General features: G+C 45.5%; 1 protein-coding gene and 1 long non-coding RNA gene across 2 annotated transcripts; one reads left to right on the forward strand and one right to left on the reverse strand.

Annotated features, from left to right (window-relative positions):
- The first annotated feature begins 11,861 nt into the window (after nt 1–11,861).
- armh2 (armadillo like helical domain containing 2) lies at nt 11,862–12,997 on the forward strand. The gene is made up of 2 exons (XM_033039998.1): nt 11,862–12,074; nt 12,576–12,997. The coding sequence occupies exons 1-2, from the start codon at nt 11,870–11,872 to the stop codon at nt 12,995–12,997; spliced, it is 627 nt and encodes a 208-aa protein (XP_032895889.1). The 5' UTR covers nt 11,862–11,869.
- Nucleotides 12,998–19,909: 6,912 nt separating this feature from the next.
- Nucleotides 19,910–47,252, reverse strand: LOC116967626. Its single transcript, XR_004410283.1, has 3 exons — nt 47,233–47,252; nt 34,567–34,573; nt 19,910–20,043 (listed from the first exon to the last, which is right to left on the reverse strand). It is a non-coding gene; the product is annotated as an uncharacterized LOC116967626 (long non-coding RNA).
- Nucleotides 47,253–72,089: the final 24,837 nt, after the last annotated feature.

A 72,089-nucleotide genomic window follows, 5' to 3' on the forward strand; every position in this document is an offset into this window, starting at 1 on the left:
AATTCACCTACGACACCTGGCGACAACCTACAACACCTACGCCAACCTAGGACAGCAAAAATGGTCGCCACTGTCGCCGAAAGAATTTCAACATGGTGACAGAGACCCAGGTTCGATCCTGACTACAGGTGCTGTCTGTACGGAGTCTGTACATTCTGCCTGTGACTGCGTGGGTTCTCATAAGTTCATAAGTGTTAGGAGCAGAATTCGGCTATTCGGTCAATCATGTCTACTCCGCCATTCAATCATGGCTGATCTGTCTCTCCCTCTGAAACCCATTCTCTTGCCTTCACCCCATAACCCCCGACACCCGTACTGATCGAGAATCTATCAATCTCCACCTTAAACATATCCATTGACGGCCTCCACAGCCTTCTTTGGCAATAAATTGCATTGGTTTCCTCCGGGTGCTCCGGTTTCCTCCCGCATCCCAAAGACGTGCAGGTTTGTAGGTTAATTGGCATCTGTAAAATTGTCCTCTCGTGTGTAGGATAGAACGATGTGAAGGGGATGAATGGCCGGCGTGGAATCCGTGAGCCGAATGCCCTGTTTCCAAGCAGTATCTCTAAACTAATTCAAAGAATGGGTCGACTGGGCTTGTATTCACTCGAATTCAGAAGGATGAGAGGGTATCTTATAGGAACATAAAATTCTTAAGGAATTGGACAGGCTAGATGCAGGAAAAATGTTCCCGATGTTGAGGTAATCCAGAACCAGGGGTCACAGTTTAAGAATAAGGGGGTAGGCCATTTAGGACTGAGATGAGGAAAAACTTTTTCACCCAGGGAGTTGTGAATCTGTGGAATTCTCAGCCACATCACTGGATGTTTTCAAGAGAGTTAGATTTAGCTCTTAGGGCTAACGGAATCAAGGTATATGGGGAGAAAACAGGAACGGGGTACTGTTTTTGGATGATCAGCCATGATCATATTGAATGGTGTTGCTGGCTCGAAGGGACGAATGGCCTACACCTGCACTTATTTTCTATGTTTCTCAGGATATGACGCTGATCATATGATCAGATACACAGTTTGTTGAAAGTGCCGCCACAGGTAGATAATGTGGTCAAAAGGACACATTGGCCTTCCTCAGTCAGAGTCGCCCCGAAACGTCACCCATTCCTTCTCTCCTGAGATGCTGCCTGTCCTGCTGAGTTACTCCAGGTTTTTGTGTCTATATTGAGTATAGAAGTTGGGAGGTCATGTTACAGTTGTATCAGACTGTGGAATTCTCTGCCTCAGAGGGCGGTGGAGGCAGGTTCTCTGGATGCTTTCAAGGGCGAGTTAGATAGGGCTCTTAAAAATAGCGAAGTCAGGGGATATAGGGAGAAGGCAGGAACGGGGTACTGATTGGGGATGATCAGCCATGATCACATTGAATGGCGGTGCTGGCTCGAAGGGCCGAATGGCCTACTCCTGCACCTATTGTCTATTGTCTAAGATGTTAATGAGGCTGCATTTAGAGTATTGTGTTCAGTTTTGGACACCATGTTATAGGAATGTTGTTGTCATGCTGGAAAGGGTGCAGAGAAGATTTACGAGGATGTTCCAGCTTGACAATAGACAATGGATGCAGGAATAGGCCATTCGGCCCTTTGAGCCAGCACTGCTCGAAGGGCCGATTGTCTGGGCCATAGTGAGAGGTTGAGAAGGCTGGGATTCTCTTGCTTGGAGCACAGGATGATGAGGGGGTGATCTTATAGAGGTGTACAAAATCATAAGAGCAATAGATCATGTGGAGATCATAGAGTCTCTTGCTCAGAGTAGGGGAATTGAGAACCAGAGGTTTAAGGTGAGGGGGAAAATATTTAAGAATCTGAGATTTAAGAACCTTTTCAAGCAAAGGGTGGTTGGTGTATGGTACGAGCTGCCAGAGGGGGTAGTTAAGGCAGGTACAATGAAGAAACATTTAGACCGGTACATGGATAGGACAGGTTTAGAAGGATATGGGCTAAATGCAAGTAGGTGGAACTAGTGTAGATGGAGCATTTTGGTCAGTGTGGGCAAGTTGGGCCGAAGGGCCTGTTTCCATGCTGTAAGACAACATGTGGCTATGTGATTTGTTTCAGTTCCACGTTTTAATTCCCTGTCCTTTAGGCCATGTTCTTTCTCTGCCAGTAAAAGGGCATTTAGAACTGGGAGTTATGGGCCTGTCCCATTTAGTCGTTTTTTTAGGCGACCACAGGCGACTAGGCCGAGGCCACATGGTTGCCGGGGTGTCACCCGTATGGTCGTGAGAAGTCTCCTCAGTCGCCCAAAGAATCGTAGCGTTTTTCTGGCCGCCGCTGGATTTTGAACTTTTCGGCGACAGTCGGTTTGACGCCAATGAGCGTAGCTTGACATCGCCTGATGTAGGTGCTGTCGTAGGTTGTCGCCAGGATGACGTAGGTTGTCGCTGGTGCTGACTTCGGTGAATTCCATTGGCGACTACCTACGTCAACCTACGTCAACCGGCGACAGGTACCGGCGACTGAATTGTCTTAAGATGTCTTTGGTTGTCGCCGACAGGGTCGTAGCTTGTCGCGGGTGGACGTAGGTTGTCGTAGATGTGGTCGTAGGTGGACGTCCTAATAGGCCGCCGGTTGTCGGTAGTTTCCCGTAGCTTGACGTCGCGACTAGGTGGTAGGTTGTTGTAGACATTGTCATTGGGGGGGGGGGGGGGTCCAGCCGCCGTTTTTTCGGCGACCTGCTACGACTATGACAGTCGCTGGCAGTCACCGCAAAAATCCCCTAAGTGGGACAGGCCCATTAGAATACTACACTTTAGCATTGACAGTGTGAGATTGGGTACACAATGTTATGATGCAGGGTTACCTGTGGAATATCAAATTGACAGTAAACAGAGGAGTACATGGTCCATGAATGAACAGGAACAGTGATTCAAGAGGGATTGCTGCAACTCGAATAATCTATTGTGTAATTTAAGTAAGCTTTGATTTCTTTGCCTTATCTTTTGGAAGTAAAAGCTGAAAATGTTTTTTTTTGTGTGTACTTTAATGGCGATTTTTAAAATAAACTTTAAAATATGCATTTTCTTATCATTACTGATGCCTCTGCACCTATTCCAGGAACATATTATTATGACTATTATTATGAAATTATTATGGGTAACAAGGAAATGGCAGAAGAGTTGAACAGGTACTTCGGGTCTGTCTTCACTAAGGAAGACACAAACAATCTCCCAGATGTACTGGAGGACAGAGGATCTAAGGGGGTAGAGGAACTGAAAGGCATTTTCATTTGGCGAGAAATAGTATTGGGTAGGCTAATGGGACTGAAGGATGATAAATCCCCTGGGCCTGATGGTCTGCATCCCAGGGTCCTCAGGGAGGTGGCTCTAGAAATAGTGGACGCATTGATGATCATTTTCCAATGTTCAATAGATTCAGGATCAGTTCCTGTGGATTGGAGGATAGCTAATGTTATCCCACTTTTCAAGAAAGGAGCGAGAGAGAAAACGGGGAATTACAGACCAGTTAGCCTGACTTCGGTGGTGGGGAAGATGCTGGAGTCAATTATTAAAGAGGTAATAATGGGGCATTTGGATAGCAGTAAAAGGATTAGTCCAAGTCAGCATGGATTTATGAAAGGGAAATCATGCTTGACTAATCTTCTGGAATTTTTTGAGGATGTGACAAGTAAAATGGATGAAGGGGAGCCTGTGGATGAAGTGTATCTAGACTTTCAGAAAGCCTTTGATAAGGTTCTGCATGGGAGACTGGTGACTAAAATTAGAGCACATGGTATTGGGGGTAGGGTGTTGACATGGATAGAAAATTGGTTTGCAGACAGGAAGCAAAGAGTAGGAGTGAACAGGTCCTTTTCAGAATGGCAGGCAGTGGCAAGTGGAGTGCTGCAAGGCTCAGTGTTGGGGCCGCAACTGTTTACCATATATATTAACCATATATAACCATATAACAATTACAGCACGGAAACAGGCCATTTTGGCCCTTCTAGTCCGTGCCGAACATTTACTCTCACCTAGTCCCATCTACCTGCACTCAGACCATAACCCTCCATTCCTTTCCCGTCCATATTCTAAATGATGATTTGGAAGAGGGAATTAGGAGCAACAATAGCAAGTTCGCGGATGACACAAAGCTGGGTGGCAGTGTGAACTGTGAAGAGGGTGTTAGGAGGTTGCAGGGTGACCTGGACAGGTTGAGTGAGTGTTAGGAGGTTGCAGGGTGACCTGGACAGGTTGAGTGAGTGGGCAGATGCGTGGCAGATGCAGTGTAATATAGATAAATGTGAGGTTATCCACTTTGGCAGCAAAAACAAAGGGGCAGATTATTATCTCAATGTGGTTAGGTTAGGTAAGGGGGAGGTGCAGCGAGACCTGGGTGTCCTTGTACACCGGTCACAGAAAGTTGGCGTGCAGGTACAGCAGGCAGTGAAGAAAGCTAATGGAATGTTGGCCTTCAAAACAAGAGGATTTCAGTATAGGAGTAGAGAGGTTCTTCTGCAGTTGTATAGGACTCTGGTGAGACCACATCTGGAGTATTGTGTACAGTTTTGGTCTCCTAATTTGAGGAAGGATATCCTTGTGATTGAGGCAGTGCAGCGTGGGTTCACAAGATTGATCCCTGGGATGGCGGGACTGTCATATGAGGAAAGATTGAAAAGACTAGGCTTGTATTTACTGGTATTTAGAAGGATGAGGGGGAATCTTATAGAAACATATATAATTATAAAAGGACTGGACAAGCTAGATGCAGGAAAAATGTTCCCAATGTTGGGCGAGTCCAGAATCACGGTCTTAGAATAAAGGGGAGGTCATTTAGGACTGAGGTGAGAAAAAACTTTTCACCCAGAGAGTTGAGAATTTGTGGAATTCCCTGCCACAGAGGGCAGTGGAGGCCAAATCACTGGATGGATTTAAGAGAGAGTTACATAGAGCTCTAGGGGCTGGTTGAATCAAAGGATATGGGGAGAAGGCAGGCACAGGTTATTGATTGGGGATGATCAGCTATGATCACAATGAATGGTGGTGCTGGCTCGAAGGGCCGAATGGCCTCCTCCTGCACCAATTTTCTATGTTTCTAACATTAAATGTACATTCTAGGAGCAGAATTTGGCCATTTGGCCCATCAAGTCTACTCCGCCATGCAATCATGGCTGATCTATCTTTCCCTTCTAACCCTTTTCTCCTACCTTCTCCCCATAACCCCTGACACTCTTACTAATCAAGAATCTGTTACATCTCTGCCTTAAAAATATCCATTGACGGCCTCCACAACCTTCTGTAGCAATGAATTCCACAGATTTATCATCCTCTGACTGAAGAAATTTCTCCACACTTCCTATCTAAAGGAACGTCCTTTTATTCTGAGGCTATGACCTTTGGCCCTAGACTCTCCCACTAGTGGAAACATTTTCTCCACATTCACTCTATCCTGGGCTTTCACTGTTCATTAAGTTTCAATGAGGGGTCCCCTCATCCTTTTAAACTCCAGTGAGTACAGGCCCAGTGCCAACAAACGCTCATCATATGTTAACCCAATTATTCCTGTGATCATTCTCTTCCTTATCGTTATCTTCCTCTGGACCCTCTCCAGAGCCAGCACACTCTTCCTCAGATATGATGCCCTAAACTGCTTACGATACTCAAACAATACTCATTCTGCAGGCCGACCTACGAGCTGCTCTCCGCAAATTCCACCAGCATGTGCAGTGCCCTACCAGGGGCTCAAACACGCTGGATAAAGTATACACAAACATCAAGGACGCATCCAGAGCTCTCCCCTGCTCATCCCTGGGACAATCCGATCACCTCTCACTGTTTCTGTCTGCATACAAACCCCTCATCCGCAAGACCAAACCTGCAATAAGGACGGTCAAAATATGGCCCGAGGACGCCACCCTACAACTCCAGGACTGCACAGACTGGGACCTGTTTGCGCAACAGGCAACCTGTGGTACAGAGGTAGAGATGGAGGAGTACACATCCACTGTGCTCTCCTACATCAACTGCTGTGTGAAGTCTGTCACAGTGGACAAGAAAATAAAGATGTTTCCAAACCGGAAACCGTGGATGAACAAGGAGGTACAGAATCTGCTAAGGGCACGCAACAATGCCTTTAAATCCAGGGACACTTCTGCCTACAGTGCTGCCAGGTCGAACCTGAACAAAGGTATAAAAAAGGCCAAAGATATCCACAGGCAAAGGGCGGAAGACCACTTCAATACCGCGGACACCACAAGCATGTGGCAGGGTGTCAGGGACATCACTGACTACAAGAGCAGCCCCGCCTGCCCCCACAGTGATATCACACTGGCCAACGAACTAAACACCTTCTTTGCCCGCTTCGAAACTGGCAACACCACCAGGAGTGGAATAACCCCGGCCATGACGGAGGGACAGGTCTTAACACTGAGCACTCAGGAGGTACAGTGCGCTCTGCGTAGGATCAATCCACGCAAGGCTGCAGGCCCGGATGGAGTCCAGGGAAGGATACTAAAGGACTGTGCTGTACAGCTGGCGGAGGTATTCACGAGAATCTTTAACCTGTCTCTATCTCTGGCAATGATCCCCAAGTGCCTGAGGACAGCTACCACAGTGCCGGTGCCGAAAAAGTCTAAAGTCACCAACCTGGTGGCCAAGATTGACTGGCAATTAATTCTAAAAGGGTTGACGGTGGATATGCAATGGAAGACATTTAAAGACTGCATGGATGAACTACAAAAATTGTTCATCCCAGTTTGGCAAAAGAATAAATCAGGGAAGGTGGTGCATCCGTGGATAACAAGGGAAATCAGGGATAGTATCAAAGCGAAGGATGATGCGTACAAATTAGCCAGAAAAAGCAGCATACCGGAGGACTGGGAGAAATTCAGAGACCAGCAGAGGAGGACAAAGGGCTTAATTAGGAAAGGAAAAATAGATTATGAAAGAAAACTGGCAGGGAACATAAAAACTGACTGCAAAAGTTTTTATAGATATGTGAAAAGAAAGAGATTAGTTAAAACAAATGTAGGTCCCTTGCAGTCAGAAACAGGTGAGTTGATCATGGGGAACAAGGATATGGCGGACCAATTGAATAACTACTTTGGTTCCGTCTTCACTAAGGAAGACATAAATAATCTGCCGGAAATAGCAGGGGACCGCGGGTCAAAGGAGTTGGAGGAATTGAGTGAAATCCAGGTTAGCCGGGAAGTGGTGTTGGGTAAATTGAATGGATTAAAGGCCGATAAATCCCCAGGGCCAGATAGGCTGCATCCCAGAGTACTTAAGGAAGTAGCTCCAGAAATAGTGGATGCATTAGTAATAATCTTTCAAAACTCTTTAGATTCTGGAGTAGTTCCTGAGGATTGGCGGGTAGCAAACGTAACCCCACTTTTTAAGAAGGGAGGGAGAGAGAAAACGGGGAATTACAGACCAGTTAGTCTAACATCGGTAGTGGGGAAACTGCTAGAGTCAGTTATTAAAGATGGGATAGCAGCACATTTGGAAAGTGGTGAAATCATTGGACAAAGTCAGCATGGATTTACAAAAGGTAAATCATGTCTGACGAATCTTATAGAATTTTTCGAGGATGTAACTAGTAGCGTGGATAGGGGAGAACCAGTGGATGTGGTGTATCTGGACTTCCAGAAGGCTTTCGACAAGGTCCCACATAAGAGATTAGTTTACAAACTTAAAGCACACGGCATTGAGGGTTCAGTATTGATGTGGATAGAGAACTGGCTGACAAACAGGAAGCAAAGAGTAGGAGTAAACGGGTCCTTTTCACAATGGCAGGCAGTGACTAGTGGGGTACCGCAAGGCTCAGTGCTGGGACCCCAGCTATTTACAATATATATTAATGATCTGGATGAGGGAATTGAAGGCAATATCTCCAAGTTTGCGGATGACACTAAGCTGGGGGGCAGTGTTAGCTGTGAGGAGGATGCTAGGAGACTGCAAGGTGACTTGGATAGGCTGGGTGAGTGGGCAAATGTTTGGCAGATGCAGTATAATGTGGATAAATGTGAGGTTATCCATTTTGGTGGCAAAAACAGGAAAGCAGACTATTATCTAAATGGTGGCCGACTAGGAAAAGGGGAGATGCAGCGAGACCTGGGTGTCATGGTACACCAGTCATTGAAAGTGGGCATGCAGGTGCAGCAGGCAGTGAAGAAAGCGAATGGTATGTTAGCTTTCATAGCAAAAGGATTTGAGTATAGGAGCAGGGAGGTTCTACTGCAGTTGTACAGGGTCTTGGTGAGACCACACCTGGAGTATTGCGTACAGTTTTGGTCTCCAAATCTGAGGAAGGACATTATTGCCATAGAGGGAGTGCAGAGAAGGTTCACCAGACTGATTCCTGGGATGTCAGGACTGTCTTATGAAGAAAGACTGGATAGACTTGGTTTATACTCTCTAGAATTTAGGAGATTGAGAGGGGATCTTATAGAAACTTACAAAATTCTTAAGGGGTTGGACAGGCTAGATGCAGGAAGATTGCTCCCGATGTTGGGGAAGTCCAGGACAAGGGGTCACAGCTTAAGGATAAGGGGGAAATCCTTTAAAACCGAGATGAGAAGAACTTTTTTCACACAGAGAGTGGTGAATCTCTGGAACTCCCTGCCACAGAGGGTAGTCGAGGCCAGTTCATTGGCTATATTTAAGAGGGAGTTAGATGTGGCCCTGGTGGCTAAGGGGATCAGAGGGTATGGAGAGAAGGCAGGTACGGGATACTGAGTTGGATGATCAGCCATGATCATATTGAATGGCGGTGCAGGCTCGAAGGGCCGAATGGCCTACTCCTGCACCTAATTTCTATGTTTCTATGTTTCTAACCTGAACGACTACCGTCCGGTTGCCTTAACTCCAATACTCATGAAGTTCTTTGAAAGGCTGGTCCTATCTCACATCAAATCCAGCATCCCTGCCACACTGGACTCACATCAATTTGTATACAGGGCAAATCGATCCACGGAGGATGCCATCTCTCTGTCTCTTCACACTGTCCTGACTCACCTGGAAAGACAGGGAACGTACGTGCGGATGTTCTTCATAGACTATAGCTCTGCCTTCAACACTGTCATCCCCACCAAGCTCACCACCATACTCCACCAGCTAGGCCTCAACTCGCTGATATGCGACTGGATCCTGAATTTCCTGACGGAGCGACCGCAGTGAGACTCGGCCCGCACCTGTTCTCCACTATCACTCTGAGCACCGGCACACCACAGGGCTGTGTGCTGAGCCCCATGCTCTACTTCAGGAGGACACAAAATGAGTAACACACCCCAATCTCTATCTACGGGGACAGTGTGGAGAGAGTGTCCAGCTTTAAGTTTCTGGGCACACACATTTCGGAGGACCTCACATGGTCCACCAACACCGCTGCGCTGGTCAAGAAGGCACAGCAACGACTGTTCTTCCTCAGAACATTGAAAAAGACTGGTCTGCCCCAACAGCTGCTGACAACGTTCTACCGCTGCACCACAGAGAGCATATTAACGTATGGCATCTCTGTGTGGTATCTCAGCTGCACGGAGGCAGAGAGGAGAGCTCTTCAGCACGTCGTCCACAGAGCGCAGAAGATTACTGGGACACAGCTACCAGCCTTGGAGGGCATCTACCACACACGGTGCCTCAGGAAGGCCATCAGCATCCACAAAGACACCTCACACCCTTGTAATAGTCTGTTCGAACTCCTACCTTCCGGCAGACGTTACAAGGCCTTCTACGCCCGTACCTCCAGACTCAGGAACAGCTTCATCCCCAGAGCTATCGCTGCTCTGAACCGGCCCTGCTGAGTTCCCCCCCCCCCCCCACCCCCATGAACTGTATTCACACACATCGACCCGGCACAGACATATTTGCACTTTAAACTGTTTTACTGTTTTACTGTTCTTTTTTTTTTATAAATCATGTTTCTCGGGTATCTAAATGTTATTAGTTGTTTAAGTTATGCCTATCGGATGGAAGCTGCATACCTTATCTCGTTGCACCTATGTGCAATGACAATAAAATATATTATTATTATTAACTGTGGCCTGACCAGCGGCTGATAGAGCCTCAGCATTACATCCCTGTTTTTGTATTCTAGCTTTCTCGAAATAATGCTAGCATTGCATTCGCCTTCCTTCCTACTGATTAGATTTTCAAATTTACTTTTTGAGAATCCTGCACCAGCACTCCCAAGTCCCTTTGCATCTCCGATTTCTGGATTATCTCCCCATTTAGAAAATAGTCTACACCTTTATTCCTACGACCAAACTGCACGACTCCGCACTTTGCTGCACTGTGTTCCATCTGCCACTTCTCTGCCCACTCTCCCAACCTGTCCATGTTCTTCTGCATTGTCCCTGCTTTCTCTACACTACCTGCCCCTGTAAAACACAAGCAGAAAAAGGCTCCCCTGTAATAGAAACCCGACCTCAGGGTACTCACCTGACGGTCCGGTTCATTCTGTAGCGGGAGCGCCTAATTCCCGCTGCTGCCGCTGTTGCACTGCTGGCGTAATGCCGCGCCTGCGCACTGAGCGGGTTCTTCACGTAGTCACTCACGTGACTCCGAAGTAAAATTTAGTTCAGGTTTGGGGAACGGCCTTGTTGAGGGGAAGTGCCTTGGTGAGGGAAAGTGTGAGTCTTTGGCTCAAGAGTCTACGGGGAGGAGGCTGAATTGGTTGTGTGTTTAATTTAAATATTTAATCTTGTGATGGCTGGAATGTTATTGCAGTGCGTTTGATGCAGGATGTGGGAAGTCAGGGTCACGGCTGGTGTCACTGGCCACTACACCTGTGGGAACTGTGCCCAGATGCAGCTCCTCAAGGACCGAATTAGGGAACTGGAGCAGCAGCTGGATGACCTGCCGTCCATCCTGGACGACAAATGTTTCCTGGACAGGACCTACAGTCAGGTCGTCACTCCAAGAGTGCAGGAGGTGATGGGTAGAGACTGAAAGGAAGGGGATGAAGCGAGTGCAGGAGACCTCGGTGGAAGTGCCTCTTGCGAACAGGTGCACCCTCTTGTGAGCTGTCGGGGCAGACGATGCTTCCCGTCCGAGCGGCGGTCAGGTCTGTGACTCGAATCCTGGCGCTGAGACTCGAGCGGCGAGACCAACGTCGGGCACAGCCATAGTGGTGGGTGACTCCATAGTCAGAGATACGGACTGGAGATTCTGTGGCGACAGGCGAGACTCGAGGATGGTCTGTTGCCTCCCTGGCGTCAGGGTCCAAGACGTCTCAGACCGACTTAAGAACATCCTCGAGAGGGAAGATAAACAGCCGGAAGTAGGTTCGTGGACCTATAAAATGTGGCTCCATCTTAGATCGAAGTTGATCTTCTGGAAGTGAGCTTGGGACTGCATGACCTTTTGGAGTGTTTCTGCTTGCACGAGGCTGAAGGGCTTGGCCAGGCAGAGACAAGGATCGAACCAGCAGTGGTTTAGGTATCATATAGGGGACTTTGCTGTTCAATCTAAAAATAAAGTTTAGTTGTTCCAGTGCTTGACTCAGTGGTTTTTGATTGAACGAGACTGATGGGGTAATCTTGAGAAGAGCGTATTTAGAGGAAAACGTACAAACTCCGTACAGACAAGCCCCACCCGTAGTTGTGAGCCTGGGCCTCTGGCGCTATGAGGCAGTAGTCTGATCACTGAACCACTGTGCACACTCTGTACTGTTCTACGTTCAATGCTCTATGTTCAAGTACAATGAAAATGGTGGTTTAAGATACCACATCATTCTTACAGCGGAATTTGATGACAGCACAAAGAGAGGCATCACAGTTGCTCTTTGTTGGTCCTCTGCACCATATTCTTCTAGAATTGAATTCCATCGGGAGAGTCAAAGGCAATCTGCTGTTCAGAGCTGATACGTCCCTGAATCCCACTCTGTTGATTTCTTTAACGGTCATTGTAAGGGCAACGATATAAAATGTTCAAATTTTTGGGCATATTTCGTCGAAGCAAGACCAGCCACGAATTTTTCCACAACCCAGAAGAAGATGTTGACTACAAATTGAGAGACAAAGTTTATACCAAACAGATTAAGGATTACGGAGAGGCGTTGCAGAATACTCATCTGCCATTGCATAACAGGCTGCAGGCAGCGGTTTCATTGGGCATAATAAGTTATACAGGTTTGTCAACTTACTATCCTTCAGTTTAGTCTCGTTTGAGAGATGCTGCACGGAAACAGGCCCTTCAGCCCAGCTTGCCCATGTTGGCCAACATGCCTGTTCGGTTGGGTACCCGGTCCCACTGACCGGCAAGCCTTCGGGCGGGTTGCTGATCAATGGTTACGGGGAGAAGGCAGGAGAATGGGATTATGCGGGAGAGATAGATCAGCCATGATTGAATGGCCTAATACTGCTCCTTTCACTTGTGAATCTGTAGAGTTGCTGCCTTACAGCGCCAGAGACCCGGGTTCGATCCCGACTACGGGTGCTGCCTGTACGGAGTTTGTACGTTCTCCCCGTGACTTGCGTGGGTTTTCTCCGAGATCCTCGGTTTACTCCCACACTCCAAACACGTACGGGTTTTTTCGGTTACCTTGCTTTGCCTGATGGGAGAGGGGAGAAGAGGAGTGACCAGGGCGAGACTAGTCCTGTTAGATGACGTTGGTGTCTCCTCTCCACTAGGTGGGCCAGAAGCTGCCAACTATGCGCAGGCCTACATCGAGCCTCTCCTGCGTTACCTGAACCAGACCATATACACGGAGAAGGACCAGATCACAGTGCTCCAGAGCTTGGCGGGGATCTGCTACAACAACGCCCCCAACCAGTGCATCATGGTGGACCAGCAGCTCCTGACCACTCTGGTGTCCATGATCAACAGCAGAAACAGCAATGTCACGTCCATCAAGGTCAAGTTCTGGGCCTGCTACCTGCTCCACGTCTTGTGCTGCAACAACATTCCCATAATCCGGCGCCTGAATAAGGCCAAGTATCTGCACTCCAGTCTCATACATTTATCCGAGCTCTCTTGGATTGGTTGGCCAGACAATTATGCCCAAGTGTTGATCTACATTCTAGGGTTTGAGAAGCAAAACCGAGCTTTGTAGCGACTATTCAAAATGTCCATTAAAGTCAGATTATTTTCAAGGAACACAATGTTTTAACGTAAATAAAATCACCGTTTTGTTGGGAACAACTGTGTCTTCTTCCAGTGTAAGGCCATCAGCACACATTTATTGGGACACATCACAGCTTGGTTTGGGAACAGCTCCATCCAGGACCGCAGAGTTGTGGACGCAGCCCAGACCATCGCACAAACCCCAACCTCCCTTCTGTTCATTCCATTTACACCTCACGCTGCCTCGGCAAGGCCAGCAGCATAATCAAGGACAACTCGCACCCTGGACACTCCCCTTTCTTCTCCCCTCTCCCAATGGGCAAAAGTTATAGAAGTGTGAAAATGCACACCTCCAGATTCAGGGACAGTTTCTTCTCAGCTATTACCAGGCAACAGAATCATCCTACCACAATTAGAGAGCAGTGTACAATCTACCTCATTGGTGACCCTCAAACTATCTTTGATCGGACTTAACTGGGTTTATATTGCATTAAACGTTATTCCCTTGTCAATAGACAATAGACAATAGGTGCAGGAATAGGCCATTCGGCCCTTCAAGCCAGCGCCACCATTCAATTTGATCATGGCAGATCATCCACAATCAGTATCCCGTTCCTGCCTTCTCGCCATATCCCCTGACACCACTATCATTAAGAGCTCTCGCTTAAAAGCATCCAGAGAATTGACCGCCACTGCCTTCTGAGGCAGAGAATTCCATAGATTCACAAATCTCTGGGTGAAAAAACGTTTCCACATCTCCGTTCTAAATGGCCTACCCCTAATTCTTAAACTGTGGCCCTTGGATCTGGATTCCCCCAACATTCACCTACAAATGATCTCCAGATATACTGCCTGCCTCACTGAATTACTCTAACATTTTTTGGGACCGCCATTAGCTAGGGTACTATCCTGAGTTTCCAGGGCTGCCAACAATGGGTGAGAGTTGGGAGTGAGAGTTGGGAGTGAGAAATTGCAATAGACAATAGACGATAGGTGCAGGAGTAGGCCATTCGGCCCTTCAAGCCAGCACCGCCATTCAATATGATCATGGCTGATCATTCCCAATCAGTACCCCTTTCCAGCCTTCTCCCCATATCCCCTGACTCCGCCATCTTTAAGTGCCCTATCTAGCTCTCGCTTGAAAGTATCTCTTGAAAGGCCTCCACCGCACTCTGAGGCAGAGAATTCCACAGACTCACAACTCGATGTGAGAAAAAGTGTTTCCTCGACTCCGTCTTAAATTGCTTACCCCCTCTTCTTAAACTGTGGCCCCTGGTTCTGGACTCCCCCAACATCGAGAACATGTTTCCTGCCTCTAGCTTGTCCAAACCCTTAACAATCTTATATGTTTCAATAAGATCCCCTCTCATCCGTCTAAACTCCAGAGTGTACAAGCCCAGCCGTTCCATTCTCTCAGCCTATGACAGTTCCCGCCATCCTGGGAATTAACCTTGTAAACCTACGCTGCACTCCCTCAATATCAAGAATGTCCTTCCTCAAATTAGGGGACCAAAACTGCACACAATACTCCAGGTGTGGTCTCACTAGAGCCCTGTACAACTGCAGAAGGACCTCTTTGCTCCTATACTCGACTCCTCTTGTTACAAAGGCCAACATGCCATTCGCTTTATTCACTGCCTGTTGTACCTGCATGCTTACTTTCATAGACAGATGAACAAGGACTCTCAGATCCCGTTGTACATCCTCTTTTCCCAACTTGACGCCATTTAGATAGTAATCTGCCTTCCTGTTTTTTATACCAAAGTGGATAACCTCACATTTATCCACATTAAACTTCATTTGCCATGCATCTGCCCACTCCCCCAACCTGTCCAAGTCACCCTGCATTCTCATAGCATCCTCCTCACAATTCACACTGCCACCCAGCTTTGTGTCATCTGCAAATTTGCTAATGTTACTTTGAATCCCTTCATCCAAATCATTGATGTATATTGTAAATAGCTGCGGTCCCAGCACCGAGCCTTGCGGTACCCCACTAGTCACTGCCTGCCATTCTGAAAGGGACCCGTTAATCCATACTCTTTGTTTCCTGTCTGCCAACCAATTTTCTATCCATTTCAGCACTCTACCCCCAATACCCTGTGCCCTAATTTTGCCCACTAATCTCCTATGTGGGACCATATCAAATGCTTTCTGAAAGCCCAGGTACACTACATCCACTGGTTCTCCCTTGTCCATTTCCTAGTTAAATCCTCAAAAAAGTCCAGAAGATTAGTCAAGCATGATTTCCCCTTCGTAAATCCACGCTGACTCGGACCGATCCTGTTACTGCTATCCAAATATGCGGCTATCTCATCTTTTATAATTGACTCCAGCATCTTCCCCACCACCGATGTCAGGCTAACTGGTCTATAATTCCCCGTTTTCTCTCTCCCGCCTTTCTTAAAAAGTGGGGTAACATTTGCTACCCTCCAATCCACAGGAACTGATCCTGAGTATATAGAACATTGGAAAATTATCACCAATGCATCCACGATTTCTAGAGCCACTTCCTTAAGTACCCTGGGATGCAGACCTTCAGGCCCTGTGGATCATACTCATCCGAGTCCGGCCGAGAGGATGCGCTGCCCGAGTGCAGCAGAGGTCCGCCCGTGACTTGCTCCGGGAGATGGAGCAAGCTCACTATGGGAGTCTTCGCACTCCCACAACAGCACCTTATCGAGGGCTATAAAACAATGCACCTCCCTCGACAGAGGAGAGCATTGTGGACCAGGGCTGGGCTGGTCCTGAAGAAGGGGACGTGGCTGAAAAAAACGGCAGTGTGCAGGGGGTGCAGAATCATAAGGAGCTACTGGGAAGTGATCACCAAAATTACGGATCAACGAAAAGTACCATTGCAGACCAAGCTGGCGGCCAGCATCGACTACCTGTACTTTCATCCTCTGCAGGAACAGGTAACAAAATTACGGAGAAGTATATGCCTCCTGTGAACTTTACTTCGTTAAAAATGCCTGCAGCAAACAATGCGATCTGGGGGTACAGTGGGACTGGCACAAAAAACCCAGAAGGTCAAACTACAGAAGATTTTAAACTTCTGACAGCGGGCATATCATTGGTTGCTCGCCCAGACGATGGTACAGAGATGACAGCAGGATTGATATTGCTCCGCAATACCCACTATGAAATCAATTGCTTGTGAGAGCACAGTAAACCTGCACTAAACCCCAAATTTGCAAGGTTGTGCGAAACAGCTGCAACACAACCAGGGGGGAAACTTGTTTAAACAAGTAAAAAAGCTCGACGAAGAGTTTAAAGCCATCGGGCTCATAACAGCGTCATCAGCAACGACAGCACCCCTATGCATCCACCAGCAGGTATCAACACCAGGACGCTGGTGAAAGCACGAGGGCCGCGCAGCACCACGAAGGTCCTTTTTAGGCCAAGGCCCAGAGCGACCCTCATGGAAAACGTGCCAACCCCGCACTCCGGCGCCTCTTCCGCAGAAGAGGCAGAAATTGAAGAAAGGGACGTACCACGGGCAACCGGGGAGGTAGGTGGATCTGGTTCCTTCCAGAACACAAAGGTGTACGACCTGTACTAACAAGGGGAATGTTACACTTGTTTTGGGAGACATGGAGGGATCATTGTCGATACCTAAAATTTAACTGGATGGGGCAACTATGGCAGAGTATAGCGTTGCCTAATGGCCTAACTTCAGACCCAAGACTGTTCACCAAGATATTAAAACTGGCCTTGACAATATTTAAAACATAAACATATTGCCATGGCATATCTTGATGATATATCAATTGTGGGGAAAAACCCTGGATCTAGCTAAATCAGCAGTTTTAGCTACCAAACATTGGGTGAAACTCTGGGGTCATCTCCATCCAGATAAATCTAATGGACTTTCAACTATGGACTTTCTGGGATTTACAATTAACGTTATCCATATGTCTGTAACATTGCCAAAGAGTAAAGCAGACTTGGTGGAAGCCTACAACAAAATTAATTATTACTAAATAAACCATCTATTAGACAGGAGACAAGGGTAATTGGAAAACTAGTAGCAGCATTTCCAGCTACTCAGTTTGTGCCTTGCATCATTAAAGCTCAAAAAGGGCAAAAGTGCAAGAGCAAAAACACCTTGCAGGTCACTTTGATCGACCTATGCAGTTACCAGCCAAAGCAATTCGGAGTTATAATGATGAAAGAGAATACTTGGCATAGTTCCAGCCCATCATTATTAGTAATCATCATTACTAAAAACACTGGGTATTTAGAGATGTTGGGTGCGTTTCATGGGCTAAAAACCTACTGCTCACAACGCACCATCTGCATGTCCGCCTACAAATTGATAATACCACAGTGGTGGCATACATTAATCATATGGGTGAAATAAGATCGATATCATGTGTCAATCTGGCCAATATAAATTGGTTATGGTGTGTTAACATACATATTTGGCTATCAGCAAACTTACCTACCAGGTAAGCTCAATACAGTGGCACACACCAGGTCATGAACATTCAATGACAGCACCGAATGGCTGTTGGACCACAAAAAAGTTGTTGATATTACCAAAAGAGGGACACCAGATATCGATCCATTTGCATCTAGACCCAATCACCAGTTACCAACATATGTCGCTTGGGAACCACACTTGGGGCAGCAGCAATGGACGTTACTCGCTGAATGGGGGATAATTGTTTACAATGTTTTTCCCTCCTGTCTCATCAGTCGCATCCTAAGCAAAATACATATGGACTCAGCATCAGGTGTATTGGAAGTACCTGACTGGCCTACACAGCCATGGATCTCTGTGGTCTCGGACATAGTCTCTGAACCATAGTCCACCATGCTAGATCCGGGCTGGCGGACAGGACCATGAGCATGATCACGGCGGCCTATCAAGAATCAACAAGGACTGGTGTAGCGTATAATACAGCTACAATCACCAACGTCCTGGGAATTCCTGTCCAGCCTTCATGTAGATGAAGGACTGAGCTGCAACACTATAATTGCGCAGGAGTGCCCTGTCAGCTTGCTGGTGGCAGGTGCCACGACAACTCTCCATGGGATCTCACCCTCTAGTTACCAAACTTATGAGGATTATTTACAACACTAACCCTCCTAGAGTGAGGTACTCCCATGTCTGGGACGTCAGTGTTGTACTAACATTGCTAGGGGCACCAGCAATGTCCCTGTCCCTGGGGGGGGGGAGGAAACTGACATTTAAAAACAGTATGCTGATAGTACTGGTCTCAGCTCTAAGGGTCCAGTTTCTACATAAACTGAGACTGGGATAAAATTATGGCATCTCCAGAAAAGATAACTTTGCATATTAGAGCTTGTTAAACAAGATAGACCAGGAACATCAGGACAAAATTTGGAATTTCAGGTATACGCATCTGACACCCGACTGTGTGTAATGGCACACCTTCTACTATACCTTAAGACTACTAAACCTTAAGAGGAAGTAAATTGGCACTATGGGCAGCCATAAACAGCCTAATGGCAGGGTATCAGCACAAACCATCTCTAGATGGCTCAGACAGATTTGGGAGCTGCTGGGGTGGATACTGACATCTTAAATCTTTATCCACAAGTGCAACAGCAACATCGGCAGCTAGAGACAAGGAAGTGCCTATGGACCATATCCTCGCAATAGCAGGATGGTCTAGAGAAAGACCTTCCAATTCTTTATAATAAGCCAATAACCAAACCTGCGGTGTTGCAGAATCAAGTTTGAATTCTGTAATATATTTAGCCCTAGGGAGCATTATTTTGTTAAAATAAATTGTTATTGTTTGAATTAGATACATGTCTGAATCCAATAACATACTTCCTCCCTTGAATGACTTCGGCAGTGAGTGAAGCATGGATTGTTCCACGGCTTGAAATCACAGATCTTTAAAATCTTCACGTAGTCACTCATGTGACTCCGAAGTAAAATAGTAAGATTAAACGAGATTACCAGTTTGAAGTTTGATCTTTATTTTATGAGGAGATACGATGAGGGATTACGTCCCTCCGCTCCCGCCCTCTATTATAAAGGTCAACTGGTATATTAGTTCTTCTTATCTTACTATGTTTATTTCAATTACTATTACTGTGATTCCACACCGCTGCTTTGAAGAATGTCGCACACGCGTGCTGGCGGGGTCTTCACGTAATCCCTCATCGTAACTCCTCATAAAATAAAGATCAAACTTCAAACTGGTAAGTTCTCATTTAATCTTACTATTATATTACAGTTAATATGTACCGAGGGCAAAATTTTTTTCCAATGCTCCCCATTCCCAATTACTTTTACATTGAAGTGATTGAAATCCAAGTGAAGTTTAAATGGCATCAGAAAAATTAAACCTCCGGAATGGATGATATTCATTAAGGGCCTGTCCCATTAACGGGACGTTTCAGCGACTGTCTTCGACCTTCAAGCTTGAGGGCACTCGCCTGAAAAACCTCGAGCTGGATCGACCGTCAGTGATGCATCAACAAACACACACACACACACATTGCAAAGGCGGGGGCCAGGGAAAGCAGAGTCTGAAATTCACACCCGCGATGAACAGGAAGGTAAAAGACGGCTGGCACAGTGTACGGTAAGTCCTTTAGAGAGCGCGGAGGGTGGGGGAGAGAAGGGGAGAGATAGGGGAGAAGGGGGGAGAAAGGGGGAGAAGGAGTGGAGACACTTTTAAGAAGCCAGACAACTTTTAATAATGTTTAGCGAGCATTTAACATTACCGGTCGGTTTTCCTTGGTTCTGAAAACTCCAATGAGCCAATTAAAATGCCCGGTCAGCAAAGGAGATTGTCTATGGCTACCACGACTACATAGCGACCCCACTCCACTGTACTACGAGTTCAGTAGAACCATGCTGACCAATTTTACTCGCAGAAAATTTTTCAGCATGAGGCTTCGAGTATGCGGGAACTTCCCTCAAGCATTAACGAGTGTTACAGTTACCTCCTAGGACCTCCTAGGACCATGTGTTGATCATGCTGCGAGATTGAGTCAAGCGCAAACTGTTCTAAACTCACAAATTAGGTCGCCGCAGTGGGACAGGCCCTTTACGTGGTTGGTCGGAGTCAGTATCAGCACAATTACTATATTAAACTTTGAATCTTCAGATGTCCTGGTTCAAGCTAAAACTAAAGACAAATAATAACCTCCTCACACATTCCCCTGCAAGTTTCTCTATCATTCCTTTAAAATATGCCCCTTCTTTGAACAAGCTCTTAAACATCGTATCTGAATCACATCTGATTACACTCCTTGAGGATGTTCATCTATGTGTTCAATTAATAAAACAACGAGATTGGGGACATTTCTATTCAACCTGTCAAAGGAATTGGGGGGGGGGGGGGTTAGAAATAGTCAGTGAGGTAAACAAACATAATATTGTTTAAGAAGGAACTGCAGATGCTGGAAAATCAAAGGTAGACAAAAATGCTGGAGAAACTCAGCGGGTGCAGCAGCATCTATGGAGCGAAGGGAATAGGCAAAGTTTCGGGCTGAAACCCTTCTTCATAAACATAATAGTTGAGTGGAAAATGACAATAGTGTAATTATTATTACACTTATCCCATCCCCCTGAATATTCCGGATTAATAAATTAAGGTTTTGTCAACTAATTACAAATCAGGCTAATTACAAATCAATAACATTAGCCAACTCCAAAACACGAAGAGCTGAGCATTGGGATCCAGACATCATGGACAACTGGCCTCAGTTTCCCGCTCACATCTGGCAGTGCTCTCTGGAGTGGAACAACAGAGAGGGGGAAGGGTGTGGGAGCGGGGGTGTGTTCCCTCCCACGGTTGGGACTTTTTAAAATTTGATGCATTAAAATCAGTACCTCTTTCCTGTTTTTTACCCATATCCCTTGATGTAGTTAGCCACAAAAGCTAAATGTAACTCTCTCTTGAAAACATCCAGTGAATTGGCCTCCACTGCCTTCTGTGGCAGAGAATTCACAACTCTCTGCGTGAAGAAATCTTGTCCTCATCTCAGTCCTAACTGGCCTACCCTTTATTCTTAAACTGTGACCCCTGGTTCTGAACTCCCCCAACATCGGGAACATTTTTCCTGCAGTTACAGTAAGTGAAAATCTAGCAGGCAAGCAGGATGCTTTCTCCAACCACCCCCATTTGAAGGCCACTATGTTCCACTGTATCTACCCAGTGCTTGGTACTTATTTCCAGCAGCCACTAGTTGTCCTCCAGGATGCACCGAGCCACAGCCTGATCCATGCCGGTCACCTAGGCGAATTCGGCACAGAGACTCTCTCGGCAGCGGCGCAACGCTTCCGACACCCCGGGACTCTTGCACTGTGACTGCTCCATGGCCGGAGCTGCAGCGTGCGACTCGCCAGTCCGGCAAACACTCGCCAGCCCCGGCAAACACTCGCCAGTCTGCATCTGCCCCCGCCGCTGCTTCTGCTTCCATCCCTCCCTCAGCCCTGGCTCTAAAACACCCACGGCCCATTCAATTGATATGAGTTTTGAAATTTTCGTTAATCACAGAATTTCTCACGACAGAGCGTAAGAAATTTGTGATCAGCGTGAGAGCGTGAGAATTTGGCCAAATGCGTGTTTCTCACAAACTCGTGAGTTTGTACGTTCTCCGCTTGCCTTGCGTGGGTTTTCTCCGTGTGTTCCATTTTCCTCCCGCACTCCAAAGACGTAAAGGTTTCTAGCTTTATTGGCTTGGTCTAACTGTAAATTGTCCCTAGTGTGTGTTGGATGGAGTTAGTGTGTGGAGATCGATAGTCGACGTGGACCCAGTGGGCATAATGGCCTGTTTCCGTGCTGTATCTCTAAACTAAACTAAACTAGACAATGTCGAGTTACTACATCCTGCTTTCTGATATTTCTGAAGTCACAGTCCTACAGCCCAGAAAAGGCCCCTTTGGCCCAACTCATCCATGCCGATAAACATGCCACAATTAACCTAGTTCCATTTGCCTGCGTTTGGCCAAAATCTTTCAAAACATAGAAACATCGAAAATAGGTGAAAGAGTAGGCCATTCGGCCCTTCGAGACAGCACTGCCATACAATATGATCATGACTGATCATCCAAAATCAGTATCCCGTACTTGCTTTTTCCCCATATCCCTTGATTCCGTTAGCCCTAAGAGCTATATCTAACTCTCTCTCTTGAATACATGCAGTGAATTGCCTTCTGTGACAGTGAATTCCATAGATTCACAACTCTCTGGGTGAAAGCGTTTTTCCTCATCTCAGTCCTAAATGGCCTACCCCTTATTCTTAACTGCGACCCCTGCTTCTGGGCTCCCCCAAAATGGGAACATTTTTCCTTCATCTAGCCCTACCCAATCCCTTAAGAATGTTATATGTTTCTATAAGATCCCCTCTCATCATTTCCTATCCATGTTTATCCCATGCAAATTGGAGGAACAGAACCTCATATTTCACTTGGGCTGCTTAAAACAGAGCAGTCTTGATTTCTCTAATTTCAAGTTGCTTTCTTGCTTATCTTTGGAGGGATAAGATGTTAGGTTTGGAGGGATATGGATCAAACGCAAGCAGGTGGGACTAGTGTAACTTGTGCATGTTGGTCAGTGTGGGCTAGTATCACTCTATGACTCCATGACATCATCCCACTTCTCCTGACCTCGCCCTCCCTGCTGATTAACAGCGGGGAAACAGGCCCTTCTTCGGCCCATTGAGTCCGCTCCGACCTGCGATCACCCCCATACACTAACACTATCCCACACACACTAGGAACAACTTTCAATTTTACCGAAGCCCATTAACCTACAAATCCTTTGGAGTGTCTTTGGAGTGCGGGGGGAAACCGAAGATCTCGGAGAAAACCCAGGCAGGTCACGGGGAGAACGTTCAAACTCTGTACAGACAAGCCCCACCCGTAGTTGTGATCGAGCCTGGGCCTCTGGAACTGTGAGGCAGTAGCTTGACCGCTGAGCCACCGTGCCCACCCTGTACTGTTCTATGTTCAATGATCTATGTTCAAGTACAATGTCATTCTTCAAGATATCACGTCATTCTTACAGCGGAATTTGATGACAGCACAAAGAGAGGCATCACAGTTGCTCTTTGTTGGTCCTCTGCACCATATTCTTCTTGAAGTAAATTCCATCGAGAGAGTCAAAGGCAATCTGCTGTTCAGAGCTGATACGTCCCTGAATCCCACTCTGTTGATTTCTTTAACGGTCACTGTAAGGGCAACGACATAAAATGTTCAACTTTTTGGACATATTTCGTACAAGGCGGCCCAGCCACGAATTCTTCCTCAAGTCGGAAGACAATGATGACTTGCTGAGAGGCAAAGTTTATATCAAACAGATTAAGGATTACGGAGAGGTGTTGCTGAAATCTCATCTGCCATTGAGTAGCAGGCTGCAGGCAGCGACTTCATTGGGCATAATAAGTTATACAGGTTTGTCAACTTACTATCTTTTAGTTTAGTCCTGTTTGAGAGATACAGCACGGAAACAGGCCCTTCAGCCCAGCTTGCCCACGTCGGCAAACATACCCCTTCAGGTGGGTACCCGGTCCCATCGACCGACAAGCTCCTGATCAATTGTTACGGGTAGAAGGCAGTAGAATAGTGTTAGGAGGAAGAGATAGAACAGTCATGATTGAATGGCGAAGTAGACTTGATGGGCCAAATGGCCAAATTCTGTTCCTATGACGTGAACTTGTAGAGTTGCTGCCTTACAGCGACAGAGACCCGGGTTCGATCCCGACTACGGGTGCTGTCTGTAGGGAGTTTGTACGATCTCCCCGTAACTTGCGTGGGTTTTCTCCGAGATCTTCGGTTTACTCCCACACGCCAAACACGTCCGGGTTTGTCAGTTACCTTGCCTTGCCCGATAGAAGAGGGGAGAAGAGGAGTGACCAGGGTAAGGCAGGTCCTTGATTATGCTACTGGCCTTGCCGAGGCAGAGTGAAGTGTAGATGGAAGAGAGGTTGGTTTGTGTTATTATGAACTTATGAACTGAACAGTCTTCGGGCGGGTTCCTGATCAGGGGTTATAGAAACATAGAAACATAGAAAATAGGTGCAGGAGTAGGCCATTCGGCCCTTCGAGCCTGCACCGCCATTCAATATGATCATGGCTGATCATCCAACTCAGTATCCTGTACTTGCCTTCTCTCCATACCCCTTGATCCCTTTAGCCACAAGGGCCACATCTAACTCCCTCTTAAATATAGCCAATGAACTGGCCTCAACTACATTCTGTGGCAGAGAATTCCACAGATTCACCACTCTCTGTGTAAAAAATGTTTTTCTCATCTCAGTCCTAAAAGATTTCCCCTTTATCCTTAAACTGTGACCCCTTGTTCTGGACTTCCCCAACATCGGGAACAATCTTCCTGCATCTAGCCTGTCCAACCCCTTAAGAATTTTGTAAGTTTCTATAAGATCCCCCCTCAATCTTCTAAATTATAGCGAGTACAAGCCGAGTCTATCCAGTCTTTCTTCATATGAAAGTCCTGACATCCCAGGAATCAGTCTGGTGAACCTTCTCTGTACTCCCTCTATGGCAAGAATGTCCTTCCTCAGATTAGGAGACCAAAACTGTATGAGGTACTCCAGATGTGGTCTCACCAAGACCCTGTACAACTGCAGTAGAACCTCCCTGCTCCTATACTCAAATACATTTGCAATGAATGCTAACATACCATTCGCTTTCTTCACTGCCTGCTGCACCTGCATGCCCACTTTCAATGACTGGTGTACCATGACACCCAGGTCTCGTTGCATCTCCCCTTTTCCTAATCGGCCACCATTCAGGTAATAGTCTACTTTCCTGTTTTTGCCACAAAAGTGGATAACCTCACATTTATCCACATTATACTGCATCTGCCATGCATTTGCCCACTCACCCAGCCTATCCAAGTCATCTTGCAATCTCCTAGCATCCTCCTCACAGCTAACACTGCCCCCCAGCTTCGTGTCATCCGCAAACTTGGAGATGTTGCATTCAATTCCCTCGTCCAAATCATTAATATATATTGTAAATAGCTGGGGTCCCAGCACTGAGCCTTGCGGTACCCCACTAGTCACTGCCTGCCATTCTGAAAAGGACCCGTTAACTCCTACTCTTTGCTTCCTGTCTGCCAGCCAGTTCTCTATCCACATCAATACTGAACCCCCAATACCGTGTGCTTTAAGTTTGTATAACCATATAACAATTACAGCACGGAAACAGGCCATCTCGGCCCTACAAGTCCGTGCCGAACAATTATTTTCCCCTGGTCCCATCTACCTGATTGATTGAATTGAATACCTTTATTTGTCATTCAGACCTTTCGGTCTGAACGAAATGCTGTTGCCTGCAGCCATACATGTAATAATAACAAAACACAATAAACACAAATTAACATCCACCACAGTGAGTTCACCAAACACCTCCTCACTGTGATGGAGGCAAAAGTCTTAGAGTTACTGTCTCTTCCCTCCTCTTCTCCCTCTGCGCCGAGGCGATACCCCACCGGGCGATGGTAAGTCAGTCCCGCGGATTCAAACTCCGCGGCCCGGGGGGTTGTCGAAGCTGCCCGCAGCTGTTGCAACGGGTGCTCCGGAAAACAGGCACCAGCCAGTGACCTGCGAGCTCCCGACATTGTCCTCCACCGGCCCGCGGCCGAGCCCAGGATCCAGGTCGCCGCCGCCTCAGCCGCCGTAGCACCGTCTCCGCCCCGCACCGGGCCGCCCACAAGGCAGCGTCTCAGCCCCGCACCGGGCTGCCCCCACGGAAGCACCTTCCAGCCGGTAGCCGGTCCGCCCACACGGCAGCGTCTCAGCCCCGCACCAGGCCGCTCGCTCGGGAGCACCTTCCAGCCGGTAGCCGTGCCGGCCGCACAGGAGTGTCTCAGCTCCGCACCAGGCCGCTCGCTCGGGAGCGCCTTCCAGCCAGTAGCCGTGCCGGCCGCACAGGAGTGTCTCAGCCCCGCACCGTTCGCCCTCACCGGAGCGCCGAATCGTGCCGCTACCCGGACGTCGCCACAGCTCGAAGACGGCCAGCCTCGCGTTGGTGAGTCCTGGCTGGCTTTACCTCCGGACCCTCGAGGTCGGTCGCAGGTTGGAGGCCGCCAGCTCCGCCATTAGGCCTCAGCGCAGACGGGGAAGAGAAGGGGGATACGACAAAAAGTCGCATTCCCCCGAAGGGAGAGACAGAAAGCTCTGTTTCACCCTCCCCCCACACACATAACACCACCTAATAACCAAAAAAATTACTAAACTAGACAAAAAAAAACGACATAAAAAGTAAAAAACAGACAGACTGCAGGCGAGCCGCAGCTGTATCACAGCGCCGCCACTTCCGCACTCAGACCATAAGCCTCCATTCCTTTCCCATCCATATACCTATCCAATTTATTTTTAAATGATAAAATCGAACCTGCCTCCACCACTTCCACTGGAAGCTCATTCCACACAGCTACCACTCTCTGAGTAAAGATGTATACTAAAAGTGTATACTAATCTCTTATGTGGGACCTTGTCGAAAGCCTTCTGAAAGTCCAGATATAACACATCCATTGATTCTCCCTTATCCACTCTACTAGTTACATCCTCGAAAAATTATATAAGATTCATCAGACATGATTTACCTTTCATAAATCCATGCTGACTTTGTCCAATGATTTCACCACTTTCCAAATGTGCTGCTATCCCATCTTTAATAACTGACTAGCAGTTTCCCCACTACCGATGTTAGACTAACAGGTCTGTAATTCCTCGTTTTCTCTCTCCCTCCCTTTTTAAAAAGTGGGGTTACATTAGCTACCCTCCAATCCTCAGGAACTACTCCAGAATCTAAAGAGTTTTGAAAAATTATCACTAATGCATCCACTATTTCTGGGGCTACTTCCTTAAGTACTCTGGGATGCAGCCTATCTGGCCCTGGGGATTTATCGGCCTTTAATCCATTCAATTTACCTAACACCACTTCCCGGCTAACCTGGATTTCACTCAGTTCCTCCATCTCATTTGACCCCCGGTCCCCTGCTATTTCCGGCAGATTAATTAAGTCTTCCTTAGTGAAGACACAACCAAAGTAGTTATTCAATTGGTCTGCCATGTCCTTGTTCCCCATGATCAATTCACCTATTTCTGACTGCAATGGGGAGAAGGCAGGAGTATGGGGTTAGGAGGGAGAGATAGATCAGCCGTGATTGAATGGCAGAGTAGACTTGATGGACTGAATGGCCTAATTCTGCTCCTATCACTTACGAATTGTCGAGCCTTGGGGTGGGTTCCCGTTGTCGCCGGCCGACGAGCCTCAAGGAGCTGTCCTTGCTGTTAGATGACGTTGGTGTCTCCTCTCCACTAGGTGGGCCGGAGGCAGCCAACTGCGTGCAGGCCTACATCGAGCCTCTTCTGCGCTACCTGAACCAGACCATTTACACGGAGAAGGACCAGATCACAGTGCTCCAGAGCTTGGTGGGGATCTGCTACAACAACACCGCCATGCAGAGCACCATGGTGGACCAGCAGCTCCTGACCACTCTGGTGTCCATGATCAACAGTAGGAACAGCAATGTCACGTCCATCAAGGTCAAGTTCTGGGCCTGCTACCTGCTCCACGTCTTGTGCTGCAACAACATTCCCATAATCCGGCGCCTGAATAAGGCCAAGTATCTGCACTCCAGTCTCATACATTTATCCGAGCTCTCTTGGATTGGTTGGCCGGACAATTATGCCCAACTGTTGATCTACATTCTAGGGTTTGAGAAGCAAAACTGAGCTTTGTAGCGACGTTTCAAAATGTCCATTAAAGTCACTTAATAGTTCATTCTTCAGATTCTTTTCAAGAAACACAATGTTTAACGTAAATAAAATCACCGTTTTGGTGTAAACAACTGTGTCTTCTTCCAGTGTAAGGCCATCAACACACATTTATTGGGACACATCACAGCTTGGTTTGGGAACAGCTCCATCCAGGACCGCAGAGTTGTGGACGCAGCCCAGACCATCGCACAAACCCCAACCTCCCTTCTGTTCATTCCATTTACACCTCATGCTGCCTCGGCAAGGCCAGCAGCATAATCAAGGACAACTCACACCCTGGACACTCCCTCTTCTCCCCTCTCCGAATGGGCAAAAGTTATAGAAGTGTGAAAATGCACACCTCCAGATTCAGGGACAGTTTCTTCTCAACTGTTACCAGGCAACAGAATCATCCTACCACAATTAAAGTAAAGTAGCCTTTATTGTCATTCAGACCTTTCGGTCTGAACGAAATTTCGTTGCCTTGCAGTCATACATATAATAAAAATGACAAAAACACACAATAAACACAAATTTAACATCCACCAGTGAGTTCACCAGGCACCTCCTCACTGTGATGGAAGGCAAAAATCTTAAATGTCCTTGTCTCTTCCCTCCTTGTTCTCCCTCTGCTCCGAGGCGACCTGTGAGCTCCCGACACTGTCGTTCACCGATCCTCTGAGGTCAGGTCGCCGCTGCCGCCGGAACGCCACAGCTCCGATGTTGCCGCTGGAACGCTGCCCCAGCTCCGAGGCTGCCAGCTCCGCCATTAGGCCTCAGCTCAGACGGAGACGGACACGGGAGATACGACAAGAGAAGTCGCATCCCCCCGAAGGAAGAGACCAAAAACACGTTTCTCCCCCCCACCCCCATACACAACATAATAAAATTAAAATAAGACCAAAAATTAACTAAAATAGGACAAAAGAACAAACAAAAAAAGAAAAAACAAACGGACTGCAGGTGAGCCGCAGCTGCCAAGGCAGCGCCGCCATCTTTAGAGAGCAGTGTACTATCTACCTCATTGGTGACCCTCAAACTATCTTTGATAGGACTTTACTGGGTTTATATTGCACTAAACGTTATTCCCTTGTCAATAGACAATAGACAATAGGTGCAGGAATAGGCCATTCGGCCCTTCGAGCCAGCACCACCATTCAATTTGATCATGGCAGATCATCCACAATCAGTATCCCGTTCCTGCCTTTTCGCCATATCCCCTGACACCACTATCATTCAGAGCTCTCTCTTGAAAGCATCCAGAGAATTGACCGCCACTGCCTTCTGAGGCAGAGAATTCCATAGATTCACAAATCTCTGGGTGAAAAAAACTTTCCACATCTCCGTTCTAAATGGCCTACCCCTAATTCTTAAACTGTGGCCCTTGGATCTGGATTCCCCCAACATTCACCTAAAAATGAATTCCAGAGATACTGCATGCCTCACTGAATTACTCTAACATTTTTTGGGTCCGCCATTAGCTAGGGTACTATCCTGAGTTTACAGTGCTGCCAACAATGGGTGAGAGTTGGGAGTGAGAAATTGCAATAGACAATAGACAATAGGTGCAGGAGTAGGCTATTCGGCCCTTCAAGCCAGCACCGCCATTCAATGTGATCATGGCTGATCATCCCCAATCAGTACCCCTTTCCAGCCTTATCCCCATATCCCCTGACTCCGCCATCTTTAAGAGCCCTATCTAGCTCTATCTTGAAAGTATCTCTTGAAAGGCCTCCAAGCAGAGGCAGAGAATTCCACAGACTCACAACTCTCTGTGAGAAAAGGTGTTTCCTCGACTCCGTCTTAAATGGCTTACCCCCTATTCTTAAACTGTGGCCCCTGGTTCTGGACTCCCCCAACATCGAGAACATGTTTCCTGCCTCTAGCGTGTCCAAACCCTTAACAATCTTATATGTTTCAATAAGATTCCCTCTCATCATTCTAAACTCCAGAGTGTACAAGCCCAGCCGCTCCATTTTCTCAGTCTATGACAGTCCAGCCATCCCTGGAATTAATCTTGTACACCTACGTTGCACTCCCTCAATATCAAGAATGTCCTTCCTCAAATTAGGGGACCAAACTGCACACAATACTCCAGGTGTGGTCTCACTAGGGCCCTGTACAACTGCAGAAGGACCTCTTTGCTCCTATACTCAACTCCTCTTGTTACAAAGGCCAACAGGCCATTCGCTTTCTTCACTGCCTGTTGTACCTGCATGCTTACTTTCATAGACTAATGAATCCCCGTATTGTCTTTTTAGTTATCTTCTGTTGCTCTTTAAACATTACCCAATCCTCTTGCTTCCCGCTCATCTTTGCTATGTTGTACTTCTTGTCTTTTATTCTTATACTGTCCCTGACGTCCCTTGTCAGCCACGGTCGCCCCTTACTCCGCTTGGAATCTTTCTTCCTCCTAGGAATGAACTGATCCTGCACCTTCTGTATCATTCCTAGAAAAACCTGCCATTGTTGTTCTACCGTCATCCCTGCTGGGGTATCTTTCCAGTTAACTTTGGCCAGCTCATCCCTCAGTGCCCAATAGTCCCCTTTATTCAACTGTAACACTGACACCTCCAATCTACCCTTCTCCCTCTCCAATTAAACTCTACAATTAAACCTGACCATATTATGGTCACACCGCTGGAGTACCCCAGCGATATGAACATTGACATCTCTAATTTCAGGTGGTCCCAACCGTCTCATCCCCTTCTCAGCTCTCCCTCAGCCCTCTGGCTCCTCCTCTTCCTTCCTTGCATACCTTCTCTCATTCCTGACCCTGAGTCCAGCCTTACACCTGGCCCCCTATTCTACCCTGATCATAGCTGCTTACCTGCTTAGGTTCCCAGTGCTGAACACTCCCATTGTCCCAGCTTTGACTGCAGACCTAGTACTATTCCAGACCTCGACTCTGGGTGCACACTTGGCCTTGCTCCTAGCCCCTCAGTACTGACAATATATCTGGCCCACACCTGAAGCCCCATATCTGACCCCCTGGACTTAACCTATGACGTCCAAGTCCACAGGTGCTTAGCTAATGCGGTAATCTTTTATGGGGCACTTCACAGACCAAATTCTGCATAACACAATTTGCTACATCCATTGGGTTCCTTGTTATCTAACATGCTGGTTACTTTGTCAAATAAGTCATCAATTGGTTGAACACTATTTATCATCCGTAAAATTATACTCACTCAGCTGTATGTATTCTGTTACCATTTCCTTAATTTTCCTAACAAACTGTCCTCAAGTCATTTTCACCCCCAATATTTTCAGTATATTGCTCTCTTCCTCTCAGCTGGGACTTTTCCGAAATGCAAAAAACAATAACTATATATTGAAGCAATATTATTCTATTAAATGTGATCTTGAGAGTACAAAATATTTTCTGCGGTATTCATAACACAACAATGATCAAAATATCAAATGATCTTTGTATTGATTGCACCTACCAACATGCATACATTATTTTACATTGGAGTCATGTGAGTGACTATGTGAAGACCCCGCCAGCACGCGTGCGCGACATAGCGACGGCCGGGGGTGGAGCGCTCCCGCGGCAAAATTGAAACGGACCTACAAGGTGAGAAAAAATTATATTGAAGTTGTATTTCTACCCCTTGCTGTGCTTTATGTTGCAGCACATTGGACAAGGGGAAGAAAAAATGGACACCTGGACTGCAGGCTGCGGGGAACCAGGTAGGTCCCGGCAGCCAACAACCATGGACGACCAGCGGCCCCAGGACCGCAGGCTGCGGGGAACCTGGTAGGTCCCGGCAGCCGACAACCATGGACGACCAGCGGCTCCAGGACCGCAGGCTGCGGGGAACCAGGAAGGTTCCGGCAGCCGACAGCCATGGGCAACCAGCGGCTCCAGATCCGCAGGCTGCGGGGATCCAGGAAGGTTCCGGCAGCTGACAGCCACGGGCGACCAGTGGCACCTGGACCGCAGCCTGCGGGGAACTGGGAAAGTTCCAACAGCTGACAGCCATGAGTGACCAGCGGCTCCAGGACCGCAGGCTGTGAGGGACTAGGAAGGTTCCGACAGCCGACAGCCGACAGCCGGGGACGACCAGCGCAGGCTGAGCCCAGCACCGCGAGCTGTATACCCGGAAACAGCGCAGCGGGCTGGAGGCAAGCAGAACAGGAGTCGGTGCGGCCGATAGACTCGGGGAGTCCGGCCAGGAGGACGCACTGCCCAAGGGCAGTGGAAGTGACCGTTGGAGTGGCTACTAAGGTCCACTTACCGACTCCAACTCTGCCAAGCTGAATCCAGCGCCATGAGCCATACAGCTCAAATCAGCGCAGCAGGCTGGAGGCAAAGCCCAGCAGGATTCAGCCCGGCCGATCATACTCATCTGTGTCCGGCCGAGAGGGTGTGCTGCCCGAGTGCAGCAGAGGTCCGCCCGTGACTTGCTCCGGGAGATGGAGCAAGCTCACTATCGGAGTCTTCGCACTCCCACAACAGCACCTTATCGAGGGCTGTAAAAAAATGCATCCCCCTCGACAGAGGAGAGCATTGTGGACCAGGGCTGGGCTGGTCCTGAAGAAGGGGACAGCAGGATTGACATTGCTCCGCAATACCCACTATGAAATCAATTGCTTGCGAGAGCACAGTAAACCTGCACTAAACCCCAAATTTGCAAGGTTGTGCGAAACAACTGCAACACAACCAGGGGGAAAACTTATTTAAACAAGTAAAAAAGCTCGACGAAGAGTTTAAAGACGTCGGGCTCATAACAACGTCATCAGCAACGACAGCACCCCTATGCAACCACCAGCAGGTATCAACACCAGGACGCTGGTGAAAGCATGAGGGCCGCGCAGCACCACGAAGGTCCTTTTTAGGCCAAGGTCCAGAGCGACCCTCATGGAAAACGTGCCAACCCCGCACCCCGGCGCCTCTTCCGCAGAAGAGGCAGAAATTGAAGAAAGGGACGTACCACTGCAACCAGGGAGGTAGGTGGATCTGGTTCCTTCCAGAACACAAAGGTGTATGACCTGTACTAACAGGGGGAATGTTACACTTGTTTTGGGAGACATGGAGGGATCATTGTCGATACCTAAAATTTAACTGGATGGGGCAACTATGGCAGAGTATAGCGTTGCCTAATGGCCTAACTTCAGCCCCAAGACTGTTCACCAAAATATTAAAACTGACCTTGACAATATTAGAAACAAAAACATATTGTCATGGCATATCTTGATGATATATCAATTGTGGGGGGAAATCCTGGATCTAGCTAAATCAGCAGTTTTAGCTACCAAACATTGGGTGAAACTCTGGGGTCATCTCCATCCATATAAATCTAATGGACTTTCAACTATGGACTTTCTGGGATTTACAATTAACGTTATCGATCTGTCTGTAACATTGCCAAAGAGTAAAGCAGACTTGGTGGAAGCCTACAACAAAATTAATTATTACAAAATAAACCATCTATTAGACAGGAGACAAGGGTAATTGAAAAACTAGTAGCAGCATTTCCAGCTACTCAGTTTGTGCCTTGCATCATTAAAGCTCAAAAAGGGCAAAAGTGCAAGAGCAAAAACACCTTGCAGGTCACTTTGATCGACCTATGCAGTTACCAGCCAAAGCAATTCGGAGTTATAATGATGAAAGGGAATACTTGGCATAGTTCCAGCCCATCATTATTAGTAATCATCATTACTAAAAACACTGGGTATTTAGAGATGTTGGGTGCGTTTCATGGGCTAAAAGCCTACTGCTCACAACGCACAATCTGCATGTCCGCCTACAAATTGATAATACCACAGTGGTGGCATACATTAATCATATGGGTGAAATAAGATCAATATCATGTGTCAATCTGGCCAATATAAATTGGTTATGGTGTGTTAACATACATATTTGGCTATCAGCAAACTTACCTACCAGGTAAGCTCAATACAGTGGCACACACCAGGTCATGAACATTCAATGACAGCACCGAATGGCTGTTGGACCACAAAAAAGTTGTTGATATTACCAAAAGAGGGACACCAGATATCGATCCATTTGCATCTAGACCCAATCACCAGTTACCAACATATGTCGCTTGGGAACCACATTTGGGGCAGCTGCAATGGACGTTACTCGCTGAATGGGGGATAATTGTTTACAATGTTTTTCCCCCCTGCCTCATTAGTCGGATCCTAAGCAAAATACATATGGACTCAGCATCAGGTGTCTTGGAAGTACCTGACTGGCCTACACAGCCATGGATCCCTGTGGTCTTTGACATAGTCTCTGAACCATAGTCCACCATGCTAGATCCGGGCTGGCGGACAGGACCATGAGCATGATCACGGCGGCCTATCAAGAATCAACAAGGACTGGTGTAGCGTCTAATACAGCTACAATCACCAACGTCCTGGGAATTCCTGTCCAGCCTTCATGTAGATGAAGGACTGAGCTGCAGCACTATAATTGTGCAGAAGTGCCCTGTCAGCTTGCTGGTGGCAGGCGCCACGACAACTCTCCATGGGATCTCACACTCTAGTTGCCAAACTTATGAGGATTATTTACAACACTAACCCTCCTAGAGTGAGGTACTCCCATATCTGGGACGTCAGTGTTGTACTAACATTGCTAGGGGCACCAGCAATGTCCCTGTCCCTGGGGGAAAACTGACATTTAAAAACAGTATGCTGATAGTACTGGTCTCAGCTCTAAGGGTCCAGTTTCTACATAAACTGAGACTGGGATAAATTATGGAATCTCCAGAAAAGATAACTTCGCATATTAGAGCAGGAACATCAGGACAAAATTTGGAATTCCAGGTATACCCATCTGACACCCGACTGTGTGTAATGACACACCTTCTACTATACCTTAAGACTACTAAAACTTAAGAGGAAGCAAATTGTCACTATGGGCAGCCATAAACAGCCTAATGGCAGGGTATCAGCACAAACCATCTCTAGATGGCTCAGACAGATTTGGCTGCTGGGGTGGATACTGACATCTTAAATCTTTATCCACAAGGGCAACAGCAACACCGGCAGCTAGAGACAAGGAAGTGCCTATGGACCATATCCTCGCAACAGCAGGATGGTCTAGAGAAAGACCTTCCAATTCTTTATAATAAGCCAATAACCAAATCTGCGGTGTTGCAGAATCAAGTTTAAATTCTGAAATATATTTAGCCCTAGGGAGCATTATTTTGTTAAAATAAATTGTTATTGTTTGAATTGGATACATGTCTGAATCCAATAACATACTTCCTCCCTTGAATGACTTCGGCAGTGAGTGAAGCATGGATTGTTCCACGGCTTGAAATCACAGATCTTTAAAATCTTCACGTAGTCACTCACGTGACTCCGAAGTAAAATAGTAAGATTAAACGAGCTTACCAGTTTGAAGTTTGATCTTTATTTTATGAGGAGTTACGTGCCCTCCGCTCCCGCCCTCTATTATAAAGGTCAACTGTCATATTAGTTCTTCTTATCTTGTGATTCCACACCGCTGCTTTGAAGAGTGCTGGCGGGGTCTTCACGTAATTCCTCATCGTAACTCCTAATAAAATAAAGATCAAACTTCAAACTGGTAAGTTCTCGTTTAATCTTACTATTATATTACAGTTAATATGTACCGAGGGCAAATTTTTGTTCCAATGCTCCCCATTTCCAATTACTTTTACATTGAAATGATTGAAATCCAAGTGAAGTTTAAATGGCATCAGAAAAATTAAACCTCCGGAATGGATGATATTCATTAAGGACCTGTCCCATTAACGGGACGTTTCAGCGACTGCCATCGACCTTCAAGCTTGAGGGCACTCGCCTGAAAAACCTCGAGCTGGATCGAACGTCAGCGATGAAGCCGCAAGCTGGATCGACCGTCAACACACACACACTGCAAAGGCGGGGGCCAGGGAAAGCAGGGTCTGAAATTCACACCCGCGATGAACAGGAAGGTAAAAGACGGCTGGTACAGTGTACGGTAAGTCCTTTAGAGAGCGCAAAGGGTGGGGGAGAGAAGGGGAGAGATAGGGGGAGAAGGGGGGGAGAAGGAGTGGAGACACTTTTAAGAAGCCAGACAACATTTAATAATGTTTAGCGAGCATTTAACATTACTGGTCGGTTTTCCTTGGTTCTGAAAACTCCAATGAGCCAATTAAAATGCCCGGTCAACAAAGGAGATTGCCTATGGCTACCACGACTGCATAGCGACCCCACTCCACTGTACTACGAGTTCAGTAGAACCATGCTGACCAATTTTTACTCGCAGAACATTTTTCAGCATGAGGCTTCGAGTATGCAGGAACTTCCTTCATGCATTAACGAGTGTTACAGTTACCTCCTAGGACCTCCTAGGACCATGTGTCGATCATGCTGCGAGATTGAGTCACGCGCAAACTGTTCTAAACTCGCAAATTAGGTCGCCGCAGTGGGACAGGCCCTTTATGTGGTTGGTCGGAGTCAGTATCAGCACAATTACTATATTAAACTTTGAATCTTCAGATGTCCTGGTTCAAGCTAAAACTAAAGACAAATAATAACCTCCTCACACATTCCACTGCAAGTATCTCTATCACTTTAAAATATGCCCCTTCTTTGAACAAGCTCTTAAACATCGTATACAAATCAGTTTCCATCTGATTACACTCCTTGAGGATGTTCATCTATGTGTTCAATTAATAAAAACGAGATTGGGGACATTTCTATTCAACCTGTCAAAGGAATTGGGGGGGGGGGTAGAAATAGTCAGTGAGGTAAACAAACATAATATTGTTTAAGAAGGAACTGCAGATGCTGGAAAATCAAAGGTAGATTAAAATGATGGATAAACTCAGCGGGTGCAGCAGCATCTATGGAGCGAAGGAAATAGGCAACGTTTCGGGCCAAAACCCTTCTTCATAAACATAATAGTTGAGTGGCAAATGACAATAGTGCTATCTTCCCAATATTTAACTGAAGGAAATAATGGGTTATCGGGGCTGTATGTTGTGACAGACAGCCTGACACCTTGCATGTCTTTTTATTATTACACTTATCCTATCCCCCTGGATATTCCGGATTAATAAATTAAGATTTGGTCAATTAATTACAAATCAGGCTAATTACAAATTAATAACATTAGCCAACTCCGAAATACGAAGAGCTGAGTATTGGGATCCAGACATCATGGACAACTGGCCTCAGTTCCCCGCTCACATCTGGCAGTGCTCTCTGGAGTGGAACAACAGAGAGGGGGACGGGTGTGGGAGCGGGGGGGGGGGGGGGGGGGGTGTTCCCTCCCACGGTTGGGACTTTTGAAATTTGATGTTTTAAAATCAAGTTTTAGTGCATTGTAGAAGTATGGTCAATGTTTTTTCTTTGAAGTATTTTTAAGAGGTAACTTTTTAAGGGGTAACTTTTTCCACACAAAGGGTGGTGGGTGTATGGAACAAGCTGCCAAAGGAGGTTGTTGAGGCAGGGACCATCCCAACATTTAAGAAACAGTTAGACTGATACATGGATAGGACAGGTTTGGAGGTATGGACCAAAAGGAGGTAGTGTAGCTGGGATATGTTGGCGGGTGTGTGCAAGTTGCGTCGAAGGGCCTGTTTTCACACTGTATCATTCTTTTTTTTTTATTATTAATTTTTATTTGTTTATTTTATTAGAAGTTAATACAGTACGAAACAATACAGTGGGACCTAATTTTAGGTGCCAACTATGTCATAACGTAATACATTCTATGTACAACCTCTAGTTTTATGTTTTTGAAAAGGAAGTAAAAAAAACAAAAAAAATAGAGAGAAGAAAAAGAGGAAAAATAGATAGTAGAAAATAGAAAAACGTGAAGTGTGTATATAAGAAAAGAAAAAATAGAAAGTAGAAATAGGAGAAAAATCCCCTTAAAAAATAAATTTTCAAATCTTTATTCAGAGATGTAAATCTATCCACGACCTGACCTGAAATCAGTAATCTTTATGGTACTGCTGCATCACATGATTCCAAAAAGTCGATGAAAGGGGACCAACTCCTTAAGAATTGGTCATATTTATCTATTAGGCGGAGTCTCATTTCTTCAAGGTGTGCTATGTCCATCATATTTCTAATCCACATTTTAATAGTTGGTATAGCTGTATTTTTCCAAAATATAAGTATCAATTTCTTTCCAATTATTAACCCATAATTAAAGAATACTTTTTGGTCTTTATTTAAATTGATATCTTCTACTATTATTCCAAATATAATCCATTCCGTATTAGGTTCTATTCTTGACTTGAAGAGCTTTGTAAATATATCAAATATATCGCTCCAAAATTTATTCAACTTTGTACATCCTACAAATGAATGTGTTATATTGGTGTTTTGAAACAAACATTTATCGCATCTGGGAGAGACGTTTGGGTAGAATTTATTCAACCTCGTTTTTGAATAATATAGTCTATGTAATAATTTAAATTGAATTAAATTATGTCTTGCATTAATAGAGCAATTATGTGTGTTCATCAGATACTTTTCCCATCTATCTTTCGGGATCTTTATCATTAGTTCATGTTCCCAATCTTCTCTTAGTGCCTCTGTTGAGGGTAATTCTCTATTTAATATACTATTATAAAAATATGATATTAGTTTTTGTGAATCAGCCTTAATATTCATTGCTTCTTCTAAAGGGTCTAAAAATATAGTTTGAAATCTATGTATATATTTCTTCATAAAGTCACATATCTGTATATATTTAAAATATTGATTATCATTCAGTTTAAATTTTGATTTTAATTGTTGAAATGATAACAATTTGCCAAATTCATACATAGCTCCTACTTTCCTAATCCCCAGTCTATCCCATTGTTTGTATGTTTTGTCGATAAGAGATGGTTTGAATGCAGGATTGTTTAATATTGGGGTTAGTACTGATAGATTATTTAATTTCAAGGATAATTTTATTTGTTTCCAAATTCTTATTGTATTGTGAATAATTGGGTTCTTCTTATATATTATACTATTCAATTTTATCGGTGAGAACAAGATCGTTCCTATATCGTACGGGAAACACTCCTCTTTCTCCATTCTTATCCACTCCGACTGGTGAGTGGAACTATCCAACCAGTACATTATGTTCTTAATATGCACTGCCCAGTTGTAATGCGTAAAGTTAGGTAATAATAAACCCCCAACTTCTTTAGGTTTACACAAATGCTTTCGTTGAATTCTGTGTGCTCTATAATCCCATATAAAATCAGTGATGTTAGAATCTAGTTTTTTGAAAAAATATTTTGGAATATATATTGGGATCGCTTAAAACAAATATATTAATTGTGGTAAGAAAGTCATTTTTATAGCGTTAATTCTACCTATCAATGAGAGTGGGAGCGTTTTCCAAAATGTAATCATAACATTCAGTTTATTTAATAGTGGCATAAAATTGGCGCTAAATAATGATTTGTGTCTTCTCGTAATTTGAATACTCAAATACTTGAATTTTTCTGTTGCAATTTTGAAAGGGAATTTTAAAAGTGTCTCGCATCCTGTGGTTTTAAAGACATAATTTCGCTTTTATTCCAATTTATTCTATATCCTGAAAAAGAACCGAATTCCTCAATTAGTGTTAATAAGGTGGGGATACTCGTTTGTGTGTTAGTAATATATAAAAGAATATCATCAGCATATAATGACATTTTATTCTTTGAGTCGTTAGTATTATATCCGTGAATATTTGGATGATTTCAAATCCTTTCAGCCAGCGGTTCTATCATAAGGGCAAATAGCATTGTTAAATAAAATTTTGGAGATAACATATTATTAGTTAATATTTTTGCCGTAGGTTTATCATAAAGTAGTTTAACCCATCTAATAAAATTCTCTCCCATATTAAATTTTTGGAATACCTTATATAAATACTGCCATTCTACCTGGTCAAATGCCTTCTCTGCATCCAGCGTAACAACTGAAATATCTTCAATGTCCTCTTTGTGAGAGTACATTATATTGAAAAGCCTTCTCAAATTATTAAATTATTGTCTTTTGGGTATAAATCCAGTTTGATCCGGGTTTACCAATTTGTTAATATAATTATTCGGTCTTCTAGCTAGAATCTTTGCTAAGATTTTCTGATCCGTATTTAGAAGTGATATAGCTCTGTAAGAACCCGGTTCATCTAAATCTTTATCTTTTTTTGGTATAAGCGTTATTGTTGATTCTGCTAAAGTTTCTGGTAGTTTATTTTCGATACAAGTTGAGTAATCTTGGTACAATTGACTCCTGAAATCGTTTATAAAATTAATTACTAAAACCATCTGGTCCTGGGGTCTTCCCATTTTTCAATGAGTTTATTATTTGTTTTATTTCTTCACTAGTAAACCGTGCTCCTAATTCCTCTTGTTCTAAACTATCCAATTTAGGGAGGTTGCAATTATCTAAAACATTTGTAATTTTACTATCATCTGTATTTATTTTAATCGTGTATAAATTATGATAAAATTGGGCAAACCTTTTATTAATATCCTTTGGTAGTGTTAGAAGATCACCCTTATCAGATTTAATTTTATTGATGGTATTTCCTTTTCTTGTTGCTTCAGTTGCCTCGCTAATAATTTATGTGGCTTATCCCCAAATTCGAAGTGTGCCTGTTTTGTAATTTGGAATAGTCTTATTACTCTTGCCGATAATATTCTATTGAGATTATATTTCAATAAGGTTATCTTGTTATGTTTATCTATGGTTGGGTCAGTTGCATTGTCCAGTTCTAGTGATTTTATTTCCTGTTCTATCTGTTGAAGTTCTTTTTTATTTTCTTTATTTTGAAAACTTTGATAAGAGATTATAGCACCACGAATGTATGCCTTAAAGGTTTCCCATAATAGCGATACTGAAATAGCCGGCGTCTCATTTATCTCGAAAAAAAATTTTTGTTTGTTCTTTTATATGCTCATAACCCTGCGGGTTATTTAATATTTGTGCGTTGAATCTACAAAAAGGTTTTATGCCCGGCATTCCCTCGATTTTAAGTATAAAAGTCAGTGGTGAATGATCGGAAATAATACTATTATGGTATGATGGTTTAGTCGCATACGGGATTAATTTTGTATCCAATAAGAAATAGTCAATTCGTGAATATGTTTTATGAGCCGATGAGTAAAACGAATATTTCCTTCCACTTGGGTTTGCTATTCTCCAAACATCAGTTATGTTATTATTTTTTATATAAGTATTTAAAAATTCACAGGTCTTAGTTTTAACAAGACGCTTCCCTACCTTTATTGATTTATCTAAATATGGGTCTATAACACAATTAAAATCTCCCCCCATTATTATATTTTGATAATTATGCTCTGCAATTATATCTACTATTTTCTTTAAAAATTGGGGGTTATCAAAATTAGGCGCATAAATATTTATCATAGTTAATGGTGTATTATAAATTTCTCCCGTGACTATAACGTATCTTCCCTCTTTATCAGATATGGACTTCTTTAATTTAAAAGGTATACCTTTCCGAATTATAATGGCCATGCCTCTTGCTTTAGAAGTGAATGCGGAGTAGTAGGTTTGACCTATCCTTTTCCCTTAATCTGATCTGAGTTTGTTGTTTCAAATGCGTTTCTTGTAGGAAAGCAATATCCGTGTTTAATGATTTTAATTGTGCCAGAATTTTACCCCTCTTAATTGGCTCATTCGCACCTCTAATGTTCCAACTACAGAAAGTGAGACCTCCGGTGTTTATTCGACTTTTATCTTGCATTGGCTATTATTACCAGAATGTATGATTCATGTGATGCAGCCAGGTACCTCGAAATCCCGAGTCCAGGGTTGTCCTTCATAATTTCTGCACTAGTTTCACATCTCCTGGCACTAGTAAACATAATTAAGGGAAAGAGAAAAACATAAAATGAAGTGTTCACAAAGATTGTTAAATCATACAACTCATAATAGTGAATAAACAAAAAAAGCCACCTATGGTGGGTAAGATTAATTTTAAATTGACCTCCGTCGATGGAATTATGCACTGGGCTTTGCCCCCCTAGTAAAGTATCATCCAACATTAGTCGGTTTCCTCCAGTTATAACCAAAATTATCATGTCAGGTCGATTAATAGCTAAAAAATTTAAAATAAAATAGAAGAAAAGCTCGAAGATTTAAAATAAAATAAGAGTTATTATAGGTTAAAGTACCTCGTCATTAATCACACTTTTCATTAGCCTGTATGTTAGTTAATTCATAATTAGTATTTAGAATATCATCTGTCTAACCTCCCCCATCCTTCCTACTATATAGTTAGTCATGTTAGTATAATACATTAAACCTTTAGCGTTAATTAAGTTTATTGCGTATATATAGTTAATTAGTTAGTTAGTTATATGCTGTGTATGTAAATAATAGATCATATAGTACTGAGACAAAGGGAGACCATCACGACTGTTTTAAATTCAAAAAAGAACAGTCTAATAATTATCAGGGCTGAAAAACTTGGCGCAGAGCCTGCGACCTTGAACATTCCATCTGTTGAGCTTCAGTTTTTCAGTTCAAGATGAAGTTAGGACTGTTATTGAAAAACACATTCTTGCCAGATAAGTCTGTCTGAGAACCGTCTGAACAATTCTAGTGTCTTGTTTGAAACAAAAAAACAAGTTCAGCAGGCGTAATGTCATATTATTCCGTTTTTCCTTGAATTTTATTTAAAATCTCCTGGGCATATTTGCAAGCTGAATCCGGATCCGTGAATGAACGTTGCTTAGCATTGTACGTAATTAACATTTTGGCAGGATAGATAACGCCATAACGAGCTTCAGAATGTCTTGCTCTTTTATACTGGCGTCTTTTTGCCAGAATTTCCCGAGGGTAGTCTCTGTAAAATCTAACAATATTATCAGCAAATGTAAGCTTTTCTCCATAGGATATCTTCTTTAATAAATTTTCCAAAGTTGAAATGTCTAAGAACTTTACAATAATTTGACGTGGTGGAGCATTCGCTCCTCTTTGGAAGCGACCAACACGATGAGCCACATCTATCTTTGGTTTTTCTGGCAGTTTGAAAACATCTTTAAGTAAATTGGTGATAAAATCACACATTTGAGAGCCGTGCTCTGCCCCCTCTTTAACTCCTATTATTCTCAAGTTCTGCCTCCTTGACCTGGCTTCCAAATCTTGACATTTCTCATTCAGTTTATTCGTCAGCTCCCAATTCGCGTCGTGTTGTTTTTTCAAACCTGTTATTTCCTGGCCCATCTGCTGCATTTCACCCTGCATCTCTTCCATCAATGTTTCCACCTTTTTCAGCAAGGAGTCATGTTTATTGTTATAATCTCTCTGCATTCCTTCCAATTCCTTAGCAGTCCTCGACTCCAAATCTTTGAACTGCTGGTTCAGGGATACGTAAAGTTCCTTTAATTCTCCACAACTGTTGTCAATTTTCTTAGAGAGATTATTGTAGAAAAATTATTCTGCATTGTAGAATTCATTTTGGCAAATTGCTTCTGAAGATCTTTAGTACTGTCTTTAGTAATATTGGCTCTTACCTTTTCTTCCAAGCTTTTCATTTCTTTCTCCCTTTCTTTTAACTCTTTTGTTTTAGCTCTTGCTGCCATTTCAACTGTTGGTTGTTGAGACTCCAGCTCCTCTTCCAAACTTTCAAAAGTGGATTCAGGAGTGGTTTCAAGCTCATCCAGAGCTTTTTGGAGCAGGAGACTGATTGTAGTCTTCTTGGGTCCTCTCTGACCTCTTCCCTTTTTCATCCGATTTTTACCGGTAAAATCGTTTTAAATCCCGATTCCACTGGCACCGTCTGATGACGTCAGTACCCACGACGTTCAGTAAACCCGGTAAGAGTTTTTAAGTCGATCCTGGCATAGGAACCGGCTTTAAACACGATTTGTCGAGAGCAGAGCTCTGTGCAGCTGTCCTCACCGCTTCATAGCAGCCATCGGAAGTCCTCACATTGTATCATTCTATGACTACATTATGCCTCCACCATGCATGAATGCTTCAAAATCAAAGGGTCGAGTTTTATTGCCAAATACTCAAGCATAGAAACATAGAAAATAGGTGCAGGAATAGGCCGTTCGGCCCTTCGAGTCAGCACTGCCATTCAATATGATCATGGCTGTTCATCTAAAATCAGTACCTCTTTCCTGTTTTTTCCCCATATCCCTTGATGTAGTTAGCCACAAAAGCTAAATGTAACTCTCTCTTGAAAACATCCAGTGAATTGGCCTCCACTGCCTTCTGTGACAGAGAATTCCACAGATTCACAACTCTGCGTGAAGAAATCTTGTCCTCATCTCAGTCCTAACTGGCCCCCCTTTATTCTTAAACTGTGACCCCTGGTTCTGAACTCCCCCAACATCGGGAATTTTTTTCCTGCAGTTACAGTAAGTGAAAATCTAGCAGGCAAGCAGGATGCTTTCTCCAACCACCCCCATTTGAAGGCCACTATGTTCCACTGGTTCTACGCAGTGCTTGGTACTTATTTCCAGCAGCCACTAGTTGTCCTCCAGGATGCACCGAGCCGCAGCCTGATCCATGCCGGTCACCTAGGCGAATTCGGCACAGAGACTCTCACGTTGTGGCGCAACGCTTCCGACGCCCCGGGACTCTTGCACTGTGGCTGCTCCATGGCCGGAGCTGCAGCGTGCGACTCGCCAGCCCGGCAAACACTCGCCAGCCCCGGCAAACACTCGCCAGTCTGCATCTGCCCCCGCCGCTGCTTCTGCTTCCATCCCTCCCTCAGCCCTGGCTATCCAACACCCACGGCCCATTCAATTGATATGAGTTTTGAAATTTTCGTTAATCACAGAATATCCCACGACAGAGCGTGAGAAATTTGTGATGAGCGTGAGAGCGTGAGAATTTGGCAAAATGCGTGTTTCTTACGCTCAATGTGTGAGAGTTGGCACCCCTGGATTTTACCACCTACCATATTGTGGACTTTGGACATTTTCTCTGGAACTGTTACGTGAGTTTGTACGTTCTCTGCTTGCCCTGCGTGGGTTTTCTCCGGTTGTTCCATTTTCCTCCCGCACTCCAAAGACGTAAAGGTTTCTAGCTTTATTGGCTTGGTCTAACTGTAAATTGTCCCTAGTGTGTGTTGGATGGAGTTAGTGTGTGGGGATCGATAGTCGACATGGACCCAGTGGGCATAATGGCCTGTTTCCGTGCTGTATCTCTAAACTAAACCAAACTAGACAATGTTGAGTTATTACATCCTGCTTTCTGATATTTCTGAAGTCACAGTCATACAGCCCAGAAAAGGCCCATTGGCCCAACTCATCCATGCCGATAAAGATGCCACATTTAACCTAGTCCCATTTGCCTGTGTTTGGCCAAAATCTTTCAAAACATAGAAACATCGAAAATAGGTGAAAGAGTAGGCCAGTCGGCCCTTCGAGACAGCACTGCCATACAATATGATCATGACTGATCATCCAGAATCAGTATCCCGTAACCTGCTTTCTCCCCATATCCCTTGATTCCGTTAGCCCTAAGAGCTATATCTAACTCTCTCTCTTGAATACATCCAGTGAATTGCCTTCTGTGACAGAGAATTCCATAGATTCACAACTCTCTGGGTGAAAAAGTTTTTCCTCATCTCAGTCCTAAATGGCCTACCCCTTATTCTTACCTGTGACCCCTGCTTCTGGACTCCCCCAAAATGGGAACATTTTTCCTGCATCTAGCCCTACCCAATCCCTTAAGAATGTTATATGTTTCTATAAGATCCCCTCTCATCATTTCCTATCCATGTTTATCCCATGCAAATTGGAGGAACAGAACCTCATATTTCACTTGGGCTGCTTAAAACAGAGCAGTCTTGATTTCTCTAATTTCAAGTTGCTTTCTTGCTTATCTTTGGAGGGATAAGATCTTAGGTTTGGAGGGATATGGATCAAACGCAAGCAGGTGGGACTAGTGTAACTTGGACATGTTGGTCAGTGTGGGCTAGTATCATTCTATGACTCTATGACATCATCCCACCTCTTCTGACCTCGCCCTCCCTGCTGATTAGCAGCGGGGAAACAGGCCCTTCGGCCCATCGAGTCCGCTCCGACCTGCGATCACCCCCATACACTAACACTATCCCACACACACTAGGAACAACTTTCAATTTTACCAAAGCCCATTAACCTACAAATCCTTTGGAGTGTCTTTGGAGTGCGGGAGGAAACCGAAGATCTCGGAGAAAACCCAGGCAGGTCACGGGGAGAACGTTCAAACTCTGTACAGACAAGCCCCACCCGTAGTTGTGATCGAGCCTGGGCCTCTGGCACTGTGAGGCAGTAGCTTGACCGCTGAGCCACCGTGCCCACCCTGTACTGTTCTATGTTCAATGATCTATGTTCAAGTACAATGTCATTCTTCAAGATATCACGTCATTCTTACAGCGGAATTTGATGACAGCACAAAGAGAGGCATCACAGTTGTTCTTTGTTTTGTCCTCTGCACCATATTCTTCTTGAAGTAAATTCCATCGGTAGAGTCAAAGGCAATCTGCTGTTCAGAGCTGATACGTCCCTGAATCCCACTCTGTTGATTTCTTTAACGGTCACTGTAAGGGCAACGACATAAAATGTTCAACTTTTTGGGCATATTTCGTACAAGGCGGCCCAGCCACGAATTCTTCCTCAAGTCGGAAGACAATGATGACTTGCTGAGAGTTTGAGAAGGAAAACCGAGCTTTGTAGCAACTTTTCAAAATCTCCATTAAAGTCACTTAATAGTTCAATCTTCAGATTCTTTTCAAGGGACACAATGTTTTAGCATAAATGTCTTATGAAGAAAGACTGGATAGACTTGGTTTATACTCTCTAGAATTTAGGAGATTGAGAGGGGATCTTATAGAAACTTACAAAATTCTTAAGGGGTTGGACAGGCTAGATGCAGGAAGATTGTTCCCGATGTTGGGGAAGTCCAGGACAAGGGGTCACAGCTTAAGGATAAGGGGGAAATCCTTTAAAACTGAGATGAGAAAAACTTTTTTCACACAGAGAGTGGTGAATCTCTGGAACTCTCTGCCACAGAGGGTAGTTGAGGCCAGTTCATTGGCTATATTTAAGAGGGAGTTAGATGTGGCCCTTGTGGCTAAAGGGATCAGAGGGTATGGAGAGAAGGCAGGTATGGGATACTGAGTTGGATGATCAGCCATGATCATATTGAATGGCAGTGCAGGCTCGAATGGCCGAATGGCCTACTCCTGCACCTAATTTCTATGTTTCTATTTCTATGTTTCTAAATAAAATCATTTTGTTGGGAACAACTGTGTCTTCTTCTAGTGTAAGGCCATCAATTATCGGGACACATCACAGCTTGGTTTGGTTTGGATTTATCTTGCACTAAATGTTATTCCCATGTCCACAGACAACAGACAATAGGTGCAGGAGCAGGCCATTCGGCCACTCAAGCCAGTACCGCCATACCATGTGATCATGCCTTATCATCCACAATCAATACCCCGTTCCTGCCTTCTCGCCATATCCCTTGACTCCGCTATCTTTAACAGCTCTATCTAACTCTCTCTTGAAAGCAACCAGAGAATAGGCCTTCACTGCCTTCTAAGACAGAGAATTCCACAGTCACAAATCTCTGGGCCTACCCCTAATTCTTAAACTGTGGCCCTTGGTTCTGGCTTCCCCCAACATTGGGAACAAGTTTCCTGCCTCTAGTGTGTCCAATCCCTTAATAATCTTCTATGTTCAAATAAGATCCCCTCTCATCTTTCTAAATTCCAGAGTATACAAGCTCAGCCGCTCCATTCTATCAACATATGACAGTCCCGCTATCCCGGGAATTAACCTTGTGAACCTAAGCTGAACTCCCTCAATAGCAAGAATGTCCTTCCTCAAAATTGGAGACCAAGGCTGCACACAAAACTGATCTCACTAGGGCCCTGTACAATTGCAGAAGGACCTCTTTGCTCCTGTACTCAACTCCTCTTGTGATGAAAGCCAACATGCCATTTGCTTTCTTCACTGTCTGCTGTACCTGCATGCTTACTTACATGAACAAGAACCCCTAGGTATCTTGTACTTCCCCTTTTCCCAACTTGACACCATTCACATAATAATAGTAAGATTAAACGAGAACTTACCAGTTTGGAGTTTGATCTTTATTTTATGAGGAGTTACGATGAGGGATTAGATGAAGAACCCGCCAGCCCGCATGCGCATCAACCTTCAAAGCAGCGGTGTGAAGTCACAGATAGTTGTTGAACTGAAGATAGTAAGATTCGAGAAACTAGAACTACCAGCTGAACTTTATGAGGAGGGGTTGGGAGCGGAGGGCACGTAATCCCTCATCGTAACTCCTCATAAAATAAAGATCAAACTTCAAACTGGTAAGTTCTTGTTTAAACTTACTATTTTACTTCGGAGTCACGTGAGTGACTACGTGAAAATTTTAAAGCTCTGTGACTTCAAGCCGTGGAAACGAGTCCATGCGTCACACACTGCATAGTTGACCAAGGAAGAGTGGAAAATAAAGTATTCAGACATGACATAAATTTAACATGCTGAAGATTTAATGGACAAAATATCAATAGTAACCTCTCTCACCCGAGAGGATACTATAAAATGGAACTTAAAATGGAGTTTGCAAATACACTTGGTCTGGCTAAGGGTTTGTTATAGTACGTCTGAAACGTGCGTTCTGAGGACCATCCTGCGGACGCAAGGATATGGTCCAGCGGAACGTCCATGACCCTTGCTGAGGACGTAGCTGCAGCCCTGGTGGAATGAGATTTGAATATCTCAGTATCTACACCATCATCAGCCAAAACCTGTTTCAACCACCTGGAGATGGTCTGAGCTGAAACCTTTTTATGTGGTTTCTTGTAACTAACACATAACGCTAGTTCTGACCCCCTAAGGTCCTTGGTGATCTTAATATATTGCTGGAGGTGTGAGACCACACATCACCGGGGTCCAAGGGGTATGCTCTGAATAGTTGCTTAAGGTCAGAAGTACCTGGTCTACTCTGTTTGATTGGATCAAACAAAAAAGGTTATACCACTGGCAGAAGTGATCATCCTATCCAGACGTAGCTTCTGCAACGACTGGACTCGTTGAGCTGACACTAGTGCCATGAGCATTACTACCTTGTACGTGAGCCGGAGTAGGGACAGTGATGTTGCTGGAGCCCATTGGCGAAGCAGTGTTAGAACCACACCTACATCCCATATTTCCGTGTATCAGGGCCTGGGAGGGTTCGAATTGAAGATACCCCTCATGAACCTGGTTATTAATGGGTGAGACCCAACAGAGTGGTGTCCCGAGCTCGGCAACAAGTATGACGACAGCGCACGCCTGGCACAATTTAGAGCACTATAGCTCAATCTCTCATCAAAATGAAGTTTTGCGAGGAATTCCAAAATATTGGTTATGTGTGCTGTGTCATACGAGATATTAGGTTGCAAGCAAAACACTTCCCATTTCTTTATGTAGGAGATGTATTGTTTTTTAGTGCTGTCTCTCCAGGCCGCAGTCAGCACATCCACAGTGCAATCAGAAAGTCCAAGCCCGAGGAAAGGTCTTCTTAGAATCTGCAAACCAATAAGTTTAGCGATCATGTAGAGGATGTTCCTCCCCAGTGATGGGGTGAATTAGCAGATTCCTGCATTTGGGCACCGCCATGAAGGGTTCTATAATCATACCCAGAATGAGTGGATACCATGGCTGTGTGGGCCAGTCAGGGACTATTAGAATGCCCGAGGCAGAGTCTTGCTTAATATTAAGCAGGCATCGACTGACAAGGCAGAATGGGGGAAATGCATAAAAAAACATTCCTCCTCAATGTAGCGAGAATGCATCTACCGCAACTGCCCCTGGGTCAGGTTCCCATGCAACATACTTCGGAGTGGATGCAAACAAATCTATATCCGGTGTTCCATACCTAGAAATAATATCATTAAACACTCTATGATTCAACATCCATTCTGTGTTGTCGTTGAATTTTCGTGACCTGGTGTCCGCCACCGTATTAAACCTACCTGGCAGGTAGGTAGCTGAAACCCAAATATTTCTTGCAATGCACCAGTGCCAAATGAGGTTAGCCAATTTATCACAGGATACTGACTTGATTCCACCCATGTGATTTATGTATGGCACTGCTGTGGTGTTATCAATCTGTAATTGAAAATGCAGATGGTGCATATACCCGCAATAAGTCCTCAAACCATATAGAGTTGCCAGCAACTCCAAATCATTAACACCATGTTACTGAAGAAATGATAGCTCATGCATGTTCCATCTGCCAACGCAGCTAGAGATGGTGTCAGTAGCGCCCCATCCCAGAGCACTGGCATCAGTTTGTAAAATGACTGACGGACTGTCAACCGAAATATTGCTAGAGCAATGCCGAATATTGGACTTCCACCACTGTAACTCGGCAATGGCTTCAGCCGGCAATTGCATAGGCCTGTCAAAGTGACCTAAATGGTATATAAGTGCCTACACCTTTGCTCGTTGTAATTGTTGATAATGCAAAGGCCCAAATTTTGCAACTCGGAAAGCAGCCACTAACTCAGGATGGTGTCAACTTGGATTTAACTGGATGGATGAGAAACCCCAATTGCTCAAACAAGAGCTTGGTGGCTGAGACCACTGAAAAAGCCAATTCTAGTCTTGTCTACAATAAGGATATCGTCCAAGTATGCCATTACTATGTGTTTTTGAGCTCGTAAGAGCGCAAGTACTGGTTTTAATAATTTAGTGAATAATCTGGGAGCTGAAGTCAACCCATTAGGCAATGCTTTAAACTGCCAAAGCTGCCCCATTCCAGTTGAATTTTTGGTGATCCTTATGAATAGGCACCGAATAGTATGCATCTTTGAGATCGATGCATGCCATATAACATCCTTTGGAAATTAATTGTTTGGCAGTAACAAGATTTTCCATTTTGAAATGTCTGTACTGCACAAAGGTGTTGAGTTGGGTCAAGTCAAGGATGAGTCGGCATCCCCCATCTTTCTTTTGTCTTGTAAATATATTGGACACAAATTGGTGAGATTCACGATTCGACTTCCCAATACCTTTTTTGAATATAATGACTGAATTTCAAATTGTACATTCAAACCGTCCTGTTGTGAACGAACAAAAGTTTGGTTTGGAGTATTCTGTGTGGGTGGAAGTGAATCAGAAAACTCAATTTGGAAACCATTTATACTGTGCAGTATAAACAAGTCCGATGTTATCGAATGCCATTAATTCAAAAAGAAACGTAATCTCCCACCAACATGTGATTGACCCACATACCGCATGTTCCATAGAGAACCAGACCCACCTACCTCCATGGTTACAGGTGGATTTGCGATGTTAGTTTCCGCCCCCTATGTTTGAAGGGTAGAGGTGCTGGAGTGTGCCAGTGGCGCATCTTCGATTTCGGCCGGCCTGAGCCTTGCCCTAAAAAAGACCTTTGGCCGGTTCTTTCGGTCCTTGAGCTGGCACTGGCTCCTGCAGACCGTCTGCTGCTGGTGGAGGCATAAGGGTGCTGCCGTTGGAACGACGAAGGTCTGTTCGCTGGTGGAGTTCTGAGAAGCGCCACAGCCTTTGACTCGTCGTCCAGGTTCTTAACTTGTTTGGACAGGTCTTCCCCAAATATATGATTAGGCGGCTGCACATTGTTCGACCTGCATAATCCCGCAAACTTGGGATTGAGGACAGGACGAATGGCGTTCTTGCCGAAGCAATTTATCTGAAAATGTGCATTGCACATTAATGCCAATGCGTCTTGTTGTACCTCTGGCAGGGAGCTTCCGTCCACTGGCCTGGCGAAGGCCGTGACCCCGGACACTAGCAGGTTTCAGGATCCTTTGGAGTTTAACCTCCTGAGTCTTGATGCCTGCACCTATGTAACTCCAAATGGAGCTATTTACAGCCGGAACTGTTAGCGAGGCGTAGTTGCTGGGCGTGTGGTATTTCATGGCCGTTTCCATCATTACCTGCTCCTGCAGCTGGTGAGAAGCCAGGTAATTGATGCAGACCACCAATTCTTCGTCCAGTGGCTCACCGATTTGCGATGGCATCGCAAACTTCGACACCATAGTGGGTACCTCTGCTTCACGCAGGTCTTGTGTCGTGGAGCATTCCCCCGACATACCACTGTAGTGTGAGCCAGCCCAGGACTGATGACCTACGCTCCCTTCCTTAGATAGGGAGATATAATGTAGCCCTGCACCAGGCGCTGCCACGGGCCCCTGAGATCCGCGCCGATATAACTCCTGTCTATGGAGTATATCATGCTGGAGCATCTTCTCCATAAGATGCTCCATTCGGGAAAGACGTCCGAAGACGTTGCCCGCTGGAGGAGGCGAACTCTCCCGACCGGTCTCATCCGAGTTAACCGGCCTGTTGGACTTCTGTTTGACCTTCCCAACTCTCGGGGTAGCCAAGGTGCTTTCTATGGGCACCGAGTCCGAAGTCGCTGGCTGCGCTGCCAGCGACCGTGATTGCGAAATCGACGGCCGCCCGCTAACCGCACTCCCACGGTCTTCCATAGCGGTCCTCCCCGCGACCCGTCTGGACTTCACCCTCGCCTGGTCCATAGTTGTTTGTTCTCGAAGCTGTAAAAAGAACGAAGAAAACGACCGCAGACTAAGTTCGAGAACTACCTGGAAGTCTTTAAACTTACTGCTGGAGGAGCGACGGCCTACCAGCCAGTCGCGGCGCCATGCGTTAGACGTAATGATGCGCATGCATTATTGTGACTAGTGGGGTGCCACAGGGATCTGTGTTGGGTCCACTGTTGTTTGTCATGTACATCAATGATCTGGATGATGGTGTGGTAAATTGGATTAGTAAGTATGCAGATGATACTAAGATAGGTGGGGTTGTGGATAATGAAGTAGATTTTCAAAGTCTACAGAGAGATTTATGCCAGTTGGAAGAGTGGACTGAAAGATGGCAGATGGAGTTTAATGCTGATAAGTGTGAGGTGCTACATCTTGGCAGGACAAATCAAAATAGGACGTACATGGATTAGATTATACCTTTAATAATCCTTTACAGGTAAATGGTAGGGAATTGAAGAATGCAGGTGAACAGAGGGATCTGGGAATAACTGTGCACAGTTCCCTGAAAGTGGAATCTCATGTAGATAGGGTGGTAAAGAAAGCTTTTGGTGTGCTGGCCTTTATAAATCAGAGCATTGAGTATAGAAGTTGGGATGTAATGTTAAAATTGTACAAGGCATTGGTGAGGCCAATTCTGGAGTATGGGGTACAATTTTGGTCGCCTAATTATAGGAAGGATGTCAACAAAATAGAGAGAGTACAGAGGAGATTTACTAGAAGGCAGCAACTCTACAAGTTCACGCGATAGGAGCAGAATTAGGCCATTCGGCCCATCAAGTCTACTTCGCCATTCAATCATGACTGATCTATTTCTCCGTCCTAACCTAAGGCCAAGTATCTGCACTCCAGTCTCATACATTTATCCGAGCTCGCTTGGTTTGGTTGGCCAGACAATTATGCCCAAGTGTTGATCTACATTCTAGGGTTTGAGAAGCAAAACCGAGCTTTGTAGCGACATTTCAAAATGTCCATTAAAGTCACTTAATAGTTCAATCTTCAGATTCTTTTCAAGAAACGCAATGTTTTAACGTAAATAAAATCACCATTTTGTTGGGAACAACTGTGTCTTCTTCCAGTGTAAGACCATCAACACACATTTATTGGGACACATCACAGCTTTGTTTGGGAACAGCTCCATCCAGGACCGCAGAGTTGTGGACGCAGACCAGACCATCGCACAAACCCCAACCTCCCTTCTGTTCATTCCATTTACACCTCACGCTGCCTCGGCAAGGCCAGCAGCATAATCAAGGACAACTCACACCCTGGACACTCCCTCTTCTCCCCTCTCCCAACGGGCAAATGTTATAAAAGTGTGAAAATGCACACCTCCAGATTCAGGGACAGTTTCTTCCTAGCTATTATTAGGCAATTGAATCATCCTTCCACAACTAGACAGCAGTCCTGCACTACTACCTACCTCATTGGTGACCCTCGGACTATCTTTGATCGGACTTTACTGGGTTTACCTTGCACTGAACGTTATTCCCTTCTCATGAATCTGTACACTGTAAATGGCTCGAATCATATATTGTCTTTCTGCTGACTGGTTCGCTTTTCACTTTACCTCGGTACACGTGACAATAAACTAAACTGAACTGAACATAAATACATAATGATTTCCACGATATAATTCAGGAACTAAAATTATTTACTAAAATCACCAATTAAAACATACACTGATAATACATGTGTATAATCATTTCAAGGTAGAAAAGGTTCAGAGACAATTTATGAGGATGTTGTCAAGACTCAAGAGCCTTATTTACAGGGAGAGGGTGAATAGGCTAGGACTCGATTCTTTGAGCGCAGAAGAACGAGGGGTGATTTTATAGAGCTGTATAAAATCATGAGAGGAATAGATCGGGTAGATGCACATAGTCACTCGTCCAGAGTAGGGGAACAGAGAATAGTGTGAGAGGGGTGAATACCAAAGTTAAATAGTAAGATTAAACGAGAACTTACCAGTTTGAAGTTTGATCTTTATTTTATGAGGAGTTACGATGAGGGATTACTTGTATAGAAGCCCGTCAGTCCGCATGCGCGTCAATCTTCAAAGCAGCGGTGTGAAATCACAGATAACAGTAGTTGAAGTGACATAGTAAGATTTAGAGAAGAGTAGAACTACCGGATGACCTTTATGAGAGAGGGTTGGGAGCGGAGGGTACGTAATCCCTCATTGTAACTCCTCATAAAATAAAGATCAAACTTCAAACTGGTAAGTGCTCGTTTAATCTTACTATTTTACTTCGGAGTCTACACAACCACAACTGCTTCATTGACAGATGAGGGAAACATTCAGAATGAATAAATAATAATAATAGTAACCCCTCCCCTCCGGGAGGAAACTATACAACTGAACCTCAAATAGAGTTGGCAAATACCCCTGATCTGGCAATAGATTATTATAAAATGTTTGGAAAGTTTGTTCGTTTGACCATCCTGCAGCCGCTAGGATGTGATCCAGCGGAACATAAATAACCCTTGCTGCTGATGTTGTGGCAGCCCTGGTGGAGTGAGATTTGAAATCAGTATCTACTCCTGCATAAACCAAACCCCATTTCACCACCTGGAGATGGTCTGAACTGGTACCTTCTTATAAAGTTTATTGTAAATAATAAGTATTGCTAGTTCACAGCCTCTAAGGCTCTAGGTGACCTTGACGTATTGTTGTATATGTGTGCCCTCACATAACCGAAGGTCCCTGGGTATTCCATGAAACTAGTTTGAGACCTGATGCCCTTTCTGCTCTGCTTAACTAAATCATAAACATAAAACATTATATTATTTACAGATGTAAGCATCCTGTCCAGTTGCAATTATGTAGCGACTGAACCCGTTGCGCTGAAACCAGCGCCCTGAGGATAACTACCTCATGAGAGCCCCGGCCAAAGCTAAGGATGTAGCTGGAGCCCCCTGGTGAAGTAGTGTTAACACAATGTCAATATCCCATACTGTCCTGTACTTGTCCTGGGAGAACTTGTGTTAAAGATATCCTTTACAACTTGATATCACGGGGGTGAAACCCGACAGAATGGGTACCGTTTGCTGCAGCAAATATGATGAAAGGCACATTGGGCACAGTTAATGACCCTATAACTCAATTATTGTCAAAAGACCCATTTGAAAATGAACTCCAACACGTCAGAAATCTGTACCATATTAAATGTAACATTAGCATTAAACATAACACTTCCCATCTCCTGAAGAAGAACTGTACTGCTTTTTTGGTGCTATCCCTGCACTCTGCAGTGAACACATTCACGGATCGGTGTGACAACCCGAGCCGTAGAAGCAATCTACTCAGAATCTGCAAGTCAATAAATTGATTTTATCATGCAGAGGCTGGTTTCCCGAGCCACAGGCTGAACCAGCAACGTTTTACATTTAGAATAACTGTATACGGTTGTATTATTTTCCCTGACAAAAGCAGAAATCATGACTGCATAGGCCAGTCAGACAGTACGAAAACCTAAAGCCGGATCTTGGTGACTTTATTTCAAGCCCCGACTATGAGGCAAAATGGAGGAAGACATAAAAGAACATTCCTCCTCCTTGTAACGAGAATGTATCTCTCGCCACTGTTATGCCACATATTTTTGCAACCGGTGAATAGCATGAAAAACATATCGATACTCAGTGTTCCATCGAACCATAATTTCATAAATACTTTGTGATCCAACACCCATTCTGTGTTGTCATTGATCTGTACTTGATGAAACACCAGTGGCAAATGAGATTAGGTAAATTATTACAGGGTACTTTTATTTGATTGCACCCATGTGACTAACATATACCACCACCATAGTGTATCAACTTGAAGTTGAGCATGCAGATTATGCATATTCGCTCAATAACCCGTTAACCCATGGAGTGCACCTAATGTCTATAGATAGTTGATACCAATAACTGAAGAATTGGCAACTCATGCAAATCTCCTCCACCTCCGAACTAGAGATGACATTTGCAATTTTCCACATTAGAGCACTTAGCATCAGTTTGTAATATAACTGAAATTTTACTGACCAAACTACTGGAGCAATGCTGAATACTGTTGGTCCACCATCGTGACTTTGGTAGCTTCAGCTGGTAATAGCATAGGTCTGTTAACAATGACCTACATGGCACTTGAGAGGTTGCTAATTTGCACGATGTCAGTTTCCCCCACTTGCACAGCTGAATCACAGCTACTATATTGACAATTACTTAAAATGAATAGAAGGCTGCTTTATAAAAACAAGGTTGTTACATGTTTCTATTAATTGCAATCTCTTGCCCCAGGGCGGAGTCATAGGCTAATTAATAGTTAAAGGACCAATACCAACGACCAACAAGTCTATTTGGTAACAACTTAAATTTAACTGGATGGATGAGGCCCATTTTCTCAAATGTAGTTTGTAGCTGAAACTGTTGATTTTTGCAAAATACATCGTTAGAATATCATCCGGACAAGACATAACAAGTGTTTTTGAACTCTGAGTAGTCCAAGCCCCGATTTTAGTAATTTGGTAAATATCCTGGGTAAATAACTTAGCCCATTTTGCACTGCTTTACTGTTATCATCACAGTTATCATTGCTTCCTCCTGATAATTTCAAACATCTCTGGTGATCCCTGTAAATGGGAACTGCAAGAATGTATCTTTGAGACCCTTATGAAAATCAGTTGTTAGTCAGTAACAAAGTTTTCTATTCGGAAAAGTTTACACTGCACATGCGAGTTAAACGGCATTCTCCATCTTTCACAATGAACAGGCCACGCCTGCCATCATCCGTGCCTGCCTCGAACGATCACTCTGGCCCAATTTTCGAGCCTGTCTTGAAAGACAAACCCGGCCGTAATATTGAGCCTACCTCATAATTCTGAACTTGCCCCTATAGGCAATTCTGGCCATAATTCGGAGCCTGCCTCGAAAGACAACTCTGGCCATATTTCCAACCCTGTCTTGAAGGCAATCCAGGCCATAATACTGAGCCTGCGTCAAAAGACAATTCTGGCCCTAGTTCCAAACCTGCTTGGCATGCTAGTATTGTGCAGTTTACATGGTTAGATGCCTCTAAGTAGATGACAATGCCTTAACCATTTGTGTGTTGTACAAACAAGTGTAAATATTACCAATTGTAAGTGGTCCACTTACCCCATGTTTCGGAAGTGCCAGACCCACCTACCTGCCTGGTTACCTTGGTTGTAGAGGACTGGTAGGGTGCGTGGAACCTCCACCCAGCTTTCACGCTGCCATCAACTTCAGTGAACCGCTTACTGCCGATGGAGGCGTGGGGTGTGTTGTCGCCGAACCGATGAAGCTTTGCTCATCGTTGGTACCTTGAATGGTCCGACAGCTTTTGCTTCCTCATCCAGCTTTTGCTTCCTCATCCTGTTGAATAGGTCTTACCTGAATAGCAGGTTCGGCGGCTGGCTCTAACGTCCCCTGATAGCACTGTTCACTGCCGGCACTTGTAGCGTGAGGGGAACTCTGGCCCCTTCCGGATATTCTGCCAACGGCTGGTAACCAACTCTTCTGGCAGCAACTCCTTTGTTTGCGAGGATTCACTTGAAGCCATACGGACATACTTTAGTATTTGAAGTCAGTTACATACTGACCACTCACACTCCACTCTACAGAGAGGGAGATTCGTAGGCAGCCCTGAAACAGGTGCGTGCTCAGGCCCCTGAGGGTACCTGCGTTGATATGGCCCCTCCAAACGGACCTATACCAGGCTGAAACATCACATTTGTGGGATACTCCCGAGTATTGACTCGGCGTCAGAATTATACTGGCGCATGCTCTCCTCCTCCAAGAGGGAGACATTAAGCAGCCCTGAAACTTGGTGGAGCATCCTCTCCATTAGGAACTCCATCCTGGACAATCGTCTAAATATGTATCCCCGGAGGGACATTAAGCAGCCCTGAACAGGTGCCGTTGGCACGGGCTCTCGAAGAGGACGGCGCTGAGACAACTCCCCTGTTGGAGTGTATGTTGGTTTACCCCATATCCTGGGGACCACAGTCTGGGAGCCGCTGACCGCACTGTCAGCGACTCAGGTTTTAATACCGCCTTCCTCCTGGATTTACCGCTCCATGGGAACCAGAGCGGTCTGGAAGACACTGACCGCCTTGTCAGCAACTGGAGTAGCGAACCCGACGGCCGGCCGCTACCCGCGCTTCCGCGGTCTGGATCGGAGTCTCCCCACAGCCCATAGCCGGTTTCCCCGCGGCTCATCCGGACTTCGCGACAATATCCAGCAGGAAACCTCGGTAAGAAGAGGTTCCTGCAAGAAAACAGAACTTGGTAAGAAATACAAAACTTACCTGTAGGTTTAAACTTACCGCTGGCAGGACCGACGTGCCTGCCAGTCAGTCGCTGCGCCATTCGAACGACGTAATGACACGCATGGGGACTGGCGGGCTTCTATTCACGTAGTCACTCACGTGACTCCGATGTAAAATTGTTGTATATGAATGCGCAAAGTATAAGAAATAAAGTGGATGAGCTTGAGGCTCAGTTAGAAATTGGCAAGTGTGATGTTGTTGGAATTACAGAGACATGGCTGCAAGAGGGTCAGGGCTGGGAACTGAATATTCAGGGATATACATCATATCGAAAAGACAGACAGGTGGGCAGAGGGGGTGGGGTAGCTGTTCGTGAAGAATGACATTCAGTCCCTTGCGAGGGGCGACATAGAATCAGGAGATGTAGAGTCAGTATGGATAGAACTGAGGAATTGTAAGAATAAAAAGACCCTAATGGGAGTTATCTACAGGCCCCCCAAACAGCAGCCTGGATATAGGGTGCAAGTTGAATCAAGTTAAAATTGTACCAAATGTAGCAAAGATATTACTACGGTGGTTATGGGAGATTTCAACATGCAGGTAGAATGGGAAAATCAGGTTGGTACTGGATCCCAAGAAAGGGAGTTTGTGTAGTGCCTCCGAGATGGATTCTTAGGGCAACTTGTACTGGAGCCTACCAGGGAGAAGGTAATTCTGGATTTCATGTTGTACAATGAACCAGATTTGATAAGGGAACCCAGACTCAGCGGTCCAGCCTGAAGGGTTCTCCATCCACTGTATGGACTGTACGCAGGCAACTGGGAAAGCGAGAGGAGGGGGCGTCTGCCTCATAGTCACCTCTGCGTGGTGCTCAGACGTGGCAGTCCTATTCAACTCCTCTCCACACCTGGAACACCTGGCGATGAAGTGCCGTCCCTTTGACCTTCCGATGGAATTCACCTCCATCATCCTGACCGCAGTCTACATCCCACCCCAAGCCGATGTCCGTCTTACACTGGAGGAGCTGCACGCCGTGGTAAACAAACACCAGACGTCTTAACCCGAGGCGTCTACCACCATAGCTCAGGACTTTTACAAAACAAACCTCAAGTAATTGCTCCCTAACTTCCACCAAATGTCTCCTGCTGCACCAGAGGACCAAACACCCTCGACCACTGCTACACCACCATTAAGGATGCCTATCATTCTATCCCTCGCCCTCACTTCGATAAATCCGACCATACCGCGGTGCTGCTTCTTCCTGCCTACAGGCAGCAATTAAAGAGCGCACCCCCAGAAGTGAGGACAGTACAGAGCTGGTCGGGGGGGGGGGGGGGGGGGGGGGGGACAGAGGAACAACTCCAGGACTGTTTGGAGTCTGTAGACTGGGCAATGTTCAGGGACTCGGCAATGGACCTGAATGAATACGCCACAGTTGTTACAGACTTCATAAAGAATTGTGTAGAGGTCTGCATTCCAACAAAAACCTTCCAAGAGTTTCCCAATTAGAAGCCTTGGATGAACTATGAGATCCGCACTTTTCTGAAGTCCAAACACTGAGCATTTATGTCTGAAGATGCTGAGGACCACAAGAAGTCCAGATACGACCTTAGTAAGGCCATCAAAAAGGCCGAAAGGGACTTCTGCTCCAAGCTGGTGGATGAGACGAATGTTCAGCAGCTGTGACGGGGCCTGAATGCAATCACCTCCTACAAGGCGAAATCAGGAGGCAGCACACGTCATTGAAACTTCACTCCCTGACGAGCTCAATGCGTTTTACGCACGCTTTGATAGGGAGAATACTGAAATGCCTTCTCGAGCCCCCATTCGCTGTGATGGTATTTTGGTCACGGTCACAGAGGTCGACATCAGGAAATCCTTCAGAGGAGTGAAACCCCGGAAACTGCCTGGTCCTGATGGTATACCCGGTCGTGTTCTAAAATCCTGTACGGATCAACTGGCTGGAGTTTTTACGGACATTTTCAACCTCTCACTTCTGAGGTCTGAGGTCCCCACCTGCTTTAAAAGGGCATCAATTATACCGGTGCCCAAGAAGAGCAAGGTGATGTGCCTCAATGACTATCGACCCAGTGGCACTAACGTCTGAGGTGATGAAGTGCTTTGAGAAGTTGATCATGGCGCAAATCAACTCATACCTCGAGAAAAACCTGGACCCACTGCAGTTCGTTTACCGCCACAACAGATCAATGGTGGATGCAATCTCACTGGCTCTCTACTCTGCTCTGGACCACTTGGACAACAAAAACGCATATGTCAGGCTGTTATTCATTGACTACAGCTCGGCATTTAATACAATCATCCCCTCCAAGCTGGTTACCAAGCTCTCAGAACTGGGTCTCTGCGCATCCCCCTGCAATTGTATCCTCGACTTCCTCATTCACATACCAGTCTGTCCATAGTGGTGGAAATGTGTCAGTCTCAATAACAATCAGCACGGGTGCACCTCAAGGCTGCGTGCTCAGCCCCCTGCTGTACACACTCTATATGCATGACTGCGTAGCCGGTCATAGTGCAAATTCCATCATCAAGTTCGCTGACGGCACCACTGTTGTGGGACGTATCACTGATGGCGATGAGTCAGAGTATAGAAGTGAGATCGACCGGTTGACCAAATGGTGCCAGCACAATAACCTGGCTCTCAACACCGGCAAAACCAAGGAACTGATTGTGGACTTTGGAAGGGGTAATATTGGGACCCATAGTCCCGTTTATACCAATGGGTTGATGGTGGAGGGTCAAAAGCTTCAAATTCTTGGGCGTGCATATCTCTGAAGATCTCTCCAGATCTGAGAACACGGATGCAATTATAAAGAAAGCACATCAGTGCCTCTACTTCCTGAGAAGATTACGGAGAGTTGGTATGTCAAGGAGGACTCTCTCGAACTTCTACAGGTACACAGTAGAGAGCATGCTGACTGGTTGCATCGTGGCTTGGTTTCGGCAAATTTGCATTGTATTGTATTGTATTCAAATTTATTGTCATTGTCTCAGTTAGAGACAACGAAATGAATTTCCCTTACAGGCAGTATCATAAAAATAAATAAATAATAATAAATAATAAAGCATATTAAAAATAAAATAGAATTTAAAAAACTTGAGCGCCCAGGAGCGTAAAAGACTGCAAAAAGTTGTAAACACTGCCCAGTCCATCTTCGGCTCTGACCTCCCCACCATCATTGCATCAAAAAGGCTGCCTGCATCATCAAAGACCCACACCATCCTGGCTACTCACTCATCGCCCCGCTGCCTTCAGGTAGAAGGTACAGGAGCCTGAAATCTGCAACATCCAGGTTCAGGAATAGCTACTTCCCCACAGCTATGATCGTTAATAGCCCATTGCACTTTATCTGTTATTTATGTGCGTGTATATATATATATATATATATATTCATTGGTATATGTTCACACTGATCTGTTCTGTTCTGTATTTATTTGTGCCTACTATATTCTGTTGTGCTGAAGTAAAGCAAGAATTTAATTGTCCTATCTGGGACATGACAATAAACTCTCTTGAATCTTGAGGTAACGGAGCCATTAGGCAGTGACCATAATATGATGTTTTAATCTACAATTTGAGAGGGAGAGGAGAAAATCGGAAGTGTTACTATTACAGTTGTGCACAGGGGACTATGTAGGCATGAGGGAGGCGCTGGCCAAGTTGACTGGAAAGATACCCTAGCAGGGTTGACAGTGGAACAACAATGACAGGTATTTCTCAGAATAATACAGGATGCAGGCTCAGTTCATTTCAAAGAGGAAGAAAGATTCCAAGGCGAGAAAGGGGTGACCGTGGCTGTCAAGGGAAGTCAGGAACAGTATAAAAATAAAAGAGAAGTATAACATGGCAAAGATGAAGACTTTTAAAGAACAGAAGATAACTAAAAAGGCAATATGGGGAGAAACGATGAGGTACGAAGGTAAGCTAGCCAAGAATATAAAGGATAATAAAAGCTTATTTAGGTATGTGATGAGGAAAAAAATTGATAAGATCAGAAAGCGTTTAAAATAAGGTCCCACATAGATTAGTGGGCAAAATTAGTGAGCACATGGTATTGGGGGTATGGTGCTGACATGGATAGAAAATTGGTTTGCAGACAGGAAACAAAGAGAAGGGATTAACGGGTCCCTTTCAGAATGGCAAGCTGTGAGTAGTGGGATATACTTGAGTGGCAAGCTGTGAGTAGTGGGATCGACTGCACTTCCTACTGGGGTCCGCGGCTCCCGAAGTTCACAGGCCGAGCTGGGCGAAGGTACAACGCTGGCGGCCCTCTGCAAAGGGTCCCAGAACTCCGCGATGTTGGTCAGCGCCGCCAGCGCTGGGAGCTCTGCAAACCACAGCTCTGCGATGTTGATGCAGCAGGTCCAACACTCCGGAGCTTCAAATGGCGATCCCAGGTAAGCAATCGTCCGCTCTGCGATGTATCCAGCGCTGCACCGCCGCTGCTGAAGCTCTGGTCTGGTCCCCAGCAGGAAAGGCCGCGCCAATCCAGTTGGTAGGCCGTGAGGAGGGGGGGGGCGAGGACGCGACTCGGAGAATAGTCAAATCCTCGCCAGGAAGTGACTGGGAAACGGTTTCCCCCTTACCCTACCCCCCTCCCCCACATAAAATACTAAAAAAAAATCTTCCAAAACATACTTTATACAAACTAAAAATAAAAAAAGATAGAAAGACAAACAGGTGGGACTAGTGTAGCTGGGACATGTTGGAATAATGATGCCTGGTGTTGTTTGCCAGCCCAAAGCCAAGTGGGCCAAGTGGATGAATGAACATCAGGCTCTTACAGCAGGAAGCTGGGAGACGAGGGCTGAGGTGGTAGCTGGTGATACATCACACACTGCTCACACTGCAATCTGTACACACATTGCTTTAGACTTTGAAGTAGCGGCACAGTGGCGCAGTAGTAGAATCGCTGCCTCACAGCGCCAGAGACCCGGGTTCGATCCCGAATACGGATGCTGTCTGTATGGAGTTTGTACATTCTCCCCATGACATGCGTGGGTCTTCCCCGGGAGCTCCGGTTTCCTCCCACATTCAAAATAGGTTAATTGGCTTCTGTAAATTGTTCCCAATGTGTAGGATAGAACTAACGTAAGGGAGGCGGTGATCGCTGGTCGTTGCCAAAGAGCCTGCTTCCACGCTGTATCTCCAAACTAAAAGGATCTTCGGCTGCAGTGCTGACAAGGGGCACTAGATGGAGCCATTGACCAAGCGTGACACAAAATGTTTGAGTAACTCAGCGGGCAGACATCATCTCTGGAGGTACACAAAAATGCTGGAGAAACTCAGTGGGTGCAGCAGCATCTATGGAGCGAAGGAAATAGGTAACGTTTCGGCCCAAAACCCTTCTTCAGGCTGATAGGGGGTGGCGGGTTCCGGAGGTTTTTATCAGTCTCCCTACCTGCTTCCACTACCTGCAACCTCCGGCAACCACCTGCAACCTCCGGGAACCGCACGGAAACCTTGGGTGGGGCGCAAAGTCTCCAGAGGTTTCCGTTCAGGTTTCCTAAGTGGGACGGGGCATAAAGGGTACAGCATTTAGTACAAAGAAACAGCACAGTGGCACAGCTGATAGAGCTGCTGCCTTACAGAGGCAGAGACTGCGGGTGCTTGTCTGTACAGAGTTTGTGCGTTCTCCCCGAGAGCTGCGTGGGTTTTCTCCAGGTGCTCCAGTTTCTTCCCACACTCCAAAGATGTACGAATTTGTAGGTTTTTTGATTAAATTGTAGATTTTCTTCCTGGTGTGTGTAGGATAGTGTTATGGGCCTGTCCCACTAAGGCGATTTTTTTCGGCGACTGTCATAGTCGTAGCAAGTAGCCAAAAAACCTGCAACTGGACCCCCCTACGACAATGTCTACAACAATATCTACAACAACCTACCACCTAGTCGACGTCAAGCTACGACACGCTGCGACAACTGGCAACCCATTGGGACGTCCACCTACGACCACACCTACGACAAGTCCACCCGCGACAAGCTACGACAAGGTACGACAAGTTTGCGGATGACACTAAGCTGGGGGGCAGTGTTAGCTGTGAGGAGGATGCTAGGAGACTGCAAGGTGACTTGGATAGGCTGGGTGAGTGGGCAAATGTTTGGCAGATGCAGTATAATGTGGATAAATGTGAGGTTATCCATTTTGGTGGCAAAAACAGGAAAGCAGACTATTATCTAAATGGTGGCCGACTAGGAAAAGGGGAGATGCAGCGAGACCTGGGTGTCATGGTACACCAGTCATTGAAAGTGGGCATGCAGGTGCAGCAGGCAGTGAAGAAAGCGAATGGTATGTTAGCTTTCATAGCAAAAGGATTTGAGTATAGGAGCAGGGAGGTTCTACTGCAGTTGTACAGGGTCTTGGTGAGACCACACCTGGAGTATTGCGTACAGTTTTGGTCTCCAAATCTGAGGAAGGACATTATTGCCATAGAGGGAGTGCAGAGAAGGTTCACCAGACTGATTCCTGGGATGTCAGGACTGTCTTATGAAGAAAGACTGGATAGACTTGGTCTATACTCTCTAGAATTTAGGAGATTGAGAGGGGATCTTATAGAAACTTACAAAATTCTTAAGGGGTTGGACAGGCTAGATGCAGGAAGATTGCTCCCGATGTTGGGGAAGTCCAGGACAAGGGGTCACAGCTTAAGGATAAGGGGGAAATCCTTTTAAACCGAGATGAGAAGAACTTTTTTCACACAGAGAGTGGTGAATCTCTGGAACTCCCTGCCACAGAGTGTAGTCGAGGCCAGTTCATTGGCTATATTTAAGAGGGAGTTAGATGTGGCCCTTGTGGCTAAGGGGATCAGAGGGTATGGAGAGAAGGCAGGTACGGGATACTGAGTTGGATGATCAGCCATGATCATATTGAATGGCGGTGCAGGCTCGAAGGGCCGAATGGCCTACTCCTGCACCTAATTTCTATGTTTCTATGTTTCTAAGTTCACCAGACTGATTCCTGGGATGTCAGGACTTTCATATGAAGAAAGACTGGATAGACTCGGTTTGTACTCGCTAGAATTTAGAAGATTAACCTGGGCCTACACTTCATCCTCCAGCACTTAGAATGCCAGGGGACCTATGCGAGGATTTTGTTTGTTGATTTTGGCTCTGCATTCAACACCATTGTGCCAGAGCTACTGCAGTCCAAACTTTCCGAGTTGACTGTGCTTGAACCCCTCTGTTGGTGGATCACCAGCTTCCTGACAGACAGGAAGCAGCATGTGAGGCTGGTAAAGCACATCTCGGACCCGCAAACCCTCAGCATAGGAGCACCGCAAGGCTGCATACTCTCCCCTCTCCTCTACTCTCTCTACACCAATGACTGCACCTCCACTGATTCTGTCAAGCTACTCAAGTTTGCAAATGACACAACTCAGATTGGACTGATCCAGGATGGGGAAGAATCTGCCTACAGACAGGAAAGTGTCACAGCTGGTGTCTGGGTGCCATCGCAACAACCTGGAGCTCAATGCTCTTAAAACAGTGGAATTGATAGTGGACTTTAGGAGAGCTCCCCCTCCCCTCACCCCACTCACCATCAACAACACCACAGTCACATCTGTGGAGTCTTTTAAGTTCCTGGGAACCATCATCTCCAAGGACCTTAAGTGGGGGGCTACCATCGACTCCACAATAAAAAAGGCACAACAGAGGATGTACTTCCTGCGACAGCTGAGGAAGCACAATCTGCCACAGGCAATGATGGTCCAATTCTATACGGCCATCGTAGAGTCTGTCCTCACCTTCTCCATCATGGTCTGATTTGGCTCAGCCACCAAGCACGACACCTGGAGGCTGCAGCGAATCGTCCGATCAGCTGAGAAGGTTATTGGCTGCAACCTTCCCTTCATTGACGAACTGTACACTGCAAGGGCCTGGAAGCGAGCGGGCAAGATCATCTCTGACCCCTCTCACCCTGGCCACAAACTCTTTGAATCACTTCCCTCTGGAAGGCGACTCCGGACTGTCAAAGTTGCTACAGCCAGACATAAAAATAGCTTTTTTCCACGAGTAGTAGCTCTACTCGATAACCAAAAATTTGTAGCCTCTTTTTGCTCTCGTATGTTATTTAATTCATATGTTTCATCAATGATATTTTATTATTAATGTTTAATGGTTTATATGTCATTTCTAACTGTCACTGTATGGCGGAGCACCAAGGCAAATTCCTTGTATGTGAATGCTTGGCCAATAAACATATTCATAAACTTATTCATTCATTCATTCATTCGCAGGGCCCTGTATAACTGGAGTAGGACCTACATGCTGCACATCACATCCTCACCTGCAGACCCATTCAAATTTTTGAGGGAGGAAAAGGGAGGATTTTTTTTTTATAGTGCTGGTAAAACGTAGCATGTCAGGCAGCATCTCTGGAGGACACTTTCAGTGTAACATTTTGGGTTTGGGCCTATGTCTATCTTGAATATTCATACCACTCGGTTGTAAGCTGCCCAAGCGAAATATGAGGTGTTGTTCCTCCAAAATGGCCACAAAAAGCGTGAGTAACTCAGCGGGACTGGCAGCATCTCTGGAGAAAAGGAATGGGTGACGTTTCGGGTCAAGACCCTTCTTCATACCGAGAACCGGGAGAGGGAGACACAGAGATAAGGAAGTGTGAGGCGTGAAAACGAGACATCAAAGGAAATGCGGTTCAAGGAAAATGTAGAATGGACACAAAATTCCTTCTAAATTCCAGAGTATACAAGCCCAGCCTTGAACACTTGGCTGCAAAAAGACACAAACAGCTGGACAGACACAAAAAGTTGGAGTAACTCAGCGAGACAGGCATTCATTGTAATCATGTGTAGGAAGGAACTGCAAAGTTAAACCAAAGATAGATACAAATAGCTGGAGTAAATCAGCGGGTCAGGCAGCATCTCTGAAGAGAAGGAATGAGCGGCGTTTCGGGTCGAGACCCTTTTTCAGACTGGTTCAAGAGTCAAGAGTCAAGAGTGTTTTATTGTCATATGTCCCAGATAGAACAATGAAATTCTTACTTGCTGCAGCACAACAGAATATGTAAACATAGTACATAACGGGAGAGAAAAAAAAGTTCAGTGTGTATATACACACATACTCAATAAAAAATCAATTATAGTGCAACACCGTGTGTAACCATGTGTCGTCTTCTCTTTGTCTGGATAGCACGTAGACAAAAAGCTTTTCACTGTACCTCGGTACACGTGACAATAACGGACTGAACTAAACTAAACCAACAGCTGAGGCAACAGGTGTGATGAGACGACATCCTTTTAGTGGGTCTATATTCTCTCTGTGGCACAGTTTCATCACAAAGAGGCATCATTAGTTCAAGTGGAAAGACAACATGGCGGTGGTTGTGAAATGAAGGAACACATAATCTATAATCAAGTAATCACGGGCTCAGAGGAGAATGATGAGATAATTACTGCTTTTCCGCGTCGACTTGGAACTGGCAGGATTTGAAAGCTGCTCATTTGTGGAGACGATATTTAGAAGCTCTCGCTGTTCCCAAAACACACAGAACCACAATACGGGCACCCTGTACTGTCGGAGGTGTTTAGTTTAGTTTAGGCAGCACGGTGGCGCAGCGGTGGAGTTGCTGCCTTACAGCGCCAGAGACCCCGGTTCGATCCCGTCTACGGGTGCTGTCTGTATGGAGTTTGCATGTTCTCCCCGTGATCATGTGGATTTTCTCCGAGATCTTCGGTTTCCTCCCACATTCCAAAGACGTACACGCTCGTAGGCTAATTGGCTTGGTATAAGTGTAAATTGTCCCTAGTGTGTAGGATAGTGTCAGTGTGCGGGTATTGCTGGTCGGTGCGGAGTCTGTGGGCGGAAGGGCCTATTTCCACCATGTATCTCTGAACTAAACTAGACTAGTTTTAGAGATAGAGCGCACGCAATAAACAATAGATAATAGGTGCAGGAGTAGGCCATTCAGCCCTTCGAGCCAGCACCGTTTTTCAATGTGATCATGGCTGATCATCCACATTCAGTACCCCGTTCCTGTCTTCTCCCCATATCCCCAGGCTCCACTATCTTTAAGAGCCCTATCTAGCTCTCTCTTGAAAGTATCCAGAGAACCGACCCTCTGAGGCAGAGAATTCCACAGACTCACACCACTCTGTGTGAAAAGGTGTTTCCCCATCTCCATTCTAAATCGGCTTACCCCTTATTCTTAAACTGCGGCCACTGGTTCTGGACTACCCCAACATCGGGAACATGTTTCCTGCCTCTAGCGTGTCCAAACCCTTAATAATCTTATATGTCTCAATAGTATTCCCTCTCATCCTTCTAAATTCCAGAGTATACAAGCCCAGCCTTGGGCAGTGGGCAGGTGCTATAGACCTGCATGGGAAGGTAGATGCTCCCACCCCCACGTGTCTCGGGCAGATGGGGCTCGTCAGCCTGGGAAGGCAGTCCATCTAGGAGAGGGAAAACTCTGATTTAAAACCTCCACTGCCTTGTGGCCATATCCAGTCATGGAAAAGCCTCCAGGAGTAAACCTCAGGAAAATCCAGTCGGAGCCCCTAAGGCAGTTCGTCGTTGTCTACAACCTCGCTCTGGCAGCTCCTGCGATGGCGCTGGTGCCAAACTGTAATGGCCCTGCTGTTCCTTTGGATCGATCAGCGACGTGGAGAGGGGGGACGTGCTGCATGGGCAACAGCCTGTCCTCCATATGACATCGCCCAGGCTTGCATCCGACCAGGATGCATCACCCATGGTCAGTCATGACTGAGGGGAGCTTACAACGACAAGCCCAGCCGCTCCATTCTCCCAGCATATGACTGTCCCGCCATCCTGGGAACTAACCTTGTGAACCTACGCTGCACTCCCTCAATAGCAAGAATGTCTTTCCTCAAATTTGGGGACAAAAACTGCACACAATGCTCCAGGTGTGGTCTCACTAGGGCCCTGTACAACAGCAGAAGGGCCTCTTTGTTCCTATACTCAACTCCTCTTGTTATGAAGGCCAACATGCCATTCGCTTTCTTCACTGCCTGCTGCACCTGCATGCTTACTTTCATTGACTGATGAACAAGGACCCGCCAGATCCTGTTGTACTTCCCCTTTTCCCAACTTGACATGATTTAGATAATAATCTGCCTTCCTGTTTTTGCTTCCAAAGTGGATAACCTCACATTTATCCACATTAAACTGCATTTGCCATGCATCTGCCCACTCACCCAACCTGTCCAAGTCACCCTGCATCCTCATAGCATCCTCCTCACAGTTCACACTGCCACCCAGCTTTGTATCATCTGCAAATTTGTTAATGTTACTTTGAATCCCTTCATCTAAATCATTGATGTATATTGTAAATAGCTGCGGTCCCAGCACCGAGCCTTGCGGTACCCCACTAGTCACTGCCTGCCATTATGAAAGGGACCCGTTAATCCCTACTCTTTGTTTCCTGTCTGCCAACCTATTTTCTATCCATGTCAGCACTCTACCCTTCAATGCACCTCGGTATACTTGACAATAAACTAAACTGAAACTGAAACAGGCCCTTCGGCCCACTGAGTCGGCGCCAACCAACGATCACCCTGTACACTAGCACTATCCTACACAGAATAATAGGTCATAGGTTTAAGGTGAGGGGAGAAAGATTTAATGGCAACCTGAGGGGGTAACTTTTTCACACAAAGGGTGGTGGGTGTATGGAACGAGCTGCCAGAGGAGGGAGTTGAGGCAGGGACTATCGCAACATTTGAGAAACAGTTAGATAGGTGCATGGATAGGACAGGTTTAGAGGGATATGGGCCAAACACAGGCAGGTGAGACTCATGTAACTGGGACATGTTGGCCAGCGTGGGCAAGTTGAGCCGAAGGATCTGTTACCACGCTGTATCACTCTATGACTCTAATAACTTCTCCCGCCCGAGTTGCGGGGTTGAAAATGACCTGGAGCGCGGCCTTACATCGCCCCGCACGGCTTTAATGGCCGCGGGACTTGCTAGCGCCCGCCGGAGGCTCCAACATCAAGACCCGGAGCGCGGCCTTGCATCGTCCGGAGCGGCCTTAATGGCCGCGGGACTTATTTACCATCGCCCGCCGGGGGCTTTGACTTTGACTTTGACATCGGGAGGAGAATGGGGAGTGCAGGGGAGAGATAAGACTGTGCCTTCCATCACAGTGAGGAGGAGATTCACTGTGATGGATGTTTGTGTAAATTGTGTTGTGTCTTGGTTCTTTTCTTGTTGTATGACTGCAGAAACCAAATTTCATTTGAACTTCAATGAGGTTCAAATGACAACAAATAAATTGTATTGTATTGTATTGTAACTACCAACCATAGTAAAGAAAATTTGATAATGTTATTTCTAAATATAGGGACAATTTACAATTGGGAAACTAGAAATTTACAATTTCACAGAAGTCAATTAAGCTACAAGCCTGCACATCTTTGGAGAGTGGGAGGAGACCGGAGCACCTGGAGAAAACCCACGCAGGTCACGGGGAGAACGTACAAGCTCCATACGGACAGCACCCGTAGCCAGGATAGAAGCCGGGTCTCTGGCGCTGTAAGGCAGCAACTCTACCGCTGCGCCACCGTGCCTGTGCTGTACTGTTTTATGTTCTACGTACTGTGACACCAGAATGGAAACTATTATTCTCGCTGGAAAGACGAAGGGTATTTCTCTGGAAGAGAACGCGTTTAAGAGTGAGCTGGAGGGTGTGAAGGTGTTTGTGGTGAAGTCCACAACTGGATGTCAAAGGAATAAGATCGCCATTCATGATTTTCCAAGAGGGAATTCAAGAGAGACCGCTTCACCTCCAGCCGTTAAAATGCGGAACTCACTCCCACCATTCGTTGTTAATGAGATGACCACAGACGCAACTGGAGGGGAAGTGAGATAACCACACGTGGGAGAAAGGAACAGAAGGATATGTTGATAGTTGAGACAAAGAGGTGGGAAGAATATCCGGGCAAGCTTAATTACCAGTTGGGCTGTTTCTGTGCTGACAGTCCTGTTTAATGTTACGCATACGACATTAAAAAGGCTTCGTAACACGCTGAGCCCTGATCCTCTCTGTACCACCTCAACTCCCGGTAATATTAGCAAACATGTTTTCACTAGTGGGAGAATCTAGGACTAGAGGTCACAGCCTAAGAATTAAAGGACGTTCCTTTAGCCAGACAGCAGTGAATCTGTGGAATTCATTGCCCCAAAAGTGCTGTGGAGACTGTCAATGGATATTTGTAAGGCGGAGATTGTCAGATTCTTCATAAGTATGGAGGTCAGGAGTTACTGGGAGAAGACAGGAGAATGGGGCTTGGACGGAGAGATAGATCAGCCATGATTGAATGATGGAGTAGACTTGATGGGCCGAATGCCTTAATTCTGCTCCTATCACTCATGAACTTATGAAACATCACTTCCATACATATGTCTTCTCCAAATGTCAGAAACATTTGTATGTCTTTTTAGTCTGAGGCTGTGGCCTCTGGTACTAGACTCTCCCTCTAGTGGAAACATCTTCTCCACATTCACTCTATCCCGCCCTGTTAGATATTAGACTTTAGAGATACAGCGCAGAATTAAGCCCTTCGGCCCACCAAGTCTATGTCGACCCTTACGCTAACGCTA

The sequence above is a fragment of the Amblyraja radiata genome, chromosome 2, assembly GCF_010909765.2.
Source record: "Amblyraja radiata isolate CabotCenter1 chromosome 2, sAmbRad1.1.pri, whole genome shotgun sequence".
Classification (NCBI taxonomy): domain Eukaryota; kingdom Metazoa; phylum Chordata; class Chondrichthyes; order Rajiformes; family Rajidae; genus Amblyraja; species Amblyraja radiata.

Excerpts from the sequence above, each read along its gene's own strand:
- armh2 (XM_033039998.1), top strand. The coding sequence starts at position 11,870 with ATGTTCAAATTTTTGGGCATATTTCGTCGAAGCAAGACCAGCCACGAA. Across the intron at positions 12,075-12,575 it reads GGGCATAATAAGTTATACAG|GTGGGCCAGAAGCTGCCAAC; the intron begins GTTTGTCAACTT and ends CCTCTCCACTAG.